At 31.6% G+C, this 54,285-nt stretch overlaps 2 protein-coding genes across 2 annotated transcripts; one reads left to right on the top strand and one right to left on the bottom strand.

Annotated features, from left to right (window-relative positions):
- LOC18604876 (squamosa promoter-binding-like protein 6) lies at positions 11,769-19,612 on the top strand. Its single transcript, XM_018118300.1, has 4 exons — positions 11,769-12,953; positions 13,623-13,759; positions 16,845-17,741; positions 19,215-19,612. Exons 1-3 carry the CDS (start codon positions 12,289-12,291, stop codon positions 17,723-17,725), a joined length of 1,683 nt encoding a protein of 560 aa, XP_017973789.1. The 5' UTR covers positions 11,769-12,288; the 3' UTR covers positions 17,726-17,741; positions 19,215-19,612.
- Positions 22,526-25,282, bottom strand: LOC18604875 (alpha-1,4-glucan-protein synthase [UDP-forming] 2). Its single transcript, XM_007037565.2, has 4 exons — positions 24,778-25,282; positions 23,504-23,754; positions 23,255-23,423; positions 22,526-23,170 (listed from the first exon to the last, which is right to left on the bottom strand). Exons 1-4 carry the CDS (start codon positions 25,102-25,104, stop codon positions 22,829-22,831), a joined length of 1,089 nt encoding a protein of 362 aa, XP_007037627.2. The 5' UTR covers positions 25,105-25,282; the 3' UTR covers positions 22,526-22,828.

The following is a 54,285-nucleotide window of genomic DNA, read 5'->3' as shown; positions in this document are numbered from 1 at the left end:
GGCCAATCGCACCTAGTAAAAAAAAAAAGATTGGTGGCGACTCTTAGTTTAATTTTTTAGTAAGTTTTTCACGTTAATGTCTGACGGTCGGATTCCCGGACCCGCACGTTATGACAAATATAAAAACAGTGAAAAGAATTGTTGCCCAATAATATGGGATAGAGGGAGTGTTATATAATTAAGACAACATATGTTAAACGAAAATGCTATATCCGAAGCGAAATATACACTATCAAACTCTCCTCTTGTACATGTTCAAATTCCTTCTTTAACAATCTTTATATAAAATAATATATTCTTTTTCGAATTATATATTTTGGTTGATATCAGCTCATAAAATATTTTATAATTGTCATCAATTACTCCATGTCAATGTCAACTTTTGTGGTCGAAATAGAGGTTTGTTTCCAATACTTTTGACCAATTGTAAATTTTGGTTTCTCTTCGTCTATTTCAATAATTAAATTCTTATATGTTTATTAAATTTTATTTTTGGATCTTTCCCTTAATTAGTATCATTAAATTGATAACTTGAACCATGTAATTAATGACATAGATCATAAAATTGATGACGTTATTTTTTAACTGATATGGCAAGTTAATTACATGACAAATTTATGGCTTACCGGTCACGTGACACTTTACTCCAACCATATATGTGAAATTTAACTTTTAGTGTTTTCATTAAAATATTCTTTTGGATTTACCGTGTTAAGTTTTCAAATGGCAAAAAAAATGTCATGTAACTTGTCACACAATCAATTTAACAAAGTGAAATGAAAATATAAAGTTGCTTTTAAAAAAAATATTTATACTTTTATTTTGAGTCAAGAGGTCCTTATTACTTATGATTCATTAATTATCATTAATCAAAATATCATTTTTTATTTTTTCATTTGTCATTTTATATACACATAGTGTTTATATTAACACTTATATGAAGGGTGAAAAATATAATATGATCATATCATCATGTTATATCATCACTCATTGTGACCTGTCAACATACCATGTCAACGTCTCAACATATAAAATGACATTTGATATCTTGACTAACAATAGTTAATCAATCATTAATAATAAAGGCTTATTTGGTTCAAAATAAAAGTATAATATCTTAATTTAACACAATAAAAAAAGTATTTATTTGAATTTTCCTACATAGTTTAAAAAATTTTTTAGGTATTATGCCAAATGAAAATTTATGGAATTAAAACATAGGATGACATGGCACCTTGCTTAATTTCTATTAAAGACTAAAATAAAGCAAAATAATGGACACCAATTTAAGATTGTGCTTGGTTGGGAGCAATGGAATAACTATTCCTTTCCTATTCTCATTTTTAAGATTAAGTTGCATTTAATTCAATTGAATAGCTATTACTCGGAATAACCATTCCAAGAGGGGTTTGAATAACCATTACCAAGCTCCCTTGATAATAGCTATTCCGAATTATTGGGAATAAGAAAAAAAGTTGATTAGACAAAAGTACCCTTGTACAATTTAAAAATTATCTTATAACATAAAACTAAAAATACCCTTTTACAATTTAACTATAATAAATATTATAAACAATATTATTTAATATTCTTATTTGAATATAATAAATGAAATAAAAATATTATTTAGTATTATTTAAATTTAATGAAGAATATATTTTGTCTTGTAATATTAAATATTATTTAATTATAATAAAAGGTTTAATTATCTTCAAATAAAAAATATTATTAAATTATAATAAAAATATGTTTGTATTTTGATGAAAATATTATTTAATTATTTTTAAAGGTATTTTAATTTTATTACTTAGAATATTTTTATGTTTTAACAAAATAAGTTCTTTAATTTTAGTAAGAGGTATTTTTATCATTTACCACTTAATCTTAAATTATTTTTAAAACTATTTGTGTCAACCAATTATTGAAATAAATCATAATAATAACTTCTATCCTATTCCATTCTCATGAACCAAATTATATAATAACTATTCATCTCTTATTATATTTGTACGGAATAACCACTCTATTCCCTTTCTATTTCATTATGTGAACCAAATGTATTCTAAAATTCTAAAAATCTAAGTTATCAGGTGAGGGTCCAAGAATATATTTTATACTGGAATGTTTAACAACTTTTGATGATATTAAGCTGCTCATTAATTCAACAGCTCCTATGTGCTAACTTTAGCATAACTACAACATTCAATTGACACTGGTTGGATATGAAAAGCAAAAAGTCAACAATTGTGGCAAAGTAGGATACAATGACCCATATTAAAATGATGTCCATAATAACAAGGGAATTGTGGCGGTGAGAGAAGCTATTAGAATAAAGGGTTATACGTTATGACAGTGTCTTCTTTCCCGGAAATATTGCAACAAGTGTGCAACTCCCCTTTTTCGTTTTTACTTTATGATATTTCACTTTCATGGGGAAATTTGTCGACAGCCATGAAGCTGGGGGAAGAGAAAGGGTAAAAACCATATCACGCATGAAATGTTGAAATTAAAGAGTTGGGGACCATGTGACCCACCAATACTTGTCTACGGTACAGTTGTCTATATTGGGGACTTACTGGCTTTTAGTTGTTGTCCATGAATTTGTTATAGTGGTGCTTTCACGACCCTCTTGTTCATCAAACAAGGCTCACCTAATTGGAGAAGTAGGTTTGGCAATTCTCCCCACTCTATACCTATCTTAATAGTCTACCACACCTCTTCCGTTAGCCCAAAAACCCAAAAAGGCATTTACTAGCTCCCTTTGCTAATTTAATGGAATCGAAATATTCTGAATTCTCCTTCTCTTTAACGCATCTGTTATTATTTTGAGTAAAATATCTTTATTATTTAAGTTTTAATCGAAGTTATATAAAAATTTATTGATTTTCAAAATAGATACTTTATCCCAAACATCTAAACGATGTTAATATTAAATATGAAATGTCTAAAATACTTTTTTCTTTTTTCTAGTGTTTTCTTTCTCTTAAGTCGACCAGTTGCGTCCTTGCGTCGGCCTCCTACTCATGGAGAGCACTAGATCGGTACTCCCTGAGAGCACCAAACCTCGATTGGGCTCTCTAACGGAGCACCAGATCTAGTGCTCCCTTGAGAAGCTTGATTGGGGCTCTCTCTCTTTTAAAAAAAATTAATAAAATTATATAATACTAATTTTTTAAATTAATAAAAGGTAAAATTATTTTTCTAATATTGTTACATCATCAAATTAACAGAAACATTAACACTTAATTAACAGCTGAACCTATGTGTCCAGAGAGAAATTCTTTTGAGACGGAGTGTTTATTTTGAAAACTAATAAATCTCTGTATAATTTCAATCAAACTCTTGAAAGATGAAAGTATTTTATCTTATTATTTCCCACAACTCACCACCAGTTTTACCAATGGCTCAGAAATGGCTACATCTTACAGCCAAGAATGTCCTCATTTTATTGCAACTTTGAATTCAAATATCCAATATATATTATTTGAGCATTTCAACTTTTTGGGATAAGATTTTCCCACTATTCAAAAGTATCACTGATTTGCAAAAGTTTTAGATCTATGATCCCTTTATTTCTCCACAAATCTTTTCACTTTATTTTTCTGTCATTGTTTTACTCAAATTACACAATTACATGAGGATTTTTACTTTCTAGGCTACCACTACTGCACTAGTTTGTATACAAGTTTGGCCACTGGTTACAAGTTATCCAACTAAGGTTTCAAACATCAATTCCAAAATATTTGTTCTACTTCAATTAGTTGAAGAACTTTTGAGGAATCTCTTTGGCTATATGAGGGCCGAAAGTAAGAGGAACATGAGAATCTGTATTCTCTGTTGAAAAGAAGTATCAGTGTTTTATTCAGGGGTTAGGGGCTTCCCATAAAATATCTGCTTTCAGATTGTGTGGTTCTAAACGTGAGTGGGACTGGTGCAGTATAAAGTTTGTTTGTTTGTTTTAAATGATAATAAGATGTTGAATTGTATTCAAATGTGATAAGAACATGGGAAGATATTTTCTCAACTTTTTTATAAGTCCCAAAACCAATTAAATGATGCACACTGAAAAAAAGAAAAATGTGTTTAAAATCCTCTTAAGTGAGTTAAGGACCATCCTTTTTTTGACTTGAGATGATTGATGAGTCGTGCGGAATTGCTCAACATGACCAATTTTCCAATGGAAAAAATATGGAGAATGAATATCAATATATGCAAATATTCATGGACAACAAATTTATTCCTTCAATTAACTTTTTTTCAATATCTTTTTCGGAAGATTTTTATTCTTGTGGCATGAGGCTCCAAGTGTATGGAGCTTGGCTTTCACCCAAATGCATGCATCACACAGGGAGAGAGAGAGAGAGAGATTTACAAGAGAAGGGAAAAACAAGACAAACGAAACTTCAATTCAATTCAATTTACAAACTCATGAGGTTAAGCACTTGTATAATTTATATTTTTAATACTAACATTAATTGTTAGAAAAATTGGATTTCAAAATAAAATTATTTTTCAGTTAGAAAACAAATTTTGAGCGATAAGAACACGATGATTTTTCCTAGTATGCACATGCCTTAATTAATAAATAAAGCAGTGCTATGTACTTGGAGATAAGGACAATAAATATTCTGTTTTTCTGTGTAAGAGAACTCTTCGGGCTTGGAGGCAATCTTGGTCGTAACACAAAAAGCAAATAAAGTGCAACAAAGATAAGATCAATCAATTTTGATTTTTCAGTGAGTATAGTCTCACATGGAAGAAAATTATAAAAAGAAAAAGAAAAATAAAAACTTATCCTATGGACCTGTACCATTTTTAACTTCCATAAATGTATTTACAAAATTGTAACATATTTGTTAGATTATAACTAAAAAACTAATAAATTAAATAATTACAAAATAGGCTTGTATTAATTATTTATGATCTCATTTGCAAAGTTCAAAAATTTTATTATTCATATACAAAATAATAATTTAAAATTAAAGTATTTGAAGCTCTCAGCTCTCGTAAAAATATATTTTTTTGAAATTTAAAAACTCATTGATGATATATAGAATAATTTTTCTTATACTTAATCATCATCATGGATACATTTATTGTAGTGTTTGTTACAAGTAAAGTATGAGCATATTCCCTACAATGTGCCTAATTAAATTACATTATAATGTTTGTTTTGTAACAAACCGCGGTAATGTAAAATTGCTAGGTAATCACATTACAACTAATGGTTGTAATGTGATTGCTGCCTAAAACTAATGCAATCAGATTGCATTGCACTCTGTAATATGATTATAGACATTTTTACTTTTCAACTTTGTTACTTTGTTAAAAATATTTTATAATATTATAATTTATTTTTTTATATAGATTTCGAGAATGTCTTTTTATTATTCTCATAGTTATGGTAATTATTAATAAAATTTATATTGTCTTTAAAGAAAAAAATTAAAATAATATATATAATATAAAAAATTATATTAAAAATGAAAATAAAATATCTAAAATTATAATAAAAATAAAATATATGACATTGAAAATATATTTAAGACATGATATTATATAAAAATTAACAATAAAAAAATACAAGGATATTAAACTTGTATTTTAATAAATAAGGATAATTTTTGAAATTGACATTACATTTTCAGCAAAATACTTGTAAACCAAACATTACAATGTTATCTTTCTTGCATTTTAATCATTACTTTACAAATATATCAAACACTGTAATGTTATCTTTTCTGTAATCATGTTGCTAGCAATCATATTATACTTGCAATTACATTGTATTGTAAAGTACCAAACGTCATCTATATTCTTTCTTTTCACTTTGTTTGAAAGAATTGAGTTGGTTTATCAAACTCATCAATTTTGACCAACAAATTAAGTAGTAGTAATTTTCAGAATGCCTTTAAAAAAAAAAAGTAGTAGTAGTAATTTTCTTCTTGGTCAACACTCAACGTGGTCAAAATTCTCTTTATATTTTGATACATTTGAGAATTTAATAAAATTTGACATTTATTTAAAAACGTAACTGTTATAAATGACAAAAAAAAACCCTGAAATCTTTAAATTTTATGAATTTCTTTAATTTATTCATTAATTTCTTTTTAAATGTGATAATTGTGTTATACATGTGCTTCCTTAGGTTGTATCTATTAATACAAGTAATCTCATCTGAAAAAAAAAAGAAAAAAGAAAAGCAAACTAATGTATATGGAGCTTGGTAGACTGATATCCTTTGTTTTTCGCAATACCTTTTCTTTTTTCTATTTTATTAGGCTTAATTAACCTCATGACATAATATTCCAGTCTACATGTGAAGAGTTATAAATCGTTTAGAAAGTTTATCCATGGCTAGAAAACTTTTATTAGATTAACATAAAAGCAACTCAATACTTCTTCCATTTCCAATGAAATGTTCATTTCTCATTTTTTGGGTCAGACTTAATCAACTTTGTCCATTATTTATCATATTTTATGAGTAATTAAAATTTAAAAATTTCCAACTATAATTATCACCTTCATTAATGTTTGGTTAACATTTCCTTAATATATATATATATATATGTATGTATCTTTCATCGTGAAGTTATATTTATAATAAAGATAGAACCTATGTAGTGCCAAAAATGATAAAAGGGCCCTACAATATATAATAATATGAATAATAAGCATTAAAATTTTGTCCCTTAAAATTTATATCATTTTTATATAGTGTAATTATTTCTCTTTTTTTTTTCTTTCAGATTTCGAATAATTTACAATCTCAGTAGTTATACGTTGTTTAAATGCTAAAAGAAATTGGATCTCCCGCTTTTAGTTTTCTAATTTAAAAAAAAGGAAATTTTAATCGGTGCTCAATAACACTAATGAAGTTGATATTTATAAAAATCGTAAATGCATTGATTTACATTGTCAACATTGAGGGCGCCATAATAAATCTTAAAAAAAAAACCAAAAGTTTTAATTAATTTCACTTTTTTGCACCCCGTAATGAATTTGTTAAGATATTAAAAAAATAAGGATGTATATACTAATATAAAGAAATTATTTACTTTGCAAATTTTTGGAGTTTTGGTTTATAAAACCATATGAGGAGGTTTCTAGGTCTCGGTATTAAGAGAAAGAGAATTTCAGAAAGGACATAATAATTTAGTTTTATAGATTGATAACAGCATGGTTTAGATTATTGATCATTATGGGAAAAAAAATATAAAGCAATTGGACCAAAAAGATATTTGAACTTACTGGACAATGAGATGTTTATATTCTGTTCCTATCCTATATATGTGAGATGAATATTACAATGAGTAAAATTGATGGATTGGCTATGTCCCCAAGAATGCACTCTAAAGCTTAGAAATTGAGATGAATATAGTCAGATTTTTTTAAGTGAAAGAAGAGTTGTTTCTCACTGGATAACTTAACATCACATATACCGGATCATAATGTTATTTGTATTATTTTTATTAATACTTAATCTCTATTGAATTGGTATGATCACACGTTAAGAATCACAATTCAATTAATAAAATTGCATAAAAACCAAATCAAATTATAAAATGATGCATGAATAATCTCTCTATACTCACCTTTGTACTTATTTTTTCTTTCTTCTGTATACGTTCAATCAACCCTATCTTTTCACTTTGTGCAAAGAATATATTTGTTCTAATGCTTTTATTCTAACTTTTTATTCTACCTTATTTTTTAAAAAAATAACACTAATTATTTTTTACACTTAATGTGACAATATGCAGTAGCATTACTCCGAATATTTCATTTTTTAACTAATAGATTCATTTAGGAATTAGTACATCTTATTTTTGAATTTATGCAATAAATTATTGTCAGGTCATGAAAAAAAAAACAATTAAAATAAAAGTAATGGGGTAAGTAATAATATCCCTAAGTAGTAGTATAAGCTGTATTTTTTGTTCAAAATTTTTATTTTACCTAATTTTAATTTGTAATGTAAACAAGCTGCTATAAATATGGACAAAAGAAATAATCACAATTTTTTAAAAAATAATATCATGCAATAATTTCTGTAATTTCATTTTTACTAGCTGATTATGAAGTTGAATTTCATCGAATAGATTAAAATTAGAGTAAAATACCCTTATCTCTTAAGCTTTGATAGAAATTATATGAAGGTCAATTAGTTTTTGAAATAAACATTTTGTCCCAAAAAATTATTTTTCGTTAGACACATAAGTCTAATTTTTAATATTTCCGTTAACTTGTTGATGTAGTAAAAGTAAAAAGATAATTTTACCATTAATTAATTTTTATGATTACTATTATATAATTTTATTTTTTTATATAAAAAAAAACCTCATCTTCGGAGCCCCGATCTAGTGCTCACCTCCTTTGGGGAGCATTGATCTTGGCCGGTGCTCCCCTTTCTTGGTGAGTTAAGGAGCATCGATTGGTGCTCCTTATTTTTTAAAAATATAATTATAATTTTTTAAATTACTAAAAAAGAAATGACATTTTAATATTTTCATAATTTCTGTTAATAGTATTTATATTTTAAGACGGAGTGTTCATTTCAAAAACTAATAAACTTTCGAATAATTTCGATTAAAATTTAAAAAGTAAAAGTGTTTTACCCTTAAAACTCTTATTTTGTATAACATTTTTTTCAAAAGTAATCTTCAATTATAACTTTTTTATTGAAAATAATTAAAAAAATGGTAAAAAACCCAAGGGAGAAAATAAAGAAAAACAACAAAGAAAAAGTCCAAACTATTTTCAAAGAAAGAAATTAAAAATCAAAACATATGTTTTTTTATTTTAAAAGATACAAATTTATTCGTCAAAGTTTACATATTGATATTTTAAATAATATTTTTTAAATTATAGTTTTTAAATAAATTATCTAAAAGAAAAAAGCATAAAAAATTGAAAAATATGAGAAAACAAATAAAAATAATGAAAGGAATTCAGATTTTTATTTTATTTTTGGAAAGATTTTGTCTTCTTTTTAAAAGAAATCAAAAATATGTTCTCATAAAAAAACAAAATTATTGAGTATCTGTATATACTTAATAATTTTTTTTCTTAAGTCATTCTAATTTATATTATTTTATTTGAAAAAAAAAAGAAAAAAACAAAACATTTTTTAATTTTATATTCTTGCCCTTTTTATTCAATTTTATCTCTATTATTGCAGCAGGCATTTTTCTGGCCAAATCTGGTCCAGCCCTCACTGGTGAAGGCGGAGCCAGACGATCTGACTCGGCTAGCGTCAATCAGCAGCAAGGGGGGAAGAGGTATTGACACTCCCCTGCAAGTTTCTCTCCCCTGCCTCCGTCGCTGGCCGATCTTTCCTCACTTTTTCTCTGCCTTTTTTGCCAACCATCTCATCCTCCCACGCCTGTTAACCCCCGTTTCTCTCTATCGGTTTTATGGTCTCAAAATAAAAAGACAAAAAGACCCTTGAAAGGCTAAGTCCTTTTTGAACTTGAAATAAAAAGGCAAATGGATTAAAAATTTTGATGCCCTTTCTTTCGTTCCCTCCGACCGAAGGGAATCCCTTGAGAAATGGTGGAAACGAGAGACAGTGTCAATGACCCAGACGCACTAGGGTGCTCGTGTAAAGAACGCGGCTACGGGACGGGTTTGACAACGATAGCAGGGGGTTGCTAATGCTAGGTGTAGCAAGATGTGGACATGTGGGGGAAGAAGGGTTAAATGCAGAGAGTGGGGCCTGTCTTCTAGATCCCAGCATGATTGAGTGTGGAGACACTGCATTGAGACTTGTTACGCGTCACTCTCACTGAATTATCGCCCTCCCTTTCTTCCTTGCATGGCTTGGCTGTTTGCTTTCTTCAATTCTTTTGCTAATCTCATGCTTTTCCAGCACACCTTTTTCTTCTGAATAACTTTTACTTTTAGAGCGACCTTTCCTTTTCAATATAAATAAATAAATAGATTAATCTCCTTTACTTGCTTACCAATTCCTCACGTTGTAATTCATTTTGTACTGTAAATTTAAAAAATAGAGTTACCCCTACTAGTTTATCAAACTTCATTTACTAAAAAATCTAAGCTTAGCCTAACTGTTACGTGTTGCATGCATATATTGATAGCTCCCCTATGATTCGGGTACTACTTGGATTTAAGATAATTAAATTAAAAACCCAACCCAACACATACACATGTACATTTTTTATTTTAATTTCTTAATCAAACATTTTAATAGTTAAAACTTGAGATTCTGATTTTGATATCATATATATTGATGGAAAGAGATTTATGAAATAGTAAAAAATTACCTCTCCTTGTGTAATTCAAAATCTTTATGTATTAACAAAAAATTTTATTTCCAATTTTAAATTGGTTTAGGGAGTAAACTTGTGTTAGATAATTGTCAAACACTTTTTGGGAATTATACATTAACAACAAAAACATACCTATATATACTCTTTTGCTTTAAAGGGCATTTGAAAGGGGAAAAAGAAAAAGTTTTGGCACCCTATATTTGCCCTCTTGAGTCTAGGCAGAATTTCCAAAATTCCCACGTGTATATGTTTCAATTACCTATGCACATAGGCAAGGTATAGGTAAGCTATTAATTGGGGATAAACTTGGGAAGGGCTGTTGAAAAGTCCAAGCTTCCATATGGTGCTGGGGATATTAGGGATGTAGTTATGAGCAATTCAGCAGCTTACCTAGGATTAAGCATCTCCTGCACGCAAAAAACCAAAATAAGAGGGGGGAAAAAACAAAACTCTCTAGGATCAAGCCTTTACCCAACTGATGTCATAAATAATAATAAAGATGTGGTTAAGACTTAATTTTTATGTTCTCACTCCATTTTTATTTTGCTTCCAAAAGCAAATAATATTTGCAATAAATCCCCTTGTCTTCTACTATGTATATTATTATGTCTAATTAAAGTTAAGCTTAGATAACAAGAAGGTGCAAAACTTGATAAAAGCTTTATATTGCAGTTAGAAATATAAATTTTGATCCCTTATTTTACATGTCCCTTGATTACTTTTTTCCTCCTTGTGTCATATTGATTATCATTGAGTAAAGCAACAAATACCATGAAGGCAGTGATTATCATGGACCAAATATTCAAGGCCTAAAGCAAGGTAAAAGAATAATTAAAAAAAATCCATGAACTAAATTTTTTTTAAAAATTGTGAAGGACTTTTATTGAAATAATCTTCTAACAATTATATTCAAAGTTTAAGATGGAATTGAATATGATATGGCTAGTGCCTTGTTGACAAGTTGTTGAGAAGAAATAAATTTCAAAAATTGCTCTAATTATTAACTTTTATACAATTGTCATGTGTGACACTTAATAATTGAATAATTAGTTTCTTTTAAGTATATTGAGAATAATACACATATAAAAAGCTGGTCGAGTTAAGAAAGAACTTCACACACTGTATTGGTTGGTAGTGCATTTGAAAGTCTAAGTTTTGGGAAATATCACGACGAAGGGTGGACATCGCAAGTTCCAATGCTTACTAAACAATGTTTGGAATTAAGAAGGCTCTGAAAGTAGTTTAGAAAGGGGAAAAAATTGTTTTTCTGCTCTCTTAAAATAGCAACCACATAAGCTCTCTTCTTCCATGGAGTTTGGGACACCCACAAATCATTTTTACTGAGTTTCTTGTGTCTGCCTCTCTCTCTCTCTCACCATTTCATTGTACCATTACTTCACTCTATACCGGTGAAGTACACTTCTTTCTCTCTCTCTCTCTCTCTCTCTCATAATCATTGAGCAACTTTTTTTAACTTTTTTTTTTGCAAACTCAGTAAAGAGCTTTTTCTTCTTCCAGTGTCTGAGCTGTTTACTGTTGTTTTGCATTATTTTCATACTGTGTTACTTGTCTCTACTCTTGCATTTAGCATTCTTTCTTTGTTTCCTGAGCTTTTACTTCATTGAATACAAGTTGGGTCGTCAAGTAATTCTTGTAGCTGTTTATTGTTTTGGGTTTTTGACTTTTCCTAATGGGTTTTCTTTCCTTTTTCTTTGGTGAAGTGCATTTGACAATCAAGAGTTGAACTTTCCATAAATTTAGTACTTCAAAAAGAAAAAAAAGGGAATTTGGGTTTCTCTGCTTGTCTTGGTCTTGATTCTTCGAGTGTACTTTCCTGGCTAATGTTGCAGGGGTCTATAAAAAGTTTATTTTGAGACTCAGCTGAGGTTTTGGAGATCAACATATTGTGATGAAAGGTTAAGGAGGATAGCTTTTTGGTTTTTTGGCTTGAATTGAACTTGGTTTAATTTTTACTTGGGTGGTCCTATTGCATGTAATGGAGTCCTGGAGTTATGTTTCTGGGGAGAAAGGGTCTGTATCCGATGCAGCAATTTCACCTTCTGATTCTTATGCAAGAAATAGAAGCGCCTTGATGAACTGGGAGTTAAAAGGTCCGTATAGTTTTAGCAACAACATGCTAGTCTCAGGACAACAAGCAATTGAGAATCATGCTTTTGGGGAATTGGGGTATGGAGAATTCATAGGAAAACAGTTGCCTAATGATTCAATTGGGGATGTTTTAAGTAGCAAAGTTAGTCGGGGAAGAACTGTAAATCCGATTATGGCTACCCTGAATGCCTTCTCTGGGGAGGATGAGTCTACTTCGAAGTTTTCAAGCTCTGTCGTGGACTCTAATAGTCGGGAATCTTCACTCATAGATTTAAAGCTGGGAAGGTTTCCTGATCATAGAGATGGCCGAAATTCTAGTTTTTCTATAGGGGCCCCCATGTTATCTTCATCTGAGTCATCTACACCCCCAAAGAGAGTTCGAGCAGCTGGAGTAAATTCTCATACCACCTATTGCCAAGTTTATGGTTGTAACAAGGATCTCACTTCCGCAAAAGACTACCACAAGAGGCACAAAGTTTGTGAGGTTCACTCAAAAACTGCAAAAGTTATTGTTAATGGAATTGAACAACGGTTTTGTCAACAATGCAGCAGGTCAGTTTTACTTATAGAAGTCCTTTTTGGCTCCTTCAATTAGCAGAAATAGCATAGAAAATAAAACCAGAAAAGAGAAAAACGATTATTAATCTTGTCAAGTTAAAAATATAGTAATTTCACAGTTTTTTTTTTTAATTCCTTTTCCTGTGTCATCGTATGAATAAAAAAGCGGTTTTGGGACCTCGGAATTGTTCCAATTGTGTATCTTTTTCTATTGTCATTGTTGTATAGTTTACAAAATTGGATTATTTTCCAGATTTGCTTTACAGGTTGCCATCAATTTTTTTTTTGGGGGGCTGGGGGGTTGTCTAATGTTCCCTCTGTCTTTCTATGTCATTCTCCCCTAATCTCTTGGGATGGTTTGCCTGCATTAATATCTTTACATTGTTGCTTGATTTTAACTATCACACAGATTGTATAGACCTTTTTTTTCCCTATAAGTAACTCCTTTTTTTTTAACAAAAAAATTTCTGGTTATTCCAATGGATTTCTCTGGTCCAAAAGTGTTTCAGGAAAAAATATAGAACCTACACGTTTGAAAGATTGGCTGATTTGGAATCTTAATAAATATCATTGAAGGTCAACTTTGTTAATGTAGAACTTGGCTCAGTTACCATCCTTGGGCCTTATTCCTGCTATAATATATCCTAGCTTTTGACCATTCAGGTTTCATTTGCTGGCTGAATTTGATGATGGTAAGCGCAGCTGTCGTAAACGCCTCGCTGGCCACAATGAGCGGCGGAGAAAACCTCAAATTGGTATTCACTCTGGGAGAAGTGGAAGGTTACTTCAGCAATATAATGGTATTAAACCTACATCATACCTGATCTCAGTCATTCATATAATCTCTGTGTGTGTAGGCTGGGGTGGGGGCACTGTGCTCATTTGCATCTGTATGTGTTTGACCTACAATTGCTTACTATCCTGGCACCTTGGCTGGCTACAAAGCTTGCTAAAGACATAATGGTTTGCCTATCTTGTTAACATAAAAAATTATATTGTTTTTAATTCTTTGATTGATAGTTCAGTTCAAAAACACTTGGAATATTAGGTGTTTGACTGGCTATATAGTAAACTACACCCAAACTAAACCGGTAGACTTCTTTTGTTCTTTCCAATTATCTTGAGGAGCTTCCTCTGAATTTTAAGGACTTGCCTAAATGTGGAAATTTCTGATCCGACAGGATGCTTTTAATTTCGGAGTTTTTACCATCTCTTTACCCACTTTTTTAAGTTTAGTGCAATAACTTTTTTGCTTAATTGGTTAATATTTCCATACGTGATCAGATTAACATTCTCTAAATTTAGTTCTCATGAATTAGATTTCTTTATTAAATTGTATACAACATCTTCACAATGATCCTTTCCTGGGCCTCCCAGTAGATTAAATTTTATGTGAAGTGAAGCCTTCACTTTCCAATATAAAATATTATGTATAAACATCCACTTAATGTCATAAACTCCAATATTAACTGGCAAATTTGCATGCACCGCAAATTAAAACTGGACGATAGTGTCAGAACTCTGAAGTTGTATGGAGCATTCAGAGCTTTATTCGAGCATTATGAGTTAGTTATGTTCTTTGGGGGCTTATGCTTAACTCATCTATGAGGAGCTTCTGCTGAGGATTTCTCAATCCAAGAGACTGACTCCATGTCATAAGATGTTGCCTTCTAGTAAATTGAGGGGCATATGCTCAATACCTGAGTGGTATTTCATCTTATCATTAAGTAGATTTCATGCATTTTCACCAAATTATTCCCAATTAAACTGGGAGTTGGAGAGAACCGCTTGGAACAAAACAGCAAGGAGTTGAATGTAGCTCAACACAAAAATTCTAAACTCATACTTTTTTCCGAGTCTGAAACAAGCTAATCTCCTCAGGCTCAAGATCAGTTTGAAAGATTTATAAAGCTTGAGTTCAGCTGAGTTTATTTCATCATGCAATGTGAATCAATTCAAACTCAAGCTCAAGCTTGATTTTGAGTATGCATGCATATACTCAAATGTGTTATCAGTGGTGCCATCTATCAATTCATTTTAATGCCAGATCGGCATGCACTAATATATATTAAAATGAGCCAAATACGAAACTTGAATTTGATTCACTTGTTGATCAAGCAAGGTGAACCTGAAAAGTTTCAACTGGATTGACTCAGCTGCTTGGAATGTGATTTAGTGATGACATGAATAACTGCCTTGCACTTCTGATTCAAGATAATACAAAGGCATGCTCTGCCCATTGGTGCTCAAAGATGCTACGGGGTATAGGTGTGACAATCAAATAGGTTGTGTTTTAGCTTAATAAGCTGCTTCTTCTTGACGGACTGTATGCTACATTGATTTCATATATACTGGTCATATGACTGGTTAATTTGCATTGTTTATAGGTTGTGAGGATTTATGGTTCCAGACTTATTTCCAATGGTAGTTCCAAGGGGAATATTACCACTCCACCACACTCCCCCCTTGTTTGGGCTTTCTCAAAGATAGCATGTCCAATATTAGCCATATTATCAGTTATCATAAGTTAGCTACAGAAATCACTTGAAATACTAGCATTGCTTGCGCAGTTGCATTGTGAAAGTGTAACTAACATGCTTGTTTCTGATGTTCTTCATCATTTTTCGATTGATCCTAAAATGCAATACTTCAGATTTTTTCTGTATTCATGTACTTTACATAGCACACCTCTACATTATTAGATTAAACCTAAAAAACTAAACCTGCTATTTCCTGATAGAAAAGTGAAGACTGATTCAAAATCCTTATTTTCACCAAAAAAAAAAAAATTGTGCCTGGTTTTGAGTAGCCATTAAGAGTTGCAGTCTATAATATGTAAGACACTTATCTGTATTTACTTCTCGACACTTCTTGCAGATATGCTAAAAGTACACATCTATGTGGTATTTGTTACATTGTAACCAAAATACTGTGCCTGTTCTCTGACTTTGTTGAACACGGCTGCCATGGGACTTGATTTTGGGAAGGGTACATGGCATTGTCAATCTAGATGGTGCTAAATCTTGTGTGATATAGGTCATTTTTCTCGCTCTCTCTGCTAGATTACTGATTTGGTCTCCACAACATTTTCAGACCATAATGCCCCCTCAAGGGGAAAACCCCTTTTAGAGTTATTTCTTTGCATGAACCATATTTGTATATGAACTAACTGTAGACTTTTGGAGGAAATTGCTAGCTCAAATTACAATGTAGAGGTGAAAGATTAGTACATAACCAATCATAGCAAAAACTTGAGTTCTGATCGAAAGTAAAATTTATGCTGAAATGATTGCCCTGGAGATAAAATATGGCATATTGCTTGCCCATAGTATTAAGAAATATGAGGTTTGGTAGAACAATTTTGCTGTGCAGCAAAATGGAAGTTCTAGATAGAGTCAAGCAATGACGGTACAAAATGGTATGCAAGGCTCTGCAGAAAAATCACTGTTGTTGAGCACTTACAATTTGTGAAAATGTCAGTAATGCTACTGTTAACAGGAAATGTTAGCTTGAATAATCTGCATGTCATAAGGTTTGGCAAAGAAGTGGCATGTCAGTAGCAGACCATAATCAAGTGCATGGGGCTTGGACTTAGTTGATTCTGAAGAAAATGTCCATTTATATGTTTGGTATTTACATTATCTAAATTTTTTCAGTGTTCTGAACTATGTCATAAAATTCCTCAGAGCGTTAATGTCCCAAGTATTTGAGCTATGTTTTTCTCTTGTAATCGAATAATTTGGTATGCTTATGACTTTCTATGATGCTAAAAATATGAAATTATTTATAAAAGATGACTACTTTGTCCCTATTTTTGCATTGCTGTTGGTGTCATGAATTATCTGTGAAATTTTATATTGTATAAATTCTCCCAACATTATGCAGGTTTTGCTGGTGGCAGATTTCATGGTACTATGTTGACAACTGCATCCTTTATTTGCCAAGATATACTACCTAGTGGCCTTTTGCATCCTGATAAGTATGTAACAAATGAATGGGGCAAGCGGATAAAAGTTGAAGATGGGACTGATTACAGCCCTCTTCCCGCCATTCCCATCATGGATGGGCATTTTCATTTAAAATCCCCCTACCATCCTAGCAGTATTGAGAAACTGTTTCCCTCTTTTCATGGTAATGAAGATAATGCAGCCACTGGAGGCATTTTGAGTGTGAACAATGCAAGATATCCACATGGCTTTGGTGGCCCAAATTCTGTATCACGCCCTTTATTCCAGGACACCTCATTAGGAAGTGAAGACATCAATGTTTTTGATGCTGCATCAACCATTCAAGGACTATCTGGGATTTCAGATTCTGGTTGTGCTCTCTCTCTTCTGTCATCTCAATCACAGAACTCTTCAAGCCATTCATCAGGAATTCCCATGTCTCGTTCCCTTGTCATTCCAGGCAGCCATACCCATTACAACATGAGTCAAGTCTCAGGAAAGCTCATTGGAGTTAGCTCGCAGACTTCAACTACTGGGGTTTCAAATAAGTTCTCTTCATCAGGGATGAATTCAACTGAAGGGAGTCACCTGGGACCCCTACTGATATCTGATGGTAGTGAAGCTGCCAACTTTGATATCTCTGGTGGGATTTACCAAGATTCGGAATTCATGAATACCAAGGATCGCCTATCGTGCGAAGATGGACCAACAATTGACTTGCTTCAGCTTTCATCACAGCTTCAGCGAGTGGAGCATCAAAGACAATCGATGCAGGTGAAGCAGGAAAATGAGGCTTTCTGCTGCCTCCGAATCACTTAAGTACATGAAAAATAAGGTAAGTAAAGATGTTTAAAATGTTCATTATCGAATATCTTTGTTGACATGATGACTGCATGAATACCTACTCGAAAATGCAAGGGAGAAAGTGTTAGCAAGATAAAATGGGGATGCTCTATGATCTTTTCCTTTTTCTGTGAGATCATTATCATATGATATTTCTAATAAATAATTTACCTCATTGAAACTGGAACAGTGTAGCTATAAAACAAAATTTGGCTGAAAATATGATTGAGTTAATCAGCAGAACTTTAAATCACTATCGGATATATATTAGCAATGACTTAAGCTGATGTCATCTTTCCTGAAAGCTAAAAGTGTGAATAATTGCTTAGAAGAAACCATGTGGTTCCTCATTGTGCAGTGTTAATCTTTTTATCAAGTATGCTGGAGAATATGGACTCAGCTTCTATGCTCTGGCAATTAAATGATGTGGGGCAGAAGCAGCATTTGCTAATACATTACATACATGTCATTCTTTGTTGGCAATGGTTGCTTGCTTGGGTACAATAATGGATACAATAATTTTCTGTTAAAACCATGTTTGATGGAACTTAATTCACAACTTAGGCATAATGTAGATAGTGATTTGACAACACTTCAAGATGGTGGGTGAAAAGATTTCAAAGCAAAGCAAAGGAGTGCTACCACTACAGCTATTGCCATCACAATCATTCTACTATCACCAAAAGATTTCTTAGCATACACTGAACACTCGTGCCTCTTACCTCCATTTAAGGTGATTAGGAGCAATCTTGTACTTGTGAGTAGTGCCTTTATTTACTAAATGGTTTGTGGATAATTGATAGCAAGAAAGTTGTGGTGCATCAGAAAATGATTGTCAAGGCCGTAGTGATGGGCAGCATTGTCTTGCATGAAATCATGGAATTGAGATCATAAGGCATTCAAATTGCAATATTTTGCGGCCAGATGGAATTATCATGTAAACAAGGGAAATGGGGAATGATGAGCAGTGGAACTAAAATGAACACTGAGTGGCAAATGTAGAAACTTACTAGGTAGCATAAGATGATTTTAGTTTGCTCGTTCGGTGGGTGACAAAATTGACATTGCTTCAATATGTTGATGAATCATTGATTTTAATCTTTAAGCTTCTCTTTTTAAGGTAGAAGTTCTCAAAACCAACAATGAATGGAATATTCATCTCGTTCCCTTAATCTCCACCACAACCACTCTCGTTTTTCCCTCTCTGAAAAGTAGGATAATTAGGAGAATATGGTAGTACATTAGCTTTATCTCTACTTGAATAGATCTAAAATATTGGTCATGCTAAATCCAGGTACGGTGCCTGGCTCATATCAAATAAAAGATAGTTATTTATCCCAAAACAAATTTTGTATCAGTTTGAAGTAGTCTCATTGTTAAAATGTTTATAAGGCAAGCACACATTTGTGCACTACTTGAATTTAATCTAAATGCTGCTTTCTACCTTCTTAATTTGTTGTCTTAGGACCAAACACTGTGCTATGGGAGAGGAGTGCAATGTGCTAAAAGGTGTGCAGCTCTGGAGACATCTATACTTGATCTCGGAGTAACATAAAAGCATTAGGGAGAGAAAATGATGAGAAAGTTCAGATGCTAATCTAAACTTCTCAGCAGCTGCTAACAGCTTGATTTTTTTTTTTTTATTTAATTTCAGCTAGACTTTGTTTATATAATCAGGAAGTCATTCCTTCCCGACAAGTGAATAATAAATGGCCCAAAGGTCATATCCACATTCACTTTGTCTCCTAATATGCTTCCCCGTCATGTTCCGTTCAATGTTGTTGAACAATTTCATCTAGTCTCACTTCTGTAGTTCTAGATCATAATATAATGACAAATACTTGTTTGCATTTTCATTGTTAATACTTGATTTTTTTTTTTTATTTAATTTCAGCTGGACTTTGTTTATATAATCAGGAAGTCATTCCTTCCCGACAAGTGAATAATAAATGGCCCAAAGGTCATATCCACATTCACATTGTCTCCTAATATGCTTTCCCGTCATGTTCCGTTCAATGTTGTTGAACAATTTCATCTAGTCTCACTTCTGTAGTTCTAGATCATAATATAATGACAAATACTTGTTTGCATTTTCACTGTTAATAAGACATCTGATACTTGATTTCTATAATTTTGTGGTTCTTCTTCACATGCTCTTAACACTTAGATTCTGAACTTCCAATGGAATTGACATGAGATTGTCATTTTGTACTTGCTTTTGGAAGTTAATATAAAAAAAAAACAATGCAGTAAGCACTTCTAAATGCCAACTGAAGAACTCAATTTTTGTCCACTGTTTATTACCAGTATTTTTTGAGACCCTGCTGAAAGTGATGGTGCCAGCAAGATTTATGAATGCCCATATTGACAAAAAGTATCCAGCAATTCCATAGTATTTATAATGTAATTCATAGCAATACTACAGTATCTATCCAAATTTTGAATATTGATATCAGGGATATATCAGACTTTCCAAAAGATAAATAGATAAAATAATACTTTGAAAATATGAATATTGTCATCTATGACATGGACTTACTCTCAATCTTAAAGTTCCATATGAACTTTGCTATGTCGCACGTGGCTACCAAGTATGAAATGAAAGTAGCAGGTTGTTTATGCATGGTAATAGAAATATGGGCATGGCCTACTTCCAGGTCATAGCCCAGAATTGAGAATATGCGGGTGCTCTCCAATTTCTTTGGAAAAGTAAAAAGCAAATATTTTCGATTGCCATGCCCCAGAAACAGAAAATTACAAGGAAATTGGGAAGAAAAATTTTACCTTCTAAAGGAACAGATGCATCAACAACTTAAGGAAAAAAATGCTGCTATTTTGCATGGGACTTGATATGATATTAGAAAGATCCAAATGTTATTAACGAGTTATGAGTCAAATCTCATTTCATATTTATGATCTAGCAAAATCTTGCTGAGAACTTCGCAAAGAAAAAAAATAGAAATAATTGAATTTGTAAACAAAAAAAAAAAGTTATAGTATCCTAAATTGCACCAATTTTCCTATGCACATGAAATTTTGATATGTAACGACTCAAGTCCAACCACTAACCCAACAGCTTTTTGAGCTACTTAAATCTTTGATGTCCTCATCAAGACCACACATCACATTCACGGGACCAAGATCTCACCAGAACAATGTGAAAGCTCACATCGGACTGGCACAGATTCTGATACCATTTGTAACGACCTAAATTCAACCACTAACCCAGCAGCTTTTAGACCTAAACTACGTGACCTTCAAAAGCTTAAGTTCAAGTTGCTATTAGTGGTGAGCTTGAATTGTTATATAGGTTTTAACAATCATATTTACATCAGATGTGAGATGTTGGGTATCACATGATAATATCAAATTATTTGGTTTTCAATATATAAGCTATTTTCCTAAATCTCCATAATTTAAAGATTTTCTAATATTTTTAAAGAGGATAAAGTTTCTTATTGAAAAGTAAAAATTAAAAAATATATATAACTGAAATTCGAATCCATATATTAATTAAATGTTGTTATATTTGATTATTGTTTGATCCTAGTCTAGTATATGATTGATGTATTTGTTCTAATCTGTCAATACTGCTTATATTTTGATAAGTTGGTTTCAGTTTGTCATATTAGCAAAGCTATGAAGTTTAAATTGCCCATGAGCTAGTAGGGAGGCAATGGGACCCAAATCCAAAATAGCCGGATGATCAGGATGGTTCCATATCACTGTCCATGGGAGCACATGGGACATGCACATGCAAACACAGGAAACAGCTGAGCAAGAGCAATGGAAACTTTTATATGGTGGTTGAGACTCTGAGATAATAAAAAGATTATCCAGTGAGTCTTCACTCAATTTTCTCTGCCCCTACAACTTACCATATCCTTCTCCGTGTTTGTAGAAACCTTGGCCATTACGCTAATGCTGATTGATAAATAATTTGTCTGCTCTGGAAATTTCTCTAGGAAGATAAGACTTTGCAGTCTTAGTGCATGTTTGGCCTAGCTTTTTTTCAGTTTATTTACCTTTTAAAAGTAAAAGCAAGCCAAACATGATTTTTTGAGAAACTCTTAAAAAAAATAATTTTTTTTAAGAACAAAATTTTTAATAAAAGAGCTTAAAAAAAAAGCTTTAAGGAGGAGCTTTTTCTTCTCATCTTTTAAAAATATAAGAGAATTTTTATTTTTGTTCCAAAAATATACTCATTTGTTAAAAATAATTACAATATTACCCTCTCAAAAAACAATACGTTATATAATAATTTTAACAAAAATTATAACTTATAAAAAAAAATTTACCAAACAACTTTAACTTAATTTTAAAAATTATTATTTTCATAAAAGTTTCATAATAGCTTTTAAGTTAAAAAAAAATTAAACTAAACAGGTTGTTGTTATTCCCTATTTCATTGTGTTTACTTATTTGTTTCATTCGCAGCATTGCTTGTACTACAATGGTTATGGGTGGGATGTGTTGACATGTACAGCCTGCGGTCCAAATTAGATAGACCGAGCAACGATCATCATCATTCGGAAATGGCTTAGCAGAACTTGTTTGACAACTCGGATTTCCGGTTTCCAGTTTGCAAGTAGAACAAATTTGACCTGATCCCTTCAGACTTTCAGCTATGACATGACATGGCCATTTACATTGAACAATGACTTCTCATCTCACATTGAGCCGTTACAACATAGTAGAAGCCCAATGGGGCAAGGCCTTTGCGCACCCTTTCAACTTGACATTCAGAAGAAAGAAAACTTCAACAGATTACCAACATAAGTCAAGAAAACAAGCATAACACTGAATTAAACAAATCTGTAACTAGAACTTTTCCAAAGGAAATAATCTCAATCATCCTCTAAATAAATTAAATACTAGCTAACTCGCAAATCTAATACAATACATAAAGCCATCAATTTCTTATTGTTCTAAACTCAGTAATATGGTAAATAAAATTATATCCCCCTCACCCTGCAAAATAAACATTCCAAGCTTTAATGCAAGAGCTTGGACAATATAGATGATCATGATCCAAGCCTAGGACTGCTAAACCAAATGCTGGCTGTTTACTGGAGAAGTTTACTTCGCAGCACCATTGGGCAACTCAGCAGATTTTGCACCTGATGGGTTTAGCTCATCCCATGCTTCAATCCATGTCACCATAGCATCTGCAAGCTTGATGAAGTACTCATCAACCTTGCCTAGTTTTGCCTTGACCTGCTTGGAAATTTCAATGTAGCATTTCTGAACACTGGTACAGTCCTTAGGAAGGGTAACAGACTGGAAGAATGGGATCAACTCTTCTTGCCAGTAAATTCCTTTGTATTCTTTCTTAAGATTCACAAATGGGTTGCTGGCTTTGCTGTGCCAAATGTAAGGCAATCCAGTCTTCACTCCCAATCCTAGGTGGTCGCATATAACCTGAGTGTGAAGAGGACAGAGTATTAGCATCTGCAGTTAAATAAGAAGCTTAGCGGATTGATATTACTAATGATTAGGGTATACCTTGGTGCACCAGCCAGCCCACATATCATCATATCGTCCAATTGGCTGACCATCACCCATGAGTCCAAAGTACATTGCAGCGCCAATCAACTCACGGTTGAATGCAAGATTCATACCACACATGGGAAAGAGGGTTCCCTTTGGTATTGTCATAATAGCATCAACATACCTGATAAAAATTAGACATTGGATTTAGTCTTAATTGAAATGAGTATATATGCAGCAAACAACGTGAAGGGTTATATAGACCTGGTGTTCCTCTCAAGAGGCTTGACAAGCTGAGTCGGTGCATCATAATCTGGGATGTTAAGCCAGAGGCCATGAGACACAGCAGTGGGAACACCCTCACGGAGACTGAATGGGTACCCACGAACAAAATCTGCACCAGCTCGGTATGGGTCATACAGAGTGTTGAAGAAAAATGGTGTAGAAGGACTCAGAAGGTTCTTTATGTGCTGATCCAATGCATTAATGTCTTTTCCAGTTGGATCTTTAGCAACCTGTAAAATCAAGCGGCCTTCAAGGTTAGATTACCAAATGATAAAGAACATTTCATTGTCAGATCTCATAAAAGAGCATCCAAGAAGAATTAATAAACACTTGCACAAGAAGGACTCAATCATTTATGAACAAATAAATGCAAAGAGAAAACAGCTAAACCTCAAGCAGCATTCTGAAGTTTAAGCTCTAAAACCAGCTTCTGATAGTCAAAACTGATATCCAATGCAACTAGAATGCATTTTGGTTGATATATATAATCAATCAAGCCAAGAAATCTCATCACGTCAAACCAAACTGATAATACATAACAGCAGATATGTACCCAAAAACCGACCTTCCTTTCAAAATTCAAGATCATATAGACAAAACAACAAAAGGCTGTGTTTCAATACTTGTTAGGAAAGGCTGCAAAGAGTCATGTCAGCATTACAAAGTAATGGCTGTGAAAAGATCAAGGGGCACATGTGTCTCTTATTACATGCGGCTTACCGTCAGTGAATGACTAAATGTAGGATCACTTTCTCACAGCCTAACAGATCAAAGCAGAAATCTATTGAAAACGTATCAGCAAATACAGATCATTACATGTTATTTGCTAAACTATGCAAGCAGACGTGTAACCAATGGATTTATAATTTAGCAGGAATAAAACAAAAACAACAATTGCAGATCCAAATAGCAAATCAAGATAGGGAAGTAGCACCAAATTGCATTAAAAAAAAACAGCTTTTTATGAATTCAATTCACCAAAACACCAACCAAATTCAAAATTCTCAACTCACGTCAAGATCTAAACTTCAGTACGCGAAACACTAAAGGATCACATCAAGATCCAAAACTTAAAACCAACCTGCAATACACCTCAAATAAATAAAACCCAATTTCGAAATCCAAAAATCGACTCAAACCCAGATCTACAAAACACCAACATAAACACAAAAAAATAGAGAGAAAAATAATAACTTTTAAACAAAACCCAAGCCCAAATTGAAAAAGAGGAAAGAGATAAGTTTTGAACTTACAAAGCAGTCATCATCAATGGTATAGATGTACTTCTTCTTGGAAACCATGTAACCAAAGCACCTACAAGCAGAGTCCTTGAAAGAGATACACGAAGCCTTAGGACCCAAAATCCTGTTGATATCGTTTCTGTTGTAAAGCTCATAGTCAAAGCCTTCAGGAACCTTGATGGTTTTTGAGGGGTCACCATCTTGAACTATGATGAGATGGTAAGGCTGGAAAAAGGGTCTCCACATCTCCAAAAAGTCCAAGTTCCGAATGGTTGGAATCACGATGTCAAGCTCATCCTTCAACAGCGTAGCTGGTGAGATAGTTGCTGGCTCAGCCATCGGAAAAAGCTTGGACTTTCAGGCAAAGCAGGGAGAGAAGGGAGGGTGAGTTCGAGAGAGAGCGGGGGAGTAAAGGAGAGAAGAGGTGGTGTTTGTATAAGAGAGGGACTCGCAAGGGAGGCACGTGCGAAGAAAAGAAGGTGGCTTATGGTAGGAAAACAGCTCAACTGGATTCATGCTATCATGTTTTTCGGGAAGATTTGCTGCAAAATGATTTAATTTTATTTCTCTGGAAATTTTATTTATTTATTCAATTTTTGGACAATTTCAAGAATTTATGAAAAATTAGTTAAAAATAAATAGTTCTCAAGTTATGTTATGTATATAATACTATATATTTATAGGCTATCAATGTTTCATTAAAAAAAATTTGTAAATTAACTCTAAATGTTGCTTTTGATGAAGTGTAAATTAGTGATTTCTATTGCCAAAGTATTGATTTTCGTCAAAAATAAATAATCTACTAACTACCATTCTATTACTCCGAAGGGGAAATGTGCAAAGAAATTTATTTGTTGTAATCTAAGGGTTCAATGGAGCTATTTCTTCTTTTGGTGTTATAATAGAGCTTGAAAATCCACAGAAAAAAAAAAGGAATTTATTTTATTTGTATCTTAATAACCACCATATTTCATTATCTAATGCCTTCAAGACTAAGGTCTTGTTCAAAGGTTAAGGACAATGGAATACATATTAGTTGCACAAAATATAAATTTAAGTCTTTTTTTACATTGAAATTTTAACATTGTATTACATAAATGATAAATATATGTTACCGATTTTCTTATAAATGAATATTATTGTATAGTAATTGTACCAAAAAATACATGAATATATATACTAAAAGGTATAAAAAAATCAGAAAAGATATATTGAATAAGAGCAAGGAAGTATTTTATGTGATATTTTGAAATAAGAAAAAGAAAAAGAAAATATTCAGTTTGAAATAACAAGAAATAATAATTTTAAGTCATGTTGACACGTGAAGGAAAACACCTATGTTATCATCTACTATCTTTTTTTTTATTTTATTTTAAGAGAAGAGGAAAATGTTTTTGAATACTACTATAGCTAAAAGTATTTTCTTTTATTTGAGTATAGCAGATTTGGATCTAACTCTTTAAATAAATCGATATACCTATTTATTATTGAAATAACGCTTAAATTATTATCCCCAAAAGCATTTAAGTTCATACAAAACTTGAATGCATTATAGAAAGTATACATTTTTTTATTGGTTGAACTTATATAATTGGAGTATCTCTCTTATTTGTTATAAAATTTTATTTTTGATGAAAGTATCAATTAAAATATGTGACAACATCAAGAATATGTATTAATTACAAATAAAAGTTAAGAATTTATCATTTGAATTGGTGGTCAAACAAGAGGATACAGTTTGTTGCCAAAGAAAAAAAATAAAAAAAAAAGGATACGGCAGCTCATGTTATTCCCATAAAATGCCTTTTCTTTTTAAGAAAGTGTAGGTGAAAGAATATTCTTCTAGTTTATACTCGTTGGGACCAACCCATGCTTATATTTTTTTGGTTTATGAAATCCCACTCTTTATTGTAGTGTTTAAGAAATAAAATAACCAAACGCCTTGTCCCCTCATTAAATTCAACAAGAACACAATTTGATTTATTTATTTCATGTATCGTGGCTAAATAGATACAATGACACAATTTGAGAATAAATCAAATATTAAAATAATTATTTTTTTATATTTTCGCTGATATAATATATTGGATAATAAATAAAATCTATTTTAACATTTTTCTTTTCAAATTTACTGTTTACTAAGATGTTGTATACGAATTTAATTATTTTTCATTGTTAATAATATAGAATATTAGTTCTTGAACTAATTGAGTAAAAAAATTAGATTTTGGCTCACGACTTAGAGATTGGAATAACTTATTATTCCCAATCAAAATTGTTTACGAAAAAAAAAAGATTTATTAGTTTATTATGGTAAAATTTTTGTTATCATGATTCTAATATAGAGGCCAGCTGGCAAAGTTGGCGAGTGCGAGACAGGCGTGGCCGGCACGAGGAAAACAGTGACGTGTCTGAAAGTTCTATGTACGCGGGGGCGGGGCGGGGCGACTAGTTCAAAGTTGAAAGTCACCGGGTGGCTTTGATATTTGTACCGACGTGTATCTAGGGATCAATAAAGAGTTCGGCCAAAGAAGCACACGTGGCAGAGCGGGAGAGGAAGGTCAACCTTTTCTGGCCTGGATCATTTAACGGTGTGGAAACTGGGCAAAAGTGTTGACTGGGGTTGGGGATCGGGTAGGGGAGGCCTTTAGTTGCTGTCCGTTGCTTTCGTGAGCAAAAAATAGTAAAGAAATGGTCAAAAGTAGTTAGTCAGTGGGTTTTCTTTTCTTTGTACTAATTCCCTAACGTTTGGGTAAATAATAGTTATTAATTACTCACCAAAATGGTGTTCATTTGTACATTCCAAGTAATTAAAAGCACTTTAAACTCTGAGAATTTTTCCTAACGAGGAAAAATGGAATAAGAATTACAATACAGCTAAAACAATTAAAGTAACATATGGAGAAAAAATTACGTAATTATAAAGTTTAAACAGTCTACAATTGATGTATACAATATATTAAGGGAAGAAATGATAGAGGAGAAAGTAAAGGGAGGGAGAGCGATATCTTTCTCATAAAAAGGTTTAATCATATGATAGTATGATAAGTTATCATTAATTTCATTTTACTCTTAAACCAAATTAAGGTTGATAATTTTTCATTAGAAAATTCAAATTGATTGTTGTAATAAAGAACCAATTTCGAATTTCTGCAAACACTTATATTCATACTCAAGAAAATTTTACTTATTAACATATTTACGTAAACGTTCCTTTACTAAGTCAATTTTGAATGAAAGCGATAAATCAAGATGTTTAAAACTTATCTTATCAATTTCATAAAAAAAAAAAACCATATCAATATACACGCTGACTTATCCAGGAACCGAATGGCTTGGATTTAAGATATTATTATATTAATAAATTTTTATTTAATTAAAATTTAAAATGTATTTAAAAAATTAAAATATCAATATAAATATTTTTTATTTTAATAATAAATTTAAGTTAAATAAGCTTAAATGGTGGGATCAAGACGAGCATTAGGTAGGATTTTAAAAGTGTCGATGAGACATGAGTGGGTCTAACCCAACCTATAGGCATCTCTACATGTACAATGTAAAGCCCGACCTTATAAAATACTATTCATGACATACATGTGATGATAGCATGATTGCATGCTAGGAGAGTCCCGAAAAATTTACAAAAGTCGGTATTGTACCTAGAGGTACAACAAAGTTTATTTAATCATCGAACTATATCAAATAGGAATTTTAAGGTGAGATTAAGAGTTTCACAGTTCATGGATGACTTAAAATGGTAATTTGGAGTTTGAAGATCAATTTGGAGTCAAATCAAAATTTTCACTAGCTAGGGGCAAAATGGTCATTTGCCACTTGGGGACAAAATGGAAATTTTAGAAAAGCTTTTTTGACCCCATTTGACTTATTGGAGTATGATTTGAGGTTTAGAAGTGAAAATTTTTAATTTCGGTATAATTTGGAGTAAAAGGGTAAAATGATAATTTTGCCACATCAGGGGCAAAATTGTAATTTTCCACCACCAGGATATTTTTCCAGCACATGGTCTTCCTTTATCTTCATCTTTGACCCTTGACTAATCATGTGGTGGAGATAAAATGTTTAAATTTTTAAAATTTTAAAAACGGACCAATGACATGATGCAATGTGTCATGCCTTTATTAATTTATTATTTTCCTTTTTAAAAGGCACAAAAATCAGCTCATCTTCCACCCCATGGCCGGCCAAACCAGCAAGAAGAGAGAGAAAACAAAAACAAAACCCTAGAGAGAGAAAATCAAAGAAAAAGTGTGAATTTTCAAGGAAATTAAGTGAAAAAGGTGAGATTTTTTCTATTAAGCTTGAGTTTTCTTATTCCCAAGCATTTCTCTTTATTTTCCATGATTAAATTACATGTTTTCATGATGAATTCAATTCTGAAAAAATGGGTTAGGAGAGAGAAAGTTGTTGGATTTATTTGATTTTAATTTATGTTAGTGTTTTTAGTTAGTTTAGCATATTTAGAAACAAAACAACAAGAAAAGAATTTATTTTCTCCCCCAACCATTAATGGCTGAATTTACCATGTAGTGAGTGAGGATGAGTTTGATTTTATTCTAGGAGAATTGGTTAAGGAATAATGAATTATGAGCCTAGAAAAATAATGGGAATTTTCGGAGCAAAAATACGAATTTTTACCCACTAGGGGTATTTTCGTAATTTGCTGTTGGGACTGATAATTTGCACCACACTGAGGGACATTAAGTTAATTTGGGTGCAATTGAGGTATAGAAACTGAAAAGAATTAAATTGGAGTTTAAACGGACCCGTTAGGAATTTAATCGGGTGATAAGACGAATTAGGCCAATACCGGGTTTAGATAGTTACCAGTGCATTTTTGCATTCCATATCATGCATTGGTAGTCTAAATTAGTTTAATTTTGATTTAGTACCAACTTGGTGAAACTCTCGATTTTGTACTGTGTCAAGGTGGTGAGTCCTCCGATAAAGGCAAGGAAATTGCATCCGAGGACCAGTAGACAGAGTGCTTCGAAAGTCTGCATTCTAGACATTGTGAGTAAACTTACTGTCATTTTAATTATCTAGGGTGGTTTTTAGATGCTTTCATGAATTCTATGGAAAAAGGAATTTAAAAAGATAAATTTTCATGTTTTATGAATAAATGAGTTTCAATGAAATTAAATTATAAATTGTTTTGAAATTAATAGTGATTTTGAAAAATAGAGTACACGGAGACTGTTAATTGTGGCAATTTGATTGTTTAAATTAACTGGCTTATGATAAATCGAGCATGATTGGCTAGTTGGCAATTGTATTGAAATGCGAATTGTTTGGTTACCTTGAAAAACTACGAATTACAAAATTGCCATATCATGTTATTGAGTTTTATTATATGGTGGATTATATATTAATTAATCACTGCAGTAGGGGGTTTCTGTGGACCAGCCTTTTAGAGGGGCACGGTAAACCCCATTATATTCTTACCTCGAACGGAGAGGCGCGTAGGGTATCTCCTGGGGTAAAGTTTAGGGTTCACTTCACGCTAAACCACCACGTGAGGGGGAACTCAGCCAACGCCAAGGAACGGCTATGTTTTCAAAACAAAAACATGATTTATGTGAAATGTGAATTTTAATAGCCTTGGCGGTCTCGGTAGGATGCCTCGGCCAAGGTGTCCCCGAGAATGGATTTATGGCACAAGCCTAGATTTTTATGAGATTCATAAGCCTCTTTACGTGTTTTGAACAAAATGTGTTCTAATGCTATAACCCAGTTTATGATGATTTACTTTATTGTCTCCATGTACTCAACTCTAGATGTTTATGATGATGTTTGTTTACTCATTGGGATTTTATAATCTCACCACCCTCCTTTCCACCCATTTCAGGTTCAGTATAGACTGTAGATAGCTGATCTCATCGAGGACTACAGTGGGATCTGCATTTTCCAAACCGTAGGTTCACAGTCCTCTTTACTTTTGTTTATTCGGGGGCACTCTTGTTATTGTAAATTAAATTAAATATTTTGGCTTACTGTATTTAAGTATGTATAAATTTATTTAGCTTTTACGCTATAAAAATTATTCACGTATAACTCTATAAATATTGTTTTATAAGAAAATAGAATATTTTACTTAATATTTCTTTTATTTTCTTATTATATTCAAATAACCATAATTTCATTTTAAATGAAGATTTTAGACTTTTAAACTCATTTTGAATATGAATTATGTGTTTTGTACTTGTATATTACGTTTTAGCCAGTTTCGAAATTTTTGAGAAAAATGATCAAAATATCCCTGTGAGACGAAAAATTAATATTTTATTTGTTTAAAGTTGGAAACAGCTTAAAATCTTTTAAAACATAATATTTGACAATGGTTGCTCACAAGGGAACAAAGAAACTAATAGTAAAGCCTTGCGGGGTTTCGGGTTGACATTCCGAGCAATGAGTGTCTACCGGGACACCGCCGCGGTTGTCACGGGCTCGAGAGAGTACCGGGTCGTGACATACAAGTCTACCCTTTGTGTTAGTTTGATATAACTATTTTTTATTTATATATTTTTTTGAAATGCCTATTTTTTATTTATATAATATTTCGGTTATTTCAAATTAAATATTTATCTTATTATTTTAGAATGTTTTAAAATAATGTTAATTTTTTTAAACGGAAAACATTCTTTTAATGCTAACTTTAAGTGAGATTTTTTAACTTTTATATCACTATAAAATTAAAATTTTTGAAATAAAAAATAAAATACCTCACTTTTAGAATTTTTTTACAATTTAAGGATTCTTTTGGTAACCGAAAAATAACTTGCTGAAAGAAAATTTTTTCTTAATAAAATATTTTATAAGAAAATTTAATATTTTTTCTTGTTTTGATAAACTATTAAAAACAATTTCTATTATTTGGATCATTTTATGAAAAATATTTTCTATAAGATGGAGTTATTTGGGTGTTAAAATGATAAATAGGAGTTGATTACAAAAGAATGGTGACATTTGATTTTCACATTAAAATTAAGAATGAAAATAAAAATAGAAAAAATCAATAATGATATTTTTCAAAACATTAACCACATATTATAATGAAATTAAGTTCTAATTTTCAAAAAAATTCTATCTCATCATTTTTTTAGCATAACACTATAAAAATATCAATATTCATCCATTGGGTAAAACATCCAAAATCTATATTTATAAATGTGTATTCATTCAATGATGATTATTGAAATATTTTTTGTTAAAATTATTAGTAAGATTTTTTCAATTTGTAAATAAAAATATTAATTGTATTGAATGATTTCATTAAAAAAAATATATTTTTAATTTAAATAGTATTGAATAATTTAAATATTAATATTTTAAATTAATTTTTTAAAAATTAAATATTAATTTTTTAATATTTTTAATATTTTAAATTAAATATTAATATTCATCAAATCTATACTAGCAAACTTAGTATAAGAGCAGTTTTTCTATTATTCGGAACTTGTCTTACACCTTTTAAAAAGGTAAGATATTTTACGTTGTTAATAAATATTTTTCATATTAAAGCATAAAATGTTTCATATTTGAAATAAATTTTTTTAAAATATTTTACATCAAATCAAATATATCTTAAAATGGACAAAAAATAGCGTACACATGTAGACACAAGAAGCACTGATTTAGTGGGTGAAGTGTAGGCAGCATTTGTCACTGTCAGTTGTCTGGTGCGAAAAAGGAGATCGAAGCTTGTGATTGGTTAGGTCAATAGAACAGGAATCTTTTTGTTGGCAGACGTGGCCAAAGAGTGCGGTGCTGGCTCTTACCTGTCGTTACTCCCATTTGCATGCAGCTGGTTGGGGTTGCCATTGCCAACCCACCGACACCCCAATTGTCCTAACATTCTAAAACGAAAATGAAAAAAAAAAAAGAAAAGTGGTTTCATTACTAAACTAAGCAAAGCACAACGTCATCTTCATTGTCTTCGACCAAAACATGAGACCAAAAAGTATATGAAAGTTATAAGTTTATTTTATATTATTTATAGTTGGGCGAAGGGAATCGAATTTCACACCAAGGAAATGTTTTCTTGTATTGTCGGTTCATGACTAAATATATATTCCGATTACAATTAATGTACAAACCAACCAGCTTAATAAATGAACATAAAATTGGATTAAACTCACTTATGATGAGATTTGAATTTAGAATTTAAAAATTTCAGAACCTCCTTGATCACATGTTTTAGTTGATTATGCATATCTTTTCCCTAAATAAAATAAAATAAAATAAAATAATATCACACTATTGAATTCAGATGCATGCTTTTGATTAATTTTATAACTCTATCACTTTTAATGAGTGATTTCATGGTCAGGGAACCATTCTTGAATGATAATAGGATGATAAAGTGTTCCAAAATTAAAGCATGTGAATTAAATAATAAACAAACACCGCATTAGTTCCATACACAAGAATCTTGAATGAGAGAGTTTGATAAATATACTAATAAGCTTATGAGGACCTAATTCTTTGATTTGAATGGAGACATATTGTAGACACTAAAAATTATAACAAAAATCATAAACAAAAAATGAATTAAAAAAATAAAAATAATAAAAATTAAAAAAAAAATAGAAAAATAGAAAAAGGGTGGAGAGAGGTACGCCGCACCCTACCAGATGCAAAAAATTCGCATCTGGTAGGGTAGTGGAGCATGCCCCCCCCTAGTGCCCAGGAACTGGGTATAAAGGGGAGGGGGGCATTCAAACCCGAGAAAAATCTCGAAACCTGCAAGCCAAAAACAAGCAACCAGAGACCCAAAAATCCTAGTCTAGCAGCCATAACAACCCACAGATTTTGAATCAAAAAATACAAAAAAATAAAAAAATACAATGACAATGGAGAGTTGATAGCTCGTTTTAAGGGAGTCATTTCACCGTTGCCGGTGGTGGCGGTTTTACTTTCCCAAGCTTGGGTGCAAGGAAGTCGACGCTGGTAGCAGAGAGAGAGAGGGATAGAGGTTCGATCGGTGATTGCTTTTGGGGAAGATCTGGAAATTTTAAGTTACCGGTTGAAGAGGAGAAAGTTGAGGGCTTAGCTGACACCAGATCTGGTGCTAGGAGTTACAGCCGTACAACCCAGAAAAAGAGGGGAAGGCGTCGGGAAAGGGAGAGTCGCCTGCTAGGGAGCAACGCCGGCGATCGTCAAGTAAGAAGGCTAAGAGAGAGCCGGTCGGTGAAGGGTTTTGGAGAGAGAAGCCAGCGCCTGCGAAGAGAAGGAAGAAGGAAATATTTTTTAGAGAGATGGGAGAGAACGGGTGCTATTAGAGAGAGGAAGTGAAAGAGAAAAGAAGGAGAAGCTTAAAGGTAGTGGACAAAACGGTGTTGTTTTGCTAATCGGTTTTTGGGTGCCACAAAGAAGCTGAAACGGTGTCGTTTCAAAGGAAGAAGAATACTCTTTTGGGCCTCCAACAGTGAATTCGGGAAGAGGGTCCAGTCGGTTGTCCTATTGAACTTGGGTCAGCATCTGAGCCCAAGTCAGGTAAAAAATTATCACTTATTCCTTTTATGGGCTTTTTGTGTTTTGTGATGATTAGACCGAATATGGGTTAGCTAGATCATTTAGTATAATGTTTGAAAGTTTTTTTTAAAAAATAAATAAATAAATAAATATTTAAAAATGTAAGAATTAATGCAAACAACAAATATAAGGGTGAATATTAGTGGTAAAAGAAATAAATTTAAATACTTTGTGAGTCATAAAAATTATAATAATAAATAATGAATAAAAAAATAATAATAAAAAATAATAATATAGCTTTATATGAAATAGAGAAAGGAATACGAATGAGGAGAGAACGAAAATAAGATAAGGTAAAGAATCATTAATAAAATAATAGTTTAATTTAATACCGATGATGGGATAATCGATCGAAATACGAGAAGTCACAATCCCGGGCCGATATTCTCTAAGTTCGAAATCCGAATCAAGGCTCCACCAGTACGATGGGAGGGCCTCGATTTCAAGATTCCGAAATTCTTAATAAATAAAGAGTTTGACTATACCAAAAAAAATTACTTGATAAAAATAATAAATAAATAATAAATGATAAAAAATAATAACAATTCAAACATATAATAAATAATTAATTTGTGAAAATACAATATACATGACATTAAATAAATAAAAAATAAATAATAAAAAAAAATAACTAATTTAAAATTAAGCATTGAATATTAAGTGGCATAAACTATAAAAAATGTGAAGATAATGATAAAAAAATAATAAATATATATATAAAATAAGATCTTAGGCATTAGGTTTGAATAAAAGATTGCTTATGAAAAAATATAATAATAAAAATATAAAAATATATAAAATAAAAATAGTATAATAAAAAATATATATAAAATTTTTGTTCACTAAAATAACACAGAATTATAAACAATTTGTCTAATTATAAATGAAAAACATAAGAACTTAGAACAAAAAATGTAAAGTATAAAAAAATAATAATAAGAAATAAGAATAAAAAATATGATAACAAAAAATATAATAAAATAAAAATAATAATTAACTAATAATAACTAAAAAATATAGATAATTGCATTAGCATAGCATATATATAGTGCATCATACATATCATTGCATATAAATATTTCTATTTTCGAGTTTAAGCCCCGATGATGGGATCTTCCGAGGATCTTGCGAATGCGAGTATTTCTCGAAAAGTTCCCTAGGTGAAAAGTTGTCCCCAGGTCCCACCAGTATGATGGGAGGTCTCGAGAGGTATCTTTAATAAAAGGCTTTTGCCCGAATTAGGTTCATTATGCACGAAAACATTATTTTTAAAGAAAAACGTATGATAACTCCGATGATGGGAATTATTCGTCAAATTTGCGAAGGTGAATTTCTCGAATAATTCCCTAGGTGAGAGAATACCTCGAGTCCTACCAGTATGATGGGCGGATTCGAGAAAATATCCTCGATAAAAAGTTATTCGTCCGGCATTTTTTTCACGCCATGCATCTTGCCTTGTATTTACATTCCATTTTAGGGCAAATAAGAGATAAAAATAAGTGAACAATAACTAAGAAAATATAGCTAATTTAAAAATTAAAGCCTAATAGGATAATCTAAGAATGGTACCGTTCATGAAACGGGAGTCCCGATGGTGCTAATCATTTCCAGGGCGTAACCGTACTCCCGAACCTAGATCTAGAAAATCGTAGACCAGTTTAAGGGTCTTTTCGATGGGCTTAAAATTAATTTAAGTTTTCATCGATTAGAATCGAGTCAATAGGTGGCCAATCACACCTAGTAAAAAAGATTGGTGGCGACTTCTAAATTAAATTTTTTAGTGAGTTTTCACATTCGTGTCTGGCGGTCGGGTTCCCGGACCCGCACGTTACGACACATATTGAAGAGGCATCGACTTTAAATTGTAGAAAGCTTCCACTTTTAATTACACTCTCTGATCCAGATTATCGCAGAGGCGTAGCCAGAATCATAATTTTCGGTTCCTTTAAATTTAATGCATGTGATAATGATATCTAGAGCAACCAATTAACTCCACCGACAATGAACTATGATACTTACTTACTATAGAGGAATAGTTTTTTCTTTCAAGTTTCCTACTACCCAAAAACATCCTAGAATCTTTTCCTTTCTTATTGTCGACCCGCGGAGTTCTATCATGTGAAAACGGAAGGCATCTCGTCATCATGTATAATCTGTCGGCTCAGCTGGTTTTTATCTCCATTCTCAGCATGTACAAGAGAAACATTGCATGGATATATACAGATATACCTGGAAACGAGCTTCCAAGCTGCCGAAACTCAGAAACTCGGAAACCATACATAGCCTTCAACTCAAGCCAGGGAACCCGAAAAGGTTGCCTATACATAAGGGATGATTCTTTGCCCCCGATCGATCGGAGAACTTGGGTCCTGAAAATTTTCCAAGCTGATTTCGAAATTTGAGATTTTAGTCTCCCAACCAAAGGCTAGTAGATATGGGTGGCTAGGAATGTTCTCTTAAACGTAAGTATTCGTTATTGTTTTCATGTGCATGAATATTTGGGGATCGAGTTCGTTCCCCTGCCACACATTTCTATTGTTTTTGGGTTAAAATTACTAAAAATGGTTAAAAAACATTTAATTATTAATATTGAAAATTAAGGTTTAATTTATTTGAATTTGTCTTACATGTATGATTGTGCACTTATTTTCTACTAGATAAAATGTTTTTCCTCCTATGTATCTTTATATAGGAAATCTTTTCCAATATCTTTTTAGAGTTTTGAGAATTTAATTTGTAGTATATTATATTGTTATTATTGTTTTATTTAAAGTGAGTTTACACAGCTTAAAATCAATAAAAAACTAATTATATTTTGGTACGTATGAGGAGGCATAAAGAGAGAGAAATTAATTCCAATCTTAAACTTCAGTTCTCTCAAGAAATATACAATCGTTACAACAAGCCTAATAAGTTTCTTAAATTTTATTATCTCTATTCTTATTACATTATACTATAGTTTTAATAGAATATAGTTAAAAAAAAAATCTTTTAAAAAGTTTATTCTACAATGCTTTTACTGCCTTAATATACATTGAGAAATGCTAGAGCATTTGATAGTACTACTTCATTCGTCTTCTCATACGAAATAAATGCGCCTATAATATTTGAGTTGTAGTTTCAAAATATTGAACAAGATAACATTACTCGTAAGTATATTAGAGGAAGAGAGCAATATGATAAAGTACAACTTGATGTTGCTCCCAAAAATTGCAGCACTCTACCTGCAAATGCAACCAATATAGAACGTAGTCCAGCAGCCAATCCAGACTACAACACAACTTTAGATTGCAACACAGCTGCACTTACTGATAAGAGTGATGTTGGTGAAGCTTTTTTGGTTCCAATGGAGTGCTAGAGGGAGTGAATAGCATTAAAAAATATTTTGAAAAAAATTTTAACCTTCTCTTGCATACTTAAATAATATAATTAGACATTAATGAATGAAGAATGTTTTGCTATTATTAAAAACATATGGAGTCAACAATCACTCTTTTTTTTTATGATGACAAAATACTCCTAAATTTAAAAGTGTAATGCCTTTAAAACTATGTTAAGTACTTAGACATTTCAAAAGTATATGCATGTGAGTTTTTAACATGAATGATTTAAGTGCAAAACTCATTCAAGTAATTTTGATTATTTTTGTTATTTCAAAATTATAGTCAATTTAAAGCTAATAAAGCTAACAATCTCCTCCTTTTTGATATGATAAAAACTTTGAACAATATTTACTTGTAAAAATACCCCCTCTAAGTTTAATCATGAAGTACTTTGATTTGAAATGTTAAGCTTTTATGAAGACTATGAGAGATGAAAAAATATTTAAGGATTTGAAAACCTCCCCTTCAATAGTTGCAAGGTTCAAAACTTTGATTACAGCTAAAAGGTCAAATATTTCTTTTTGAAGATGCAAATTTTCTCATATCTCTCCCCATTTATGTTTTATCAAAAGGAAAGATAGAAGCACAATATGCACAACAATATGCACCTCTCAAAAAATAAAAAATATGCACAACAATTTGCAAACCACAATAAGCACAATAAATAATATACTAATTGTTAGAAATCAATATGAGGCCCAATAAACCAATTGATAGATATAAATAAAAGCTCCCCTTTTGTAAAACTAAATAAGCACAAAGTCAATGGTGAGGGTTAAAATCATTTTAAAGCTCATTATACCCATTGGCAAAATACTAGTGAAGGCTCCCCTTTTTGAAAGGACATTCAAAACAGATTTTAAAAAGATTTAATCAATTTTAAAGCTCAAGTGAGAAGACAAATTATAAGGCTTGATACTCATTCAAAGCTAGATGAGAATTGAATGAACTTAAAGCTTTTTTTTTCTTTGAATGGAGTTAATGCTTGATATCAATATTTGGAATGAACTAAATATCAATTGCTGATTTCAACATTCAAGTTTAAGTGACAAACAGTGTGAAGCACGATATCAATTTGGTGTTTAAAAGATATTACTAATAGTGAAAGACACCAAATGTTGGATTCTTATCACAACTTCTTGTTGAAGATACCAAGTGCTAATGACACTAATTTTGATTGAAAGAATTCATGCAAACATATATGCAGGGGCGCCGGAGCTAGCCAATTTTTATTGGGAGGATCAAATACGAAGAGGAATAAAGACTAAAAATTTTTAAAACTAATATGTTGAACTTAACCATTAATAATCAAAAGATTCATAATAGATAATAATTTTATATGACATGTAAATAAAAAAAAGACTTATAATAGCTTTTTAGAAAAGTTTTGTTCGACCATAGCAATGTCTTTCTTAATATAAACAACTAAATTATCTGTAAGAAAATTATTATCCATTTTGTTTCGAAATCTTATCTTTCTCAATATAAACAACTAAAAAATTAGTACAATCAACATCCAATATTCTTATTTTATTCCTATTTAAACTTAAAATACTAAATATTAAACTATAATGCACAAAATATAAATAGTTAATACGATATTCAGGATTAATAATTTTCTCTTATATAATCAAGATGATTTAAAGATTAAATATTCAAGATAATTTCCTTTCAACTAAATATAAAACGTAAAGCACATTAAAAAGATATACTCAAGATAATTTCTTCTTATGTAATTAGAATTAATAAAAAATTATATATTGGTGAAATTTTAACCAACAACCAATAATGTAATGCTAGAACTTATATTTGAGAATTACATAATAATTTTTTAATTTTTAAAGACTAAAATCATTGAAAATAAAATCCATATAGCAAAAAAAAAAAAAAGAACATGACAAGTAGAAGATAAAACCTACATAAAAAAAAGAGAAGAATATGGTTGATGGTTCTTAGAAATTTGAAAAAGAAAATCTATAAAAACTTAGAACATATGAGCAAGAATAGAATTGAAAAAAATAAACAAATATAAATAGAAAAAAAAATTTAAAAAACTTTACCTCGTAATTTTACAATGAAAAGACAAAAAAGAAAAGAAAGACAAGGAAAAGGGTGTGGAGAAAGTTAAAGAGTTAAGGAAAAAAATTTAAGAGTTAGAATGAAATTGAATGGGACTTGTAAGGTCATTTTATTATTTTTTATTTATATTAATTATTTAATAAAAATTATTTTAAAGGAGTCATTAGAAAAATATTTATAATGTATAGAAAATTTTTAAAATTTTAGAAGGCCATCATAACAATGGGATGCTCTGCCCCTGCATATATGTCAATGATTAACTCCCTTTTAAGAAACCATAAGGTCAATATCAATTGTTAGTGAAGGAAATCATGAGATAAAAGGAGAATGGATAAGGAAAATAATTACTTTAAAGCATAATCTTTGTCAAGCCCTACTCTATGATATACTTGTCATGTCATTCATGTGCTTGATAGAATGTATGCATAAGTGAATGTACCGAAAAATCGTTAAAAGTCGGTATTGTACCTAGTGGTACAATTAAGTTGATTAAAGTCTTGAACTAGGCCAAATAAAGATTTTACGATATATTTGAGAGTTATTGAACCTTAAAATGTCTTAATATGATGATTCGAAATTCGAAGATTGATTTGGAGTCTAATCGAGGAATTTTCATAATGTAGGGGCAAAATGGTCATTTTGCCACCTGAGGGCAAAATTGGAACGTTGGACTAGATTTTTGACCAAGTTTGACTATTTGGAGTATAATTTGAAATTTTGGAGTGAAAAATTTCAATTCTGACATTTTTTGAGTATAAGGGCAAAACGGTCATTTCACATGTCCATGAGGACGTAATTGAAATTTTACACCACCATGACACTTGTCAAGCCCATGAATTTCACCTATTATCACTTTATACTTTGGATAATTATGGAATTACATGTGGTGGTGAGAAATTGCTTAATGGTTAAGTTTTTAATCTTGGACCAATTACATGGTGACACGTGGTAAATTTTAATCCTTTTATAATTCCCTTTTAAAAAAACTAGCACACACTCCTCCCAAATCACTCTTATGGCCGACCAAGCAAGGGAACAAAGAGAAAAAGAGAAGAACAAACCCTAGGAAGGAAAAATTCAAGAGAAATTGTTGGATTTCAAGAAATCAAGCAAGTAAAGGTAAGATTTTTTAATTTTAGCTTGTGAACTACCTTTCCCATGCATTCTTTTTTATTCTCCATGGCTGAAATTCAAGTTTTCAAGAGGGAACCTTTGCTGGCCAAATCTAGAGAGAGAAGTTTTGGTGATGAATTTTGCTAGATTTCATAATATCCTAGTATTTTTAGTCATTTTGTGATGTTTGGAAGGAAAAACAAGCAAGAAAATCACAAGTTCTTCAATAACCCTCATTTGGCCGAATTTTCTATAAGGCATATTGATGATGGATTTGGTTGTATTTCATGTTATTTAGCTAGGAGTTGATGAAATATGGTGTTAGATATCGAAACCGGTTATTGAAAAATATAGTTCCTTTAGAAAATGGCTTGATGGAAAATGAGAAAATCATAGTAAATAGACTTGGATTTGATTCCTAATGATATATATATGGATTTACGAGACTGTGTAGACATTGATTAGTATGTCAGTTCGAAATCGGAATGAATTTCAAAAAATGGTGAAGTTAGTCAAAAATCAAGTTCATTGTAATGCTTTGGTGTATTAGATTATTGGAAGTATAATGAATATATTTGGAGTTGAATAAGATGTCAAACCCTGTTCTATAAAATAATTACGACGTCATTTACATGCTCAATAGAATGTTTGCATGTTTAGAAGTTCGAGGAATCGTTAAAATAGATATTGCCCCTAATGGTACCATTAAGTCGATTAAGCCTCAAACTAGTTCAAATAGGAATTTTGAGGTGAAATTAAGAGTTTCACAGTTCAGGGATGACTCAAAATGGTAATTCGGAGTTCGAGGATCAATTTGGAGTCAAACCAAAATTTTCACTATCTAGGGGGCAAAATGGTCATTTGCCACTTGGGGACAAAGTGGAAATTTTGAGAAAAGATTTTTTTGGCCCCATTTAACTTATTGGAGTATGATTTGAGTATTGGAGCATAATTTGAGGGTTTGGCAGTGAAAAAGTTTAATTCCGGTGATTTTTGGAGTGTAGGGGCAAGAATCGTAATTTTTTCACCCACGGACAAAATTTGAGATTTTGAGAGAATTTAGATCAAATTTGACAAATTAGAGAATGGTATGAGTATAAGGGATGAAAAATATGTCTATGTAATTTTTAACTTTTACGGGGGTAAAAGTGTAAATTTCAAAAATTACTCCACCAAGACTTTGGATAAGTCTGAGAATTTTATCTAAGCTATGGATATGTGGGACAAGTGTATGGTGAAAATTTGAAAATAAATGGATGGCTAGAATTTAAGGAATTAATAAAACAAAAAAAATAAATAAAATAATATTATATTAATTTAGCCTTTAAAAAATGTCAAAAATTCCAGAATTCTCATCTTCTTCAGCTGTCCAAACCAGGAGAGAAAAAGGAGGAAAGAAATAAGAACCCTAGCTGAAAAAAATTTGGGGAAAATCAAGAGAAATAAGGAAATCAAGCATTAAAAAGGTAAATTTCATTGATTTTCCTTGTGATTTTCACTACCCATGCATTTTTTTCTCATTTCCATGCAAAATTAGAAACTGGGAATGGACACCCATGCTGGCCAAACCTCCATGGATGAGTTTTGAACTTGAGTTTTGGTTGATTTTAATTGAATTAAGTGATTTTAGTTAGGTTATATTGAAATATAGCAAAAATAAGCTAGAGAAATAATTTTCTCCCATTGAAACTCATTATGCTGAATTTTTTAGGGGAATATTGGCTGTTGATCTTGATGTTTATTTGAGGAATTATGATGAATAATGATGAATTATGAGCCTAGAAAAATAATGGGAATTTTCGAAGCAAAAATATGAATTTTTACCCACTAGGGGTATTTTCGTAATTTGCTACCGAGACTGATAATTCGCTCCACACTAAGGAACATTAAGTCAATTTGGGTGCAGTTGAGGTATAGAAATTGAAAAAAATTAATTTGGAGTTTAAACGGACGCGTATATCGATTTATCGGGTAAAAGATCGAAATAGGCTAACATTTCGTTTAGTTAAAATTTAGACATTTTGCACTTCATATCATGCATTAGTAGTATAAATTAGTTTATTTTGGTTTAGTACCAAAGTAGTAAACCTCTTAATTGTATAATTTGTCAAGGTGGAGAATCCTCTAGCAAGGGTAAAGAAATCACACTCGAGGAGTAATAGTTGGAGTACCCGAATTTAGTTTTCGGAAACTGTGAGTAAACTTATTATCGTCTTAATTATCTAGAATAGTTTTATACAATTGTGTGATTTTATGGAAAATGGGTTTAAATGGTAAATTGCAATGTTTTAAGAGAAATTGTGATTTTATAAAATGATTTTATAAATTTTTTGAAAAATCGAATACTGGTTTTGAAAATAGAGTAATTGGAGACTGCTTACTTGTGTTGTAAATTTATGGTTTTAAATTGAATGACTTATGACAATAAATGAGCATGAATGGCTAAACTGATTTTGGTGTTAGAATTATTTGTACTGTGTATTTAGCCTTGAGAGGCTAGGTTGCGATAAATTGCCATGTCATGTAGAAAGAAATTTAATAAATCAGGTGGTAGATAAAAGATTAGCTACTGTGGTGGTGGGGGGTTCCGTGGGCCAGCCTATTAAAGGGGCACGGTAAACTCCTTTATATTCTCACCTTGGTCGTAGAGGCGCGTAGGGTATCTCTTAAGGTGGGCTTTTTTAGTGCACTTCACGTGGACCACCGCGTGAGAGTGAGACTCAGCCAACGTCAAAGAATGGCTATGTTTCAAAATAAAAATATGATTTATGCGAAATATGAATTTTTAACAACCTTGACGGGCTCGGTTGGATACCCCTGGTCTAGGTGTCACCGAGTACAGGATTTGGCATGAGCCAAGTTTCGAGTAATTCACGAGCCATATTGATTATTTGGTTGAAATGAATATTCGTGATGTGAAAAATTTGCTGAAGTTAATTATTTTTTATTATTTCCATTTACTCGTCTTTAGATAGTTTAGATGGTGTCTCTTTACTCACTAGGATTTTATAATCTCACCACCCTCAATTTCTCACATTTCAGGTTCGAGATAGCCGGTAGATAGCCGATTGCATCAAGGACTTCAGTTAGCCTTGCATTGTCAAAATTATAGGTTCACAGACTCGCATTTTATTGGTTAGTTGGGGGCCCACGTGTCATTGTAAAAGTAATTTTATACTTTAGTTATCTGATTTAAAATATGTATGAACATATTTAGCTTTTACACCATGTTTTTGGCGAGTTTCGGTATTATCAAAGAAAAATGACGAAAATGCCCCTGTGAGCTAGAAAATAATATTTTATTGATTTAATTTGGAAATGACTTATGATTTCTTGAAATGCGAGATTTAATAACTGTCGCTCACCGGGGAGATGCGGAAGCTGATGCTAAGCCTTGCGGGGTTTCGATCGGCATTCGGGGTAATGAGTGCCTATCGGGACGTCGCGGCCTTTGTCAAGGGCCCGATGGGAGTTTCGGGTCGTGACATCAGTTGTTTTGGTTAAATCAATGGTGTATAGTTTGAATTAGGTCGAATACCAATTTAGTCCGATCATAATTGAACCCATGTAGAACACCGTCTTTAGGTGATTATTCGGACAATTCTCATTCATTGTCATGCATTCATATAGAGCATGAAATAGTTTTATAACAGTTTGGCACAAATATATTGAATTACGTGTCGTGTATTATGTATAGGTGGTGAGCCCTTTGATAAGGGTAAAGATATTGTGCCCGAGGACCAAGAATAGGAGTACTCCAAACTCTTGCTATTGTGAGTAATCAACCTTTCATCTTAACTATCTAAAGTAGTTTATACTCGTTTTTATGTGTTAAAGAAAAATGAATTTAAATTGCAAACTATTATGTTTTATAATTGAAGTGTTGATTAAACGAAATGAGATTTATAACTTATTTTGAAATTGAATACTGGTTTTGGAAATTGAGTAAGTGGAGACTGTATGTTTGTGTTATATATATGTTTTGACATATGGCTTGAAGTAAGGGCTTATGACAATGTGATGGCAAGCATGGCTGGATTTGTGTTTGTGTGGAATATATGAACTGTTTTGCTTTGCCTTAACAGGCTGGTAATATTATATTAGCCATGTCATGCTGACGAAAATTTTATTAAATTGGTGGGTTATTTGATTAGCTTACTACAGTGGGTGGGTTTCCGTGGATTAGCCTATTAGAGGGGCACGGTAAACCTGGTTATATTTTACCTTGGTACGAGAGGCGCGGAGGGTATCTCTTAAGGTAAAGTTAGAGTTCATCTCACGCCGAGCCACCACGTGAGGGTGAAACTTAGCCAACGCCAATGAACGGCTGTGGTTTTAAATGTAAAAATGAGTTTTATACTCATATGTTATTCTAACAGCCTTGGCAGACTCGGTTGAATGCCCCGACTCAAGGTGTCACCGAGTGCAAGTTTTTGGCACGAGCCAAGTTTTTATGAGAATCATAAGCCTTGTTGATTTTTATGAAATGAAATTGATTTATATGAAATGATATGAGATTTGATGTTATGAATCATATTATGATGAGATATTTTAAATTGTCTCCATTTACTCGGCTTTAGATGTTTTAGATGAAATTTGCTTACTCACTGGGTTTATAAAAACTCACCCTTTCTTTTCACCCATTTCAGGCTCAGGGCAGTCTGTAGACCGCTGATTATGTCGAGGGTTTGCTTTTGAGTTTGCACCCTCAGAAATCGCAGGTCTATAGTCTTGTACATATATGTTTATTTTGGGGGACCACATGTCATTGTAGAATATTTTGTATACTTGGCTGTGTGTGCCACTGTATGTATGAATTTATTTTTTCTTTTACGCTACAAAAATTATTTACGTAGAGTTCTATAAATATTGTTTTATAAGAAAATGAAATATTTTATTTAATATTTTTATTTAGTTTGATTAGCCAAAGTTTTATTTAAAATGGATGATTTAGATTACTAAAATTAGTTTTAGATAAGAAATGTATATTTTTCGATCGTATGCTGTATTTTTACCCAGTTTCAAAATTTTTGAGTAAAAATGACCATAATACCCCTGTGTGGCAGAAATTATTTTTTGGTTTGTTTTGATTTAAAAATAGTTTAGATTCCCTTAAAACATGATATTTAGTAACTATTGCTCACAGGGGAGATGTAAAACTGATGCAAGAGCCTTACGAGGTTTCGATTGACATTCCGGGTAATGAATGTTTATTAAGACATCGCAACGGATGTCACGGGCTCGAAGGGAGTACTAGGTCGTGACATTCTTAGTCTCCTTTAGAGAAGTCATAAAACCAATAAGTTTCCAATTATTAAAAGACCAAATGTTAGGAGAGAAATTTGTTGGTCCAAATGGAGTGTTATAAGGGGGTGAATAGCACTTTTAAAAAATTTGAAGGAAACTTTTAAGGTTGAAAAACTTTTGAAGGATTTTGAAAAAGAGAGTTTGAAACTTGTAAAGCCAGAAAATCACCAAGTAAAGAGAGGATAAAGAGAAGTGGACAGAACACAAGTATTTATCGTGGTTCGGTCTCTTTGACCTACATCCACTACCTTAATTTCCCAATCAAGGATTTTCAATCCAGTTTCACTAAACCAGTGGAATTGATATCTTCCACCAAGCTTTTACAAGGTAAGCTTTTAACCCAAGCTCAAAACCCTTACAAGATTCCCTAAGCTTTCCTAAGAATAATCTACCCCTTAGAGTGTCTTTTACACTCTAAGTCAACAAGAAATAGAGAAAATATGAAGTACAATTGATCATTTAGCTGATCTAAGATGTACAAAGTTAAGCTCAAACACTTTTTTAGAGGATAAGAGTGAAATATAAGTGTAAAAAGAAGGTTTTTGGTTTTCTAAGCTTAAAATCACTTTGGATATCCTCTCTCTACCATTTTTGACCATTTGAACCTCTATTTATACTTGGAGGACAATTTCTAACAATAGTTTTGGAGAAGAAATAGCTGTTATTTTATCTTCTAGCGACCTTTTTCAAATTGCTGGCAATGACTCTTTAACCAATCAAAGGTGAGCACTAACTAGTTAAAGCTTTTTTGTCTGGTAGTATGCTTCACTATGTTAATTGATTAAAAGTGGTTTTAACCAATTAAGAATATTCTATTTTCAAACTTCTCTAACCAACAATCTTTCTTTAATTAGTTAGTCTTCCCTTTAACTAATTGAGGCTTCTCTTTCTTCAACTTTAATTGGTTCCAAAAAGCGTTAATAGATTAAAATATCTTCAAATTTGAATTCCTTCATTTGGCGACCTTCAACGGTAGACTTTATTTTGAATTTGAATTTGAATTTCAACACTTTTTAGGTACTTCAAGTTTGATCCTTAATCGATTAACCCTTTTGGTTAACTGATTAATAACCTACTGTTTTGCATCCATTACCTTCTTAACTGATTAAACTTTGTGTGAACTAGTTAAGACCTTTTTGCCTGTCCTTAGTATAGTGCCCATAATTGCTTTAATTGATTAAGCATTTGTGTTAATTCGTTAAAACTAATCTGTCTTCATTAAAGCTTTTTATTCTTTGCTTATTTAACCAATTAACCTATCTTGCAACTGAACAAGCATCTTGACTTGCTTTCAAACAACAAATGAGTTAAAGAATTTAAGCTTTCTCATTAGACACCAATGAATGTTGGTCTCAATTATATGTGCTAGAGGGGGGGTGAATAGCACAAATCGGCTCTTGACAAGATGAGGAACTAATTTTCAGAACAAAGAAAATAAAAACAGAGTAGACAATGTGCAAGAATTTAGAGTAGTTCGGTCCAAGACCTACATCCACTACCTTGATTATCCAACCAAAAATTTTTCAAACAATTCCACTAAGAACCGGTGAAATTCACAAGCTTTCACCTAGCTTTACAATGGCTTTTACCAGGCTCAGCCAAAACCTTTCACAATAATTTTTCACGGGCTAAACTAAAACCCAACACCTAACTTTTCGAGGCTAAGTTAGAACCTTAACTCATTCAAGCAAACTTAGCTCGAAACAACCACTTAAAGTGACTCCCTCACTCTAAGAATACAAGAAAAGAAGTAAAAGAAAATATATATGATCACAAGATTGATCTAAATGGTACAAGGTTGAGTGCAGAATCCAAATACAAAAGATTGGCGTTTAAGTGCAGAAATGTGCAGAGAAGATTTTTTGGTTTTTCAGCTCTATATGACTCAAATCTCTTCCAAAACTTCCAAAAAATTGATTTTTAATCGTTGGAAGACTCTTTGATACATGGAGAAACAACTCTGATGGCACTTTGGTAATTTATGGCTGTTGGAAAATAGTTGAGAGTTGGTTCTAGCCGTTAACCTATCTTCTAGTGCTCTGGTTCAAATTACAGACAGAGATCTCTTAGTCAACTACCTTTCTTCTTGGTCTACTAAGTTGGTTCTGTCTTCTGGTCGCAGATTCTGGCAGAGAGCATTTAGTTGACTAACTCATTTCTTGGTCGACTAAGTTGGTTCTGTCTTGAAGTCTAGATTTTGGCAGAGAGCATTTAGTCGACTAACTCAGTTCTTGGTTGACTAAGTCGGTTCTATTTCTCAATACTCTTCAGCCCACCATTTCTCCAATTTAAATTTTAGTGAACCAACATTCTTCATTATTTAACTAAAGACCTTTTTTTTTGTTGATCGATCGTTTTTCTTCATTTTCATGATTTTTGATATACACATTTGAAAGGTTGATTTATTGTTTTCATATGACTTTTTGTCCTGCACATTTAGGTAGAAATATTAGACACAAATGAATGGGAATGTTTTATTATCATCAAAAACTAATGGAGCCTACAATGAATTGGAATATTTTGTTATCATAAAAAACACGTAAAGTCAACATTCTCTCTGTTATTTTTTATGATGATAAAACACTCATAGATTAAAAGTGCAATGTTTATGTTTAGTATGAATGCTTTAAATCTTTATGCATAATAAGGATTGCTTCCCCTTAGTTAATGCATCTAGTTTTCTTTTATGATAAAGTATTTATAATATCTACAATAGCTAAACCAGATATACAATATCCACAGTAGCTAGGCAAGATATATTGAATATCCATAATAACTAGCACATAATATTCAACAAAACCATAACTAAGCATCACACACATAAATTATAAATAAAGACCAATCAAACTCTATTTAACTTAGTCTTCCTTCTCCCCTTTTTTCTCATCATTAAAAAATATATTCAAAACTCTCTCTTAATAAATGCATCTAGATTTTCCTTTAATCTTTAAATTAGACTTTAATGAATGGGAATCATAAGCACTCATACAACTAAGTCATACAAGCTTATGTATATAGTTAAATAACTTCAAGAGTCAAGCTTGTAACTATGTATGAACAAATGTATGAGAGTTACATCATTTCAAGAATATATCAAGGATCACTCAAATAATATTCATGCAAATTTGATCATTTTGTCATAATCAAAACTATAATAATTTTAAAGCTAACAAAATCATGAACCCAGAATAAATGAGTATTTAAGTAGATATTTAACATGTTTATTTAATACTCAAGTATCCATGGAACTAGATGAGTATGAGCATTTAAATAGATGTTCAACATATGCATTAAATACTCATATTTTCTTTAGTAAGCATTCCAAGAAATATTCTCCAAATCATATATGAAGTTAGTAGTTCAAGAAGAATTTTCTTATCAAGAAGATATCATTATCAATAAAGCATTACCAAAACATTTTACACTTGTTGCAATCATGTAAAAGAATATTATGATCAAGTAAGTACAAGCATGATTACAAGAGATAAAATGGCTATCTTTATTAGTCATGAATCTAATTTGTTTTACAAAATGCAAGTATGAATCTAATAATTTTTTTAAAAAATTATATAGACATATACCAATAAAAATATGCAAGTACTAAAATTCAAGGTACATGTTATTTCTTAATAATTCATGATTCATGACTGCTATCAATTGTTATGGAATATTGAAAATATAGCAATCAACTCATGCATATGTTAAAAGTGAACATTCAATCATCAATGAATACCAATTATCAAGATCCATGAAAGAGATACTCAATCAAAGCATATTAGGCATTCACTGCTCATTTAAGCTATAAGTCATATTTTATTTGACATTCCAAGTTATTTATAGTAACCTATAAGCTAAAGTGGATGCACATAAAATTTTTGGATCATGTGAACATTTAAGGCTCAATGAAGACATAGTCAACACAAACTATATGATATTAAGCATTATAAGCAGTTCAATCACGTAAGTCAAGTCATAGACTTCAATCATTAAGGTCAAGCAAGATTAAAAGTCATGTAACCAAAATAATAGATGAACAAAAAATTTTTTTTCATTAAGTTTAATGATTTCATCTGAATAATTTTATGAGCCTAAGCAATAATTCAATCTTAAAACAATCAGTTAAGTACAAACATGTGTTGGAATAAGCTTTGCAGCTAATTAAGATTGGTCAAGGCTTGGTTCCAATCATGCAAGAATCTCATTCACGTTGAATGATTAAACGTTTTGCTTCATGAATAAGACATCAATTATAATGGGTTATAAGTCTAATTGGATGAAGTCCATGAGCTTAATATGCCTTGCAAGGGAATTACAATGGGTTACAACTTACAATTATGAGATCCTTATGTATCAAAGCATAATCTCTAAATGTTCCTGGTTGATGTATCGTTGAGACTAGACATCGATGATGCCTAGAGACTCGTACATTCTATCTTCTTTACTTGGGAAATAAGTAGCCAATCTCAGAGGTTAAAGTATAGAGATACTTGAAATTAGAATGTAGGTGCTTGCCATGGGAGAGTAAGGTTACTAAACACGACTTGACATGAGAAATGCATTTGGTATCATACTTTAGTGTCTATGCAATATTTCTCTTGTGTTAGTTGTGTAAATACTCCTTAGATTTAAGAAACCAAGTTGTTTTATATGTAAAGTGCTACATATTTGATTATATCCCTACGGGTCTTACCAAGGAAGCTAAAACAAGATATAGTTGGTTATAGCATGAAGCATGTGAAGGCAAATGAGTGCTCAAGATAGGAGTCATCACCCCAAGTGATTAAGGAGACATATCCTAACAATTCTTGGTTGATATTAGCTTATTGAAGTCTTTGGCCCAGGCGACTTGGAGATTATGAAAAAGGTTTCATAAATCTCTATGGAACTAATGATCTAACTTTAGGAATGATATGGAGATCTATGAGAGTAGACACTACACCATGTTTTTATCATCTCCAGGATATATGATGAGAGAATGAATTACATTGATAGATTGATCACTAAAAGGTTAAGTCAAACCATCTTGACTTTTTTAACATTTGGGGTCTATGGTGCATTGCTAGATACCAATCTTAGTTTATGAAATTAAATTAATTAATTAAGATTACAATTTAATTCCATTGCCAACATGTTAGAAGTCTAATGGTTCATACACAAAAGATAATGATTGAGATTAAATTGGGATAGGTGATTAAGTTGGACTTAAAAAAAATGAAAGTATGAACTTTAATTGAATTTAATTAAATGATTTAATTAAGTACAAGGACCAATTAACAACTTAATTGAATGGTTCAATTAAATGTAAGAACTAAGTAGCAAATTACATGAAAAATAATGTAAATCTAATTAGGGCTAAAGTTGGATCAAAGTATAAATACCTTGCTACTTGTGTGCCGCCTCTAGGTGTGTGTAAGAGAAAAAAAAACAATTTTCATCTTTAACATTTTGGCAAAGGTGATTTTAAGAGAGAAATGTTGTGAACACTCTCTTGCTAGCACATTGAACGGCTTAGCAATCCCACCCTACTGTAGGGATTCTTAAAATCATCGTGTGGACAATCATTAGAGGCTATGCATTTGGACAGATTTAATTTGTGACAACCAAACTCGATGAGAAGACTTTTAGGTTGACCGGTGTTATTAGGACAAGAAATCTAGCTTTTCTTTATCCCTAAGGTAGTGATCAGATCATGCCTTCAATATATTATATTGTAAATCATCCAAAATTCAATTAAAGTGACCTTGGGAGGAAAGTCAGTTCCTAGTTTCAATTTCACTGCATTTTTATATTTATGTTTATTTTATTTTTGTTTCACCTGTTGATATGGCATGATTAAACCCTTCTCCCAACAACATGAAGCATATTTGAAGAATTGTTCCTAGATTGAGCATTTGAACATTTCAATTCTCAAGAAATGATTTTTCAATGTAATCACATGAGAAGTGATAAAAGTAATAAATTCTACACGTGTGAGCAATTTCTCATTTTTCAATTTTATCATTATAAACATATGAAAATTATAAGATCAATATGAGTGCCATGTTTGGAAGTAGATAAATTTGAGCATTGATTAGCTCAAGAAAGACATAGTTAATATGCAAATGTGCTTCAAATTCAACTATGTCATTTTTAAATATAAATCTAAATAATTTTTGACTTGCGGTAAGAAAATTTAATATTTTAATTCATGTACCTAAGCTAAGTAGTATCGACTCTTATGAAAGGTGGGTTGATTCCTGCACTGTAAAAATAAGAAAAAGTGTAAAAAAATATATTTTTCTAAGGTGCAAGGATTCCAAAAATAATTTGTGAGTAAAATCAAATTCAAATGGTTTTAAAATATCATTTTGGACATGTATAGCCAAAGACTTTTCTATAAAAACATGTGAAAATCAAAGTTTGCTATATTATTTCTCAAATAATCAACTTTGTACATTCTTAGAGTTGGATGGCTATGCTTATGAAGTCCACTGGAATGTAGGGATGCCCAACTTTAACCAATACATCTTCAATAATCCCAATAGGGTACTTGATTGTTCTATCTACTAATTGTAAAGAAACTATGATAGGTTGTATCTCGTTAAGTCCAAGTTTCTTAGCAATTAACAAAAGCATAATTGAAACACTTGCACCTAAGTCACATAAAGCTTTAGTGAATTTAAATCTACCAATAGTACAAGGGATAGAAAAACTCCCTGGATCCTTAAGTTTTGGTGGAAGCTTGTTTTGAATTATTGCGCTACACTCGTTAATAAGTGCCATTATTTCAAAATCTTCTAGTTTCCTCTTCTTGATTAAGATGTCTTTCAAGAATTTAACATAACTTGGCATGTTTTCCAAAGCTTCAGCAAAAAAGATATTTATATGGAGCTTCTTGAAGACATTGAGAAATTTCTCAAACTGTTTATCAAGCTTTTACTTTTTCAACCTTTGTGGGAATGGTGGTGGAAGATAATTTGCTTGAGAATTCACTTGGATTTTAGCTTGCCCATTATCTGTCTTTTCTACTTCAACTTCTTTCTCAACAATTACCTTGTCATCATCTACATGCTCCTTTGAAGATTCATTTGATTTTTCACTCACCCCTTCAACTTTTTTTCCACTCCTAAAGGTAATTGCATTACAATGTTCCTTACCTTTGGGATTGACTTGTGTATCACTTTGTCAAACCTTATTCTATAAAATAATTACGACGTCATTTACATGCTCAATAGAATGTTTGCGTGTTTAGGAAGTTTGAGGAATCGTTAAAAGACGATATTGCCCCTAATGGTACCATTAAGTTGATTAAGCCTCGAACTAGTTCAAATAGGAATTTTGAGGTGAAATTAAGAGTTTCACAGTTCAGGGATGACTCAAAATGGTAATTCGGAGTTGAAGATCAATTCGGAGTCAAATCGAAATTTTCACTATCTAGGGACAAAATAGTCATTTGCCACCGGGGACAAAATGAGAATTTTTAGAAAAGATTTTTTTTGACCCCATTTAATGTATTGGAGTATGATTTGAGTATTGGAGTATAATTTGAGGGTTTGGCAGTGAAAAAGTTTAATTTCAGTGATTTCTGAAATGTAGGGGCAGAATCTTAATTTTTCCACCCGCGAACAAAATTTGAGATTTGAGAGAATTTAGATCACATTTGACAAATTGGAGAATGGTATGAGTATAAGGGATGAAAAATATGTCAATGGGCAATTTTTCAGTTTTTGGGACAAAAATGTAATTTTTGACTTTATGGAAGTAAAAGTGTAAATTTCAAAAATTACTCTACCAAGACTTTGGATAAGTCTGAGAGTTTTATCTAAGCTATGGATATGTGGGACAAGTGTATGGTGAAAATTTGGAAACAAATGGATGGCTAGAATTTAAGAAATTAATAAAACAAAAAAAAGAATAAAATAATATTATATTATTTTAGCCTTTAAAAAGGTCAAAATTTCCAGAATTCTCATCTTCTTCAAGCTGTCCAAACCAGGAGAAAAAAGGGGGAAAAGAAATAAGAACCCTAGCTGAAAATTTTGGGAAAAATCAAGAGAAATCAAGAAATCAAGCATTAAAAAGGTAAATTTCATTGATTTTCCTT

The sequence above is a fragment of the Theobroma cacao genome, chromosome 3 (genome assembly GCF_000208745.1).
Source record: "Theobroma cacao cultivar B97-61/B2 chromosome 3, Criollo_cocoa_genome_V2, whole genome shotgun sequence".
Taxonomy (NCBI): domain Eukaryota; kingdom Viridiplantae; phylum Streptophyta; class Magnoliopsida; order Malvales; family Malvaceae; genus Theobroma; species Theobroma cacao.
Note: the sequence above shows the minus strand (reverse complement) of the source record. Positions and strands in the feature narration are given on the sequence as shown.

What these genes read in the sequence shown, in the direction of transcription:
- LOC18604876 (XM_018118300.1), top strand. Translation starts at nt 12,289, where the DNA reads ATGGAGTCCTGGAGTTATGTTTCTGGGGAGAAAGGGTCTGTATCCGAT. An exon ending in TTTTGTCAACAATGCAGCAG is followed by an intron (nt 12,954 to 13,622) that starts GTCAGTTTTACT and finishes TTGACCATTCAG; the next exon opens with GTTTCATTTGCTGGCTGAAT. An exon ending in GTTACTTCAGCAATATAATG is followed by an intron (nt 13,760 to 16,844) that starts GTATTAAACCTA and finishes AACATTATGCAG; the next exon opens with GTTTTGCTGGTGGCAGATTT.
- LOC18604875 (XM_007037565.2), bottom strand. Translation starts at nt 25,104, where the DNA reads ATGGCTGAGCCAGCAACTATCTCACCAGCTACGCTGTTGAAGGATGAG. An exon ending in CCATTGATGATGACTGCTTT is followed by an intron (nt 23,755 to 24,777) that starts GTAAGTTCAAAA and finishes TTGATTTTACAG; the next exon opens with GTTGCTAAAGATCCAACTGG. An exon ending in GGGCTGGCTGGTGCACCAAG is followed by an intron (nt 23,171 to 23,254) that starts GTATACCCTAAT and finishes CTTCACACTCAG; the next exon opens with GTTATATGCGACCACCTAGG.